The sequence below is a fragment of the Colossoma macropomum genome, unplaced genomic scaffold (assembly GCF_904425465.1).
Source record: "Colossoma macropomum unplaced genomic scaffold, Colossoma_macropomum, whole genome shotgun sequence".
In the NCBI taxonomy this organism is placed as follows: domain Eukaryota; kingdom Metazoa; phylum Chordata; class Actinopteri; order Characiformes; family Serrasalmidae; genus Colossoma; species Colossoma macropomum.
The window spans coordinates 6,558,997-6,630,774 of NW_023494808.1; the positions used below are offsets into that span (position 1 = coordinate 6,558,997).

The 71,778-nt window shown below is 39.5% G+C and overlaps 5 protein-coding genes across 5 annotated transcripts in view; 1 reads left to right on the forward strand and 4 right to left on the reverse strand.

The window, feature by feature from the left end:
- The window catches only part of LOC118797921 (zinc finger protein 271-like), a 15,772-nt gene extending 12,616 nt beyond the window's left edge, over positions 1–3,156 (forward strand). Inside the window, exons 4-5 of the mRNA XM_036557222.1 lie at positions 1,740–1,959; positions 2,474–3,156. Of these exons, the coding sequence (XP_036413115.1) occupies positions 1,740–1,959; positions 2,474–3,156 (903 nt within the window). The remainder of the gene's footprint in view (positions 1–1,739; positions 1,960–2,473) is intronic.
- Positions 3,157–7,859: 4,703 nt separating this feature from the next.
- LOC118797922 (NLR family CARD domain-containing protein 3-like) lies at positions 7,860–15,095 on the reverse strand. The gene is made up of 8 exons (XM_036557223.1): positions 14,952–15,095; positions 14,501–14,635; positions 13,981–14,007; positions 11,936–13,739; positions 11,683–11,856; positions 10,470–10,643; positions 10,283–10,329; positions 7,860–8,853 (listed from the first exon to the last, which is right to left on the reverse strand). Exons 1-8 carry the CDS (start codon positions 14,995–14,997, stop codon positions 8,312–8,314), a joined length of 2,949 nt encoding a protein of 982 aa, XP_036413116.1. The 5' UTR covers positions 14,998–15,095; the 3' UTR covers positions 7,860–8,311.
- A 6,063-nt stretch (positions 15,096–21,158) lies between these two features.
- LOC118797923 (CMRF35-like molecule 8) lies at positions 21,159–27,875 on the reverse strand. The gene is made up of 7 exons (XM_036557224.1): positions 27,724–27,875; positions 26,428–26,748; positions 25,918–26,253; positions 24,959–24,973; positions 24,755–24,865; positions 22,124–22,173; positions 21,159–21,397 (listed from the first exon to the last, which is right to left on the reverse strand). Exons 1-7 carry the CDS (start codon positions 27,764–27,766, stop codon positions 21,182–21,184), a joined length of 1,092 nt encoding a protein of 363 aa, XP_036413117.1. The 5' UTR covers positions 27,767–27,875; the 3' UTR covers positions 21,159–21,181.
- A 5,731-nt stretch (positions 27,876–33,606) lies between these two features.
- On the reverse strand, positions 33,607–54,955 carry LOC118797925 (polymeric immunoglobulin receptor-like). The gene is made up of 10 exons (XM_036557225.1): positions 54,859–54,955; positions 54,449–54,745; positions 54,030–54,362; positions 53,229–53,540; positions 39,673–39,984; positions 39,272–39,589; positions 38,881–39,189; positions 35,599–35,703; positions 34,390–34,527; positions 33,607–33,659 (listed from the first exon to the last, which is right to left on the reverse strand). Exons 1-10 carry the CDS (start codon positions 54,890–54,892, stop codon positions 33,607–33,609), a joined length of 2,211 nt encoding a protein of 736 aa, XP_036413118.1. The 5' UTR covers positions 54,893–54,955.
- Positions 54,956–69,669: 14,714 nt separating this feature from the next.
- The window catches only part of LOC118797926 (polymeric immunoglobulin receptor-like), a 4,903-nt gene continuing 2,794 nt past the window's right edge, over positions 69,670–71,778 (reverse strand). Inside the window, exons 2-4 of the mRNA XM_036557226.1 lie at positions 70,953–71,285; positions 70,087–70,398; positions 69,670–70,007 (exon numbers count right to left, since the gene is read on the reverse strand). Coding sequence (XP_036413119.1) covers positions 69,670–70,007; positions 70,087–70,398; positions 70,953–71,285 — 983 coding nt within the window. The remainder of the gene's footprint in view (positions 70,008–70,086; positions 70,399–70,952; positions 71,286–71,778) is intronic.

Genomic DNA, 71,778 nt, shown 5'->3' on the forward strand with positions numbered 1-71,778 from the left:
GCATTCAAAATGTTTCTCCACGTTCCTTCCTCACAGATTCCTCCCATCTATTATACTACCAAAGCAAGCACCGTTCTCTGCTCTTTGGAATCCTTTGGGAGGCATTTAAAAATATATTTTTATTTGAATGCATTTCACTCAAATAAATACATTTAAATATAATAAAAATATCTGAAAACTTGGAAAAATAATTTTCTGAGTACTTACTGCAGATGTAACAGGCAGAACCGTTGTATTCAGAGGGATGATGATTTTATTACATAACCATGGAGAAACATATGTTGTTTGAATTTAAGTTTAATTGCTTTAAGAATGATTAAACTGAGCAAGGGCTGAAAGATCGTTTTTGATATTGTAATCAATCTTAATCATTAATCATGTTAAAGCTGAAGTCAGCTTCTTGTTTGAATTGTCTCGTTCCACCTTAAATGCTACAACAGTTACATTCGGGCGCCATTTAAGGTAGAACAGGAAAATTTGAACAAGACGCTGGAGAATGAGAAGCGACTTCAGCCTCGTAAAAAGTCGATCGTTAAGAGACAAGAAACTGTTCTACCTTTGAGGAAAGATTTCCTGCCAGAGATGTGAGAAAAGTGGCTACAGCTGAGCTAAAGCTTAAAGCAGAGCAAAGTGAGTCTGTGTTTTTGTTTGTATTATTTTTTTATCCTATATTAGTACATCAGCACATACTGAGACATATTTACAGCGAAGACAGTAAAATGGACATAAAATGTTGCTCCCAAAGTGGTTTGATTTTTATTAAAAGGGCAAAATGGCTCTTCTTGACATTTGGATTGCCAACCCCTGGCTTAGACCAATCAGAAGCAATTGCTGTATATGTGCCATCACAACTAACTGGTAGTCTTTTGAACTCAGCATTGAAGCTTCATGCCAGAAAAAGCAGATATTCTGGTCTTCTTGGGCAAAAAACAGGCCTGTTAATTAATTTATAGAAAATAATTGCATTTAAATCGCAATCACAATATTGGTGAGAAAAATCACAGCAAATTATTCTCCCCAAATCGTTCAGCCCTGAACTGAGCTGAATATTGACTACATTGTCACTACAGGAAAGACCTTGAGTTTGAGCTATGAGTATCAGAAGACAAGACTTGAGAACTCTGACATAAAAACGGTACATTCTTTAATAAGTGAACTTGCTGTGGGAATGTATTACCAAGTGTATTTATGTTCAAGTACTAATCCAGTTCAGTGATTCTTTAAGGTGTTAAATTCGATATTTAAGACAGAATTAAGAAGAAAGATTCTTCACAAATCTTTCAAAATTCATAACAGAGCACAAATTTTACATTTTACAAATTAGACATAAATTTATCTTGATTTACATTTTTTGGGATCCCTTGGTATTATCTGTCAGGCTCTAGGAAAGTTGGCACAGACTGACCCATGAATCTTGCTCAAGAAAAGACACAAATTTGGTTTGTTAGTAGACCTGTTCATGAATTTATGGCAGTTTTTTATATTTAGATGCAGTTTAGCTATAAATGACTTTACACATGTTTCTTTGACTTTTACAGCTTTTACATGAGGATTTAGGCCTGAAGCATGAAGACAGTGATATAGAGCTACAAATACTAGATGCAGTCAGCTTGCTAGCTGTTTTTAAAAACGAACCAAATTCAGAACAAAGAATTTCTACTGGGCAGAATGGTAGAGAGCAGTCCTTGATGGGGGGTTTGGAGGATGGACTCAGTTTGACTGTTCATGTTAATGGACAGACCACCACAGAGATCCAGGAAGCTGTTTGTGAAAATGAAAAGCAGCTAACGCTACAGGAGCTGGAGGAAGGATCTCTACAGTGTGAGCATGAAGCAAACCCCGTGCAGATGTCCAACACTGTGTTCAGCGGTGGAGACCAGCAGACACAGTTAAAGATGTGTTCAGTGAAGCTGGTGGACTGCAGGAAAATGATTAACCCTGACAACCATGTCCATACTAGTAAGTGCAAACTACTGCCAAACATGCTTAATGCTGATTTTGGACTATTTATTGTAATTTTGGGCAGTCCAAAAAAAGTAGGGGCAGTGCAGTGACTGGCTTAACATATGTAATAAGGAGAGAAAAACGGTCAAAATCTGGAGAAAAAGCTTTTTATGTTGCTTCTATTGATTACATTTTATCTGTAGTTTCATCAATTATATAAAAAGCATTCCGGAATCCTGCCAAAATAATAAAGTCAAACTAATTTGGGTAAATGCATGCCTGATTAAGCCCTTGATTTAATGAACAACACTTTTAAAAAACCTACTTGTCTTATTTTCTTTACAGGTGAGCCAAGCCAGTTGTTGCCCAGCAATGAGGACAGATGTATAAGTGGAGAACTGATTCAAAAGAAAGAGATGAGCCAAAGAGCAAAGCCTCAGAAATCTTCCTCATCTTCACAACACTTAAACAAACATGATTAACACAACAGACAGAGGGCAGACCTTAAAGCCCATCAAGTGACACATAGAAAAGGCTCACAAGTGCTCTCAGTGTACTAAGTCCTTCGGGATTGCAACAAGACTTAGAAAGCATCAGAGAATTCACATGAGAAAAAATCCTCACCAGTGCACCACTTGCGGGAATAAGTTTTTATGTGCTTTGGTGCTTAGGAACCATCAAAGCGTCCATACCAAAGAAAAGCCTTACCATTGCTCCATGTGTGATAAGACCTTTGCTTGGTCAGATGGTCTAAGAGCCCATCAGACATTATACACAGGAGTAAAGCCTTACAGGTGTTCTCAGTGTGGGAAAACCTTCTCTCAGTCTTGTAACCTTAAAATGCATCAGCGAGTACATACTGGAGAAAAGCCTTACTGGTGTTCTCAGTGTGGGAAAACCTTCTCTCAGTTGTCCCACCTTAAAACGCATCAGCGAACACATACAGGAGTAAAGCCTTACTCGTGTCCTCAGTGTGGGACAACCTTCTCTCAGTTGTTTAGCCTTAAAAGGCATCAGCAAACTCATACAGAAGTAAAGCCTTACTGGTGTTCTCAGTGTGGGAAAACCTTCTCTCAGTTGTCTAGCCTTAAAACGCATCAACGAGTACATACTGGAGAAAAGCCTTACCAGTGTTCTCATTGTGGAAAGACTTTCTCTCAGTTACCACACCCTAAATACCATCAGAAAATACGTGCTGCACAGAAGACTTAACATCATCTGTGGTCCAAAGACATTGTGGAGACGACAGTCAGGTTGGACGGATAGGAACTCTGGATAACACAAGGATAACTTTCTGTCCTCCACTGTTGTAGAAGTGTATTAGTGATCTACAGCAACTCAAGGTTCAGAAACAGCACTCTTCATTTTAAGCATCACTTTTCTCGCTTCTAAATTTGGTCAAGGGGACAAAGTTAATATTTGTGAATGGTAGACAAAGTTTACGTGTTCATTGTTTGTTGTTCATTGTTTCAGTTTGCAACCATGTAGCTTCTTGTTTCTACTCTCACTGTCCACTTGATCAGCTCCACTGACCATATAGGACCATATACCATATTCTACAGTTACAGACTGTAGTCCATTTTGTTTCTCCGCATACTTTGTTACCCTGTTCTCCAATGGTCAAGACCCCCACAGAGCAGGTACTATTTGGGTGGTGGATCATTCTCAGCACTGCAGTGACACTGACGTGGTGGTAGTGTGTTGGTGTGTGTTTTGCTGGTCTGAGTGGATCAGACACAGTAGTGCTGCTGGAGTTTGTAAACACTGTGTCCACTCACTGTCCACTCTATTAGACACTCCTACCTTGTCAGTCCACCTTGTAGATGTAAAGTCAGAGACGATAGCTCATCTGCTGCTGCACAGTTTGTGTTGGTGATCCTCTAGTCCTTCAGCAGTGGTCACTGGATGCTGCCCACAGGACGCTGTTGGCTGGATGGTTTTGGTTCTCAGTCCAGCAGTGACACTGAAGTGTTTAAAACTCCAGCAGCGTCTGATCCACTCGTACCAGCATAACACACACTAACACACCAAGACCATGTCAGTGTCACTGCAGTGCTGAGAACGTGTCCTGTGGGGGTCCTGACCATTGAAGAATAGGGTAACAAAGTATGCAGAGAAACTGATGGACTACATTCTGTAACTGTAGAACTATAAAGTGAAACTATATGGTCAGTGGAGCTGATAAAATGGACAATGAGTATAGAAACAAGGAGGTGTATATATGTATGTATCATTATACACTTTCACATTGAGATAAGAAGCATGAAAAAATAAGGATTATTTTTGTTTTATTTAACACTGTTTCTATCACGAAAGACTGAATAAGTGTTGGACTTGAAACCAAAGGAGAAGAAGCAGAGACATTTGCTCATACGTTGTGCTGATTCTGGTTTTCACTGCCCTGCAGCTTGATAATCATTTGAAGAGCAGAATTGTGGCATTGTTTGCACCTTTGAAGAACTCTTTTTGTTTTCTTAATCAAACACATCTGTACCTGACCAGTATTAGTAAATTATCCAGCTCTTCCTGATGTGTGTAGTGTGGAGAAAACCAGAACATAAAACAGTGCACTAATGCAGAAAATTTTATTTTGCACTGAAATCTGTATTGATAGTTTTGAAACCTGAATGTCTCAGTTTCATTTATGTAGAATACTATAAAGTTTACAGTTCAGTAATTAAAATGAAAATCATTATGTTGTGAATTGGTATATTATTCTCATATCTGATCTCCAGTAGGTGGCAGTCTTTATCTAAGATTTGTTTGGTCTTGAGGAGGAGGCTGTTGAACATCACTGATTCATACCGGAGAAGCTGAAACACTAAGTAGAGGAACAGTGTTGAGCATAAGAAGGAAGACTATTCATTCTACTTTTGCCTGTTGTCTAATCTGAGTTCAGACACTAATAAAATATGTGAGGTTGTTAATGTGATCATTTAATTAGTGAGGGAACTTGTTCAAAAATGTATTTTTATTTCCAGTGAATTTAAAATTTTAGTGTGTCTGCCATAAATATAAAGTGCATAATAATACATTATGTTTTCTCAGTCATTTTGAAATTATCATTATGTACACCTCTAACATTTTTCAGTTTTATTTACAATTTCCTAGTGTCATTTTAATTATTTTGAAACGTGACTTTGTTGGTGAGGAGCCTATTAAAATAGTTTTATTGATTTGTCTTTAATCTCTCGTTTTATATTGTTAAAATTAGTGATTCAATCTTTTAAAAAGCTAACGTATCTACTCATGCTTCAGTGAACAGCTTCCCAAACCTGATGCCCAAGGACAGATTACTGACCGGGACAGTGGGGCCAGTGCCCTGGAGTCTCTGACTGCCAGGGCCTTCTGACTGCCAGCAGACTCTGATTGCCAGGGATCTCTGAATGCTGGGGCCCTTCGACTGCTGGGGGCCCTCTGACTGCCAGGGCCCTCTGACTGCTAGGAGTCTCTGACTGCCAGGGCCCTCTGATTGCCAGGAGTCTCTGATAACCAGGGGTCTCTGACTGCTGGGGCCCTTTGACTGCTGGGGGCCCTCTGACTGCCAGGAGTCTCTGACTGCCAGGGGTTTCTGACTGCCAGAGGCCTCTGACTTCCAGGGGCTCTGACTGTCAGGAGTCTGACTGCCTGGGGTCTCTGACTGCCAAGAGTCTCTGCTTGCCAGGGGTCTCTGACTGCCAGGGGTCTCTGAATGCCAAGGGTCTCTGCTTGCCAGGGGTCTCTGACTGCTGGGGTCTCTTACTGCCAAGAGTCTCTGCTTGCCAGGGGCCTCTGACTGCCAAGAGTCTGATTGCCAGGGGTCTCTGATTGCCAGGGGTCTCTGACTGCCTAGGGTCTCTGCTTGCCTGGGGTCTCTGACTGCCAGGGGCTCTGACTGCCAGGGGACTGGGTCTGGGTCCCAAATATTTGGGACTGACCACTACAACAGTAAACACAAGATGAACAAATGGCCCTTGTACAAACAACTAAAGTTTAATTAAAAAAAAGTAATTTGTTGTCAGGCTCCTTGAGTTTTATGTTTTATTATCAACTGGCACCTTTTTGCTGCCATAAAAGTGGGACGTTAGATGGTGTATGATAGTGGTGACAAGGTTTAACTTGAAAGAAAAAGAGAAGTGGGCAGTGCAGTGGGTTTCCAGGACCAGGGTTGCAAAACATCTAATAAACTATCAACTCAGTACACATAACCAGACCATAGTTTCCTAGTGACAGTCCTAGAGTAGTGCCTTCGCCATGCTGACTTCTGTGTTTTTCCCACTCTGACACACCTTTTACAGCATTAGTTAATTATTAAGCCCTCTTGAGCTGAAACAGGCGTTTAAAAACAGGGAAAACTTGAAAACAGTTCAGGATGGACCTCCAGGAATGGAGCTGGGAAACACCAGGTGAGACCCATCAGTGAAGTTTCAAACTGAAGGAGAAAGATCTGTAAAATTTAACACTAGAGAAAACAATATTGAAAGCTTACTGTCTCTGTCTCATTTACAATACCTTTATCTTGTTTACTTGAAGGTTTCTCATGAGAATCATTTAAATACAATGCATTTGTGAGCTGGAGTGTAGCTCCAATCTGTGATGTCCAGTAGATCGTTATCCACAATAAATTTGGTCAGTAATGTATAATGAAATTAACATGTGGTATTAAACATAAGTGAGTGCATTTACATGCACTTAATAATCCGATAACTGCAGAAAATCAGACTTTTTTCAGTAATCCGATCAGTGTGTTTACAAGTTCTTGGGTAATCAGATAATGAGAAAACTCCGGGTTGACATGAGTCAGGCAGTAATCGGATATCCGCTTTGCAACCAGCCAATAAACTCACAGAAGAAGACGTGACGTAAACTGAATGTTAAGTTTAAACTTCATGCTGCAGCTTTTTTTTTAAACATTGCACCACTTTACCTGTAAATATGAAAATACATCGTCTAGAAGATGAAGAATATTTAAATCCTTAATTTCGTCAAAAATGTTGTTGGTTTCTCTAAAAGTGTTTTGCTGCGTCTTGTGACGACGGTGTTTGTTTATATCCGGTACCGCAGTCTGTTTTCTCACATACGCAGACTGAGAACTCCGAAAGAAATCAGAGTAAGAGTAAATCAGAGTTCACATGCACTGAGAAATCTGATTACTGAGCTAAATCCAGCCTCTTTATCAGATTTCTTAATCAGATTTCCAGATTTTACTCTGATCTAAGAAGTCAGTGTGCTCTTTACATGACCATTTGAATAGTCAGATAACTGCAGAAATCTGATTATGATGGGATTATTGAGTGCATGTAAACACACTCAGTGATTCACACTCGAGAAGCTGAAACAGCTAAAGCAGCGCTGCAGACAGACACAGCCAGAGAACATTAAGCAGAAAGAGGAAGAGCTTCACTTCGCTATGACTCACTTCAGCCTATTATACAAAGTGAGGATGAATGTTTTTGGATATTCTTCATCAGCTATACAAGCAAAATGCTACATTTACGTTTCAAGCTGTTTAAAACTTCAGAGTCTCACTTCCAAGAAGCTGCAAAGGTCTGAGGAATTTAGATGGCATTGTAGAGAAGTGACCAAAATATCAGTGACATACTTGTTAGAAGATACTATGTAGAATTACTTAACATTACAGAAATACCGAGCTTTTCGATATTTCGAGACCAACCAGTCAGTAACCAATGGCAATTTAGTACTGGTTCTAGATACACATCCCTAAGAGATACCGACCAAAGAAGGAAAAATAAATTGTCCCATAGGAAAAACCTTTGAACTAATAAACCACTGTGTTATTTGTAGCACATGCTCAAACAATTGATGCTCAGAGTATATACCTGATGCTCATGTATATACCTCAGTACATCTCAATGAGATCAAAATTCTTGTCCAAAACCAAAATTCTGGACAAAAACCAGAACCCAAATAAGAAGTTGATTTTTTTAAATTGCATTTTTATTTATTCTTCTGAATTAAAAGAGTAAATATGAGCTATTGAAGAAATAACACTTTTTGTTGACCCCTTTCAACAGGACATAACAGAAAATAAATAGAAAACAGTTAACATGACATTTATGTTAAAATTATTTGTACAGTATTAGATTTTGACACTGTCGTAGGCTTATTTCATCTTTGTTTTTTTTTGTTTTTTTCAGGTAAAAAATTCAACCTTCTTTCTGTTTTGGCCCAAAATTTTCAGCTGCCGAATATTAGATGCATCCCTAAACTCAATGGCTCCAATGCATATTGTTCCCACTTTCTTGTATTATACTGTCTTATTAGTTTGGACATTTTCAAAGGTTGAGAATGAGACTTAAGGATTTGGACTTTTCAGGCTAGAAGATGGACAGAAAATTGTCTACTCACAAAAACAGTCTGTGCTCAGCTATAGGGACACCACAGCATAGTGATGGATCAGTCTGAACACAGTGTAGACAGGCTCAGTGAACTTTGTATGGAATGTGTATATGTGGCTCAGAGTATCAGTGCTGACTCTGTAGAAGGACAGAGTGCCAGCCGGCCAGTCCAGATACACCGCTATCGTCTCAGAAATGAAGTTGTCGTCTGGTGTTTTTCTGAGGTCGATTTTCTTGCCATCGTGCAACGCAGTATAGCTGTAATTGGAGCAATGTAGACTCCAGGATTTGTCATTGTGACCTGCCAAGGAGACATTCGCCTCTCCAGTCCTGCTGATTCCTCTGTATGTGACCCCTATATTTACCCCAAACACGCTCCCACTCCACTCGGCCTCCCAGTAATGCTGCCCAGATAGCGCCTCTCGACACATCACTTGCTTCCACGTTTGGAATCGGTCTGGATGGTCATTGTAGGGGATCTCCTTCATGCTCCACGACACCGTCCTGTCCTCATCCGTCAGACAGAGAGATCGATGAGCAGTGTTGGGGTCCAGAGTGAGCCGACACATATCTGCAGAAAAATTAGTCAGGAGCAACGTAATATACCTTATCAATGGATTCCCTGAAGTTGGAAGGAGCACAAAATTTGTTTTGTTTTTTTTAAATTGTTCTTTGACTGAAAGACAAAACCTTTCAAGAAAATATTTCCAGTACATAAAGAGGAGTTTTGCTGATTTTTCAATTAAATCTTAGATGTAAACATCCAAGTCATTCAGAGTGGTTTGGTGTGAAACGCTCCATTCTAGAGAATCTTACCAAGTCAGAATTGTTCACAGTGGTGGTGATAGGAACCAGATGTCCACCTCTAAAAGCTCCCTCACAGAAAGTTACTACATGAAATGGTTATGAATTCACTGCCTGATGTCTGAAACACTGTTTTATGATAGTTTTGTGATAAAATTTTGGTCTGAAACGAATTTTTCATAAATTAATTTTAATCCATTCATTGTGAAGGGATACATGCAGAGCACTGCAAGGCAAAATAGTCCCCAGAGAAAACATATTTTTTCAGACCTATTATTTAGTGAATAAAATGTCTATATTTGTGTTGTAGTCATAGTGACCTCTGGTTCCTATCACAACCACTGTAAAGAAATCTGAGCCTGTACATTTCTCTACAATGAACCACTTCACATAAAACACATCCTGAATGTCTTTGTTTGCATCCCAACCACTGAATTATGCTGAAATTCCGAAAAAAAGGTCGAATTCCCCTTTAAAATGTAAACATTCTAAGGCGAAATTGTCCTCAAACATAGCATTTTTTCAGATTCATCACTATTTACCATCAACAACATTACATATGAAAACTCAGAAGACGTGTAGTTTAACTGGTGGTTTTGATAGTAAATATAAAGCATATATTTGTGTTATATATATTATATATATCACGACATCTGGTTCCTGAGTCTGTGAACCATTTCAAAATTAAACTTTAAGTTAAATTAAGATTTGTCATGCTGTTTCTGCAAGGCATCATCTTCGGAATGTGTGGGACTATAAGTGGTTTCTTTAAAGACCTTGACTGAATTATATTCCAGAACCGAAACCTAGACGATGCTAAGGATGGTTTTTGCCCTACAAGAAAGCAAGAACTCCAAGAATGAGATCTACATGAAAAAAAGCTTGTGTGATGATTTGTATAACGCATCACATATTTTGACCGTAATTATAGAGCAATAGTACAACAATGGATACAGAGTCCTGCACAGTGTTGTGCAGCTCCCAAACTGCCCACCAGAGGTCACTCTCCTAAATTCTAAGCGTCACTCTCACAGACCTCTTCGTAATCTCCATTCATCAGCTCCTCTACAAACACTCACACTCTCTTTCCATTCTTTGTGAAGCGCTGTTAGTGTGACTGCAATCCTGAGTCTTTGGCCCTGCAACTTCTGAAATTTCATTTTCGTTCAATTTGCACTACAAAAAGAAATACTCACAACTCAATAAGCTCTTCCTCATTTGCATCTCCCCAAAATGGTCTGCTCTAAGTAGGTGACAAAAACAGTGAAGTGTTAATATTATGAGTTACGAAGTGACTGCAATGTTTCATATTTCAATTAAAAATGCTGGTCATTCTCAATAAGTAAGTGCATAGAGGTCAAGCAGGTTATGTTCTTTACTCACGTAAGTCCTTCCAGTTTGTAGCTTGGGTTTTCTATTATGTCAAAGATCATCTTCACTCCTTTCGCTCCGCTGTGGTTATTACTTACGTCCAGCTTTCTGAGCTGTGAGAGGTTTGAACTCAGAGCAAAAGCCAGAGATGAACACCCCTTTTCTGTTATAAGACACCCACACAGCCTGGTGGAAGGGATGTGTAGGTAAGATTAATGATGTAATGATGACTGCTGTATGTCAGTGGTTCTTAAACATTTCCTTCCATTAGATCATCTGTCTTTGATAGATCTGGATAATTTGATTAAAAATAACCCTGCATTTATATATACACACAGTAAATCACTGCTTTCCAATAAAAAGCTCAATGTTGTTGATTTTTATGTTTCTACATCATTTCAGCTTAGCAGCTGCCATTTACATTGTGTGAATGGACCAACAGAAATGCTCCAAAATTGCTTGGAATAAAATCTCTTTACATTAACTTACATTAAAAGTAAAGAACATTTTGGCTGCCTCCTGTGAAGTTACCATTTTGGAGATACTTGTTTTTCTTTGGACAGTGACAATACATTCCGTAAGTAACATAATTTTTTAGCTTACATATCTTCCAGTGTTACTTTTGCATGTGGTCTGTTTGGGCTGCTTTTACTTGATGTGCAGAAAAAGTAGGACTGTTATTTGTTCTAGTAAAATTGTTACTAGACACTATATTTATGAAGCTCCTCAGAGTAGAATTGCTGATCTTGGATCGATTTCTGCTAGTAAATAAGATTCCTGCATAGTAAATAAGAGAGGAATCTCACTCATCGTACTCTGAAAAGCTTTGTGAATACGGATCCTGATCCTTGCCTTCTTTATTCCCATTAGAACATTAAATCTTTAGGTAAGTAGTAAAATACCGACAGATGGAGAAATATGCTAATTTATGCTAATTTAGCAATGGGCATTTTAGGACTTTTATATAAAATAATGTGGCCTAGGGTTAAAACAAAGTGGTAGTCATTATGATAAGTTTATGAAATCACTAAAACAAAAGGTTATTGTTATGCATTACTTGTACAGATAGAGCTTTGAGTCAATGTCAAAGTCAAGCGCCAAGGATTACATTTAAAATCTCAGAATAGCTAAGAGATTTGATGAGAACATGGGAACAAAGCAAATATGAAGAGTGGAACAATAATGAGTGATTGAGTTTGCCTGAGCAATGCAAAAATGTACTTACTTGAGCAGCTGAAGTTTGCAGAATGGACTCGTAAGCCCCTGAGCTAGCAGCGAAACTCCAGTGTCTTGCAGGTTATTGTTACTCAGGTCTAGTTCTGTTAAGCATGACATTCTGGAGCTGAGGGCACTAGCCAGAATCTCACAGCTGTGTTTGGTCAGATTACAGTCTTTCAGCCTGGTGAGAAAGAAGAATAAACACAATGTACAAATTCAAAAACCCACAACATAAAAAATGTATAGTGCACATAACTTACAAAGCTCTTCTGGATGCAACAACTAGTGGTATTGTTCTCCTCAGACCCTCATCTGACCTGAGATATTTCCTCAAGTCAAATTCCTCTAGGTCATCCGTTGACATCAGGAGTAGATAAACGAGGGCAGTGCATTCCACAGGGGTGAACTGATGATCTGATCTAGATCTAATATAGCTCTTAATCTCCTCCACCAAGGAGTTGTCATTCATCTCGTTCAGGCAGTGGAGAAGATTGATGCTCCTTTCTGGTGAGATCTGCTTTTTGATCTTCTGCTTGATGAACTGAACTGTTTTCTCAACTCCTTCGGTCGACCTCAGCTGTGGGAAGATGTTTACCAGAAGTGTCTGATTGGACTCCAGTGAGATACCGAGGAGGAAACGGAGGAATAGATCCAGGTGTCCGCTCTCACTCTGTAAACTCTTGTTGATGGCAGATTTGTGAAGATCAAAGAGGTTGTTTTTCACTAGCCATTTCAATTTGTCAGCAGTGTTTTCAAGGAGAGGATTTGTCCTTGTCATGCTGTGCGCATAAAAGACATACAAGGCAGCAAGAAACTCCTGAATGCTCAGATGCACAAAGCTATAAGCCCTGGCCCTGAACAAAGTCTTCTCCTTTCTGAAAATCTCAGTAAACATCCCCGAATACACAGAGGCGGCTTGGACGTCGATGCCAGACTCTTGCAGATCTTTTTCGAAGAATATGAATTTTTCTCTCAAGAGGTTCTTGTAAGCAAGCTCTGCTAATTTCAGAATTTCCTCAGAATAATTGGCATATTTCTGTGGCTTGCTCCGATACCTCCCTGGGTACTTCTGAAGTTTCAAGTCAGTCTGGTAAAGCATGAAGTTTGTGTACATCCCTGTCAGAGTTGTGGGCACTTCTTGCCCATCTGCTTCTTCTCCTTCTTGGTCATCGTCTAACATGAGCTGAAGCACGGTTGCAGATACCCAGCAGAAGACTGGGATGTGGCACATGATGTGAAGGCTCTTGAATTTCTTAATGTGGGAAATGATTTTGCTGGCTTGCTCCTGATTGCTGACCCTCTTCCTGAAGTACTTCTCCTTCTGGTCATCACTAAACCCTCGCACTTCCGTCACAAGGTCAAAGTGTTTACTGGGTACTTGATGGGCTGCAGCTGGCCGGGAGGTTATCCAAATGCGAGCAGATGGAAGCATGTTTCCAATGATAAGATTGACAATCAGCAGGTCAACAGACGACATCTCTGTTACATCACATACCATTTTATTGCTTCCAAAGTTCAGTGTGAGATGACTCTCATCCAAACCATCAAAAACGAACATGACATTACAGCCAGCGAGGGCCTCGACATCTTCAGTCCTCAGGTCAAGCTGGTGGTAAAAGTAACACAGTAACTTGTAGAGGCTGTACTGTTCCTCCATGATAGGGTTCAAATCTCTGAATGGTATCAAGAACACAAACTCTATATCCTCATTGGTTTTTCCTTCAGCCCATTCAAGGGCGAACTTCTGCACGGACACCGTCTTTCCTACCCCTGCAATCCCTAGAGTCAGCACCGTTCTCAGGTTTTCTGAGTCTGAAGGCACTTTGAAAATGTCGCTGAACTCAATTGAAGTGCCCACAGCAATTGCCCTTGACATTGCTTCAATCTGCCACACCTCATGCTGATGACTGACTCCCCCAGTATGACCTTCCACAATATAGAGCTCTGTGTAGATGTCGGTCAAAGCTATGCTGCTTCCTCCATCAGATGTCCCTTCGTAGATCATTGAGCATCGCTGTCTTGTGCACGACTTCAGTTTATCACAAACTGCCTGCTTTCTTGTCTCTGGAAAACAGCATGGCACATTACTATCATGGGCATTAAACAGGGTCTGCAATACTAGTGCTACATATTATATATATATATATATATATATATATATATATGTGTGTGTCTGTGTATATATATATATATATATATATATATATATATATATATATATATATATATGATAGATAGATAGATAGATAGCGCTAGTATTGCATACATGTGTAAAAAGATAAAAGATTTAAAAAAAATAGCTTACCATCACATACCCTTGAATTTTCTTTTCCTAAGTTAAATAATAAAAAAAAAAGGTATAGACAGTTGTATGGTTCTGAGTCAAGGAAAAAAAAATAGCAATGTAGTATTTGAAACTATTACCAGCCATTATTGTTATTTGTTTTGTTTATTTTGTCCTGATGGTAAAGTGAAACAGGATGTAGCCTTATAAGGATTTTAGAAATGTTTCTGAAATATCTTGTTGCTGGTTTCCCATTTAAGAATTATAAAGAAAAAATGTGCACAAGGTTATTTACTTATACATTCACATATGTAGCAGCTCAAAATGCTTTACAATTAAGTGATAATAATAATAATAATAATAATAATAATAATAATAAAAGTAATGCAGTTTAAGAAATTTGATTAAAAAAAAAGACAATAATATAAAAAAAGAAGGTGAACCAAGCTTAACTAACTAGTAAACATACTTTATTTGTTAAAATATAAAATCACTCCCAACCCTTACTTCAAAATTTTAACATAAATTAAAGTTAGTATACCACGGCCTGCATCACTCGTGTTGAAGTTAAAGATGACTGGAGCTGAGAAGTGGCTGTTGCTCAGTGAGGGAGCGTTCACAGTCCCCCTGGACTCAGCCCTGATCGAGCTCTGAACACAGACAGCCTGAGTGGAATCTGCATTTAAATAGAGATAACAGAAAAACAGATGCACTGTACCAGAGCGGCAGAAAATATGCATAATTGATCTGTGCTCAGATACCTCATATACCCTTAGTATAACCAGTATAACCAAATTTTACATTACGTAGCATGATTTAACACTTAAATCACTCAAAGTTATTAACAGACTAACAGTATTACAACAAACCAATGGCTATGATTGTTTCTAGTAACATATAATTGTAAAGAAATGCTGAACGTTCCCCAAACATTAAAATTTTAACGGTAGTTAGGAATGATTCTTATTTTTAAAGATTTCTTGGCAGCCTACCTCTTTCAGCACCATGCTCAGTTTCCTGCAGTATTTCCTTCTCCATTGGAAATAATCCTCGTTTATGTTCTTATTATGTTGATAGTAAAATTAACATCTGCCTTCCTGCCTTCCACTTCATCTTGCTTAAACACTCTACTCGAAATTTCTTGAGCCGGAAGTTCAGGCTGTTAGTCACTGTGCAAAGTTTACCTTTGGGTTGGGTCTGTTTGTAATGTCTTCAAACAGGTGCTAGTACAAAGTCTTGTCAAGGGGGCTCGTAGAAAATGAAGGAAATACTGGAAAGACATCTGTGAAAAAAGGAGCTGTTGAGCAAGACTCCATGTTGCAATGCACAGAAACCACAAGAAGTGTTGAAGTTCCAAAGTTACGCCGCTTGACATGGTGATCAGGAACCACATTTCAAAAGAGCACCCATATATAACTGTCCAAAAAGTCTTGTGCATAGTGATCTTACGCTTGTGTGCAGCTGCTCGACCATGGAAACCCATTTCATGAAGCTCTCAAAGCCCAGTTCTTGTGCAGATGTTGCTTCCATAGGCAGTTTGGAACTCTATAGTAAGTGATGCAACAGAGGATAGATGATTTACATGAGATGTGCTCTTCAGCACTCGGCAGCCCCACTCTGTGAGTTTGCATGGTCTACAGCTTCGTGGCTGAGCTGTTTTTGATACTAGCACATCCATTTCACAAAAACAACACTTACAGTTGGCTGGAGCAGATTCAGCAGGACAGAAATTTCACAAACTGACTACTAGCAGTGGTAGATCACCAGGACCAGGACTGGGACCACTGGGCTACAGCATGTCAGTACATGTGAGGACTTGGCACATACATTCCAAATGTAGAAAATATTTGTATATGTATTTCCTCATATTCAAAACATATGTGCCGCATTGTGCGTGCTGAGGTGTATTTAAATATAAATGAAATGGTCATTTATGTTATCAGAGACATCAAAGTAGTTTTTGTTTGTTATTTATTTATTTGGTAATTGATATCCAAACCTTTTCTACCAAGATTAGAAAAAAAACGCACTTAATAATCTTATTCATAGTATTCTTATTGTTAATGACTTTATTGGTAAGTACTCCATTTTAAATAAATGCAGTTTTGTGTACATGTGTCAATAAATAATACAACTGTTTCACACAGAAATATGAATTGTAGCTATATATGTCAGAATATTAAAATATAGAAATATAGGACAGTATATGAATTCTAAGCACATTCATGAAGATTAAATATATATAATGATATCAATTGATATATATTTCTTTTGTCAGAAACAAATGTAAACATATTTTCTTTGCCTATGGGACATAGTACCATAGTACTTTGTACACAATCAGTGCTTTGTACACAATTAGTACTTAGTGCACGATTAGTACTTTGTACACAATCAGTGCTTTGTAAACACAGTCTGCTTTGTACACACAATTAGAGCTTTGTATAAGCAATCAGTGCTTTGTAAACACAGTCTGCTTTGTACACACAATTTGTGCTTTGTACACATAATTAGTGCTTTGTATGCAACTAGTTCTTTGTACATGTAATTACTGCTTTGTACACAATTAGTGTTTTGTACACACAATCAGTGCTTTGTACATGTAATTAGTGCTTTGCACACAATTAGTGGTTTGTACACAATTAGTGCTTTGAACATGTAATTAGTGATTTGTACATAATCAGTGCTTTGTACATGTAATTAGTGCTTTGTACACAATTAGTGCTTTGTACATGTAATTAGTGGTTTGCACACAATTAGTGCTTTGAACATGTAATTAGTGATTTGTACATAATCAGTGCTTTGTACATGTAATTAGTGCTTTGTACACAATTAGTGCTTTGTACATGTAATTAGTGGTTTGCACACAATTAGTGCTTTGTACATAATTAGTGCTTTGTACATGTAACTAGTGCTTTGTGCACACAATTAGTACTTTGTACATGTAATTAGTACTTTGTACACAATTAGTGCTTTATACACACAATCAGTGCTTTGTACACAATCAGTGCTTTATACACACAATCAGTGCTTTGTACGCAATTAGTGCTTTTGACACAATTAGTGCTTTGTACACAATTAGTGCTTTGGACACACAATCAGTGCTTTATACACAGTTAGTGCTTTGGACACAGTTATGCTTTGGACACAATCAGTGCTTTGTGCACAATCAGTGCTTTGTACACAATTAGTGCTTTGTACACAATTAGTGCTTTTGACACAATTAGTGCTTTGTGCACAATCAGTGCTTTGTACACAATTAGTGCTTTGTACACAATTAGTGCTTTGTACACAATTAGTGCTTTTGACACAATTAGTGCTTTGTGTACAGTTAGTGCTTTGTACAGGCAGAAACAGCTGGCATGAGAGCTGTGTTGTTGCAATGGTATTGAAGTTGTTAAAAATGTGTCAAATAGAATTAAACAGAATTAAAAAATGTAAATCCGAAAAGTATCTCAAAGAAACAGTTATTTCTGTAACAAAATTAGTTAACAAACAAAAAAGCTGCAGAGACCAGACCTGAGTAAACATCAGTCAGTTTACCCACCTCTCTGTCTGTGGAAACAGAACTGCACTCAGTCCCGTAGGGGGCAGTATAAACCCTTCAGTCACATAGTCACACCACAAAAGGGATGTGGCATCATTAGCTGTAGTAAGTCTATGTGGGTGTGCATGACTGTGCATATAAGTGTCCATGCATGAGGGCATGCGTGTATGGAAGTAAAGAGTGTGAGGTCACCATGTTTGTGTTGCTTCCTTACGAGAAACATGTAGAAAAACAGTAGTAGGGCCACAGACGGGGGAGGGAGAGACAAACACAGCGGTTACTGACGATACAAACGGAGCTGATTACAAACCCACTGTATCGATGGAAGACAGAAAACTGTCACTTTGGGAAATCTGCACTGTCAAAACAACAAACAAGCAATATTGGTGACCCCTCATGTTAAACCCTTTACATTATTTAGAGTTTCATTAAATTTTAAAGTCAAAGTCAAAGTGAACTTTATTGTCTTTCATTCTCACCACAGACTAGTGCAGAGTGAGGAACCAAGCATAGTTCCTCCAGAACACAGTGCTGAATTTAACATGAAACAGCAGCAAACAAGCAGGAAGTAAATACAGGCAATATACTGAACACAACACTAAAGTTCATGCGCTTTCGTGTTTCTCATTGATGAAAAATGCTTACATCAAATCCCTTAACCCTTGTGTGATGGTGTGGTCTCTGGGACCTGTTTTCAATGTTCACCAAAAAAAAAAATTGCTGTGATTTAGTTTTATTTCAACCTCAGATTCCTTGGCTTTTGCTTATTTTCTGTGAAGAACATATAAAATAACCCATTTTCAGTGTCTTCACTCTGTTCACCCCCACACACTTATATTACACATATGATGTTGGGCTGAACCCACGGGGAGTAAAAGTGTGGAGGTGCTGTGTCCTTCACTCTGTTCTCCTCCTACATGGCCTGCTGTTAGTGAGTGTGTGTCTGTGTGTGTATGTGTTTGTATATGTGTGTATGGGTGTGTGTGAGGGTGGACAACATGGACAGGCTGCTGACTGGCTACAGCTGCTAAAGGAGAACCCTGCGCTGGACTTTTGTGATATTTTAAACATCTGGTATTTTTACATAATATGTTATGAATGATTTAAAACAATAATGTGGTGGGTCAACCAGACCACTGAGTAACAAACACATCAACAACACACACAGGGTTAGTTACAAAGTTATTTAGGGATTCAGAAGCGGTTGCTTTCAGTAGCCCTGTTATGAGCACCTGTATATTTACGAGTAGACATGAGTGTGCTGTGTGCAGCTACATCAGCCAAGTGACCTCAACTTTTAAAACAAAGAGAAATGTTCAGTAAGCAAACCCTATTTAAGTGTTGCGTCTTGAGTGGTTCTTGACAGCAAGTTTAAAAAAGCTTCTTCACACCTCAGAATTATCTTTGCTGCATCTCGCTGCTTGCATTTTCCTTCCTATTTATATACGATGGGGGAAGGGCACACACTGGCCTGACAAGAACACAAGCTCCGACTCTGCTGATCCTCACTCCAGTGCGTACATGAATCATCTTCTGCTAGCTTAGCAGTGGTCTCACTGAAGCATCCAGCAGATACAGCATCACTTAGACAATTGTCCATGTGAGTCAGGGGTGTCAAGCTCAACCACTATATCTCTGGGCCAGAGAACACATATGTTTTATTTTTATTTTCAATAACATTCTACTGTAAACCGTACTGACCACTGTTTATTCATAATATGCAAGAACAAAAGTAAAATATAGACATTTGTATAGACAGCTATTGTGTTGTGATATTACTGGCGTGGAACTGTGTAGAACTCTGTAGACCTGAGGTGTAACTGCTGTCCCATTGACAGTTGTTGGGGTAGTAGAGTCAGTGCACATTACGTGGCAGTGCATGCTGGAGACTGTAGTGCAGTGCATTGTGTAAGCCGCTAATATTAATAGAACTAATATTAAAATACTTTTGCAGGCCGGAAAGGATTGCATCATGGGCCTAATCTGGCCTCGTGTTTGACACATGGGGTGTAAGTGGTCCTTCTAATGCAACTCTAACTATTTTCTGTGCATAATCTGAACTAATCTGTGGCTTGCAGAAGAACTTTACTGCTGGTTGTACCGGCAAAGAATGGATGTTTCTTCACCTAGATGACCAAAGGAATGGATGAGATTAACCCCTTAAAATCCCAGGCTTATTACATGCTAAGGCCTATTATTGAGTAACTACAGGGACTTTAATACAAAATGGCTGAGCTATTCTTAGGTTATGGAAGAGTGTATTAAAACTTTGAGCCCACCAATGGTCCCTGGACATTTAAGAGTTAAAGAATGACTATACTTAAAAATAAAGGTGGCAAAAGGTGTCACAGAAGAAACACTTCAGGTTCTCACCCCATCCCTTTCGCCGCTCGTTGCTCACTAGCAGCTTAACACAACATTTCACACACAGGGAGGAAAAGTCCTAGTTAATTTGAAACAGAGTTTCAGGAAAATATTTTATTTGATTATACTGAGTAAAAATACAATACGGGAATAATATAAGTTGATTTCCATTCAGGTAATGGAATCACCACTAGGGGGCGTGCAGAAAGAAGCTACATGCCATAAAGTTGATTTCAGCTCCTGGTGACCATATAAATAATATTTCTCTAGAATATCCAGTCAAAATGTTTGTTTTGGACAGTAACGCAGACCAATGAAAATTGTTGTTACAATAAGCGACTGATGTGATAAACCTTCTGCTTTGAAATCATGCATTTTACATCAGAGCTGATCTATTATAGGTAAATTAATAGTCATAGATGTCAAGGTATTTTTTCTGAAATTTAATTTAAAGGGCCTATAAGTCGAAAAACCTAAATTTTTTAAAAGAAAAAGTTTGCTGTAATATGAAAACATTGTTTAAGTTTTAACACAATGATATGGAGACTAATCTGCCTAAAAGCTCATCCAAAATTCTTTGTTTTTGTGATGTCATTAAAAAAGGATTTATTTATACCAGCTGATTTAGCCTACAGCAGTTTAGCCACGCCCACTCACATTGAACTGGTTCAACCCAGTCTGCTTCCTGAATGAAGCACAATACAGGGCAGCCAATCAGAACAGAGGTCATTTACATATAACAGTCCTAAAGGCACAGTGACTAAAACAGCCTGTTAAATTATGAAAGGATAGGGATAATGAAAGGTTAGAAAGTGGTTGTGTAAAAACAGATGACTGTCTGTGTTACAGATGTCAAAAGTGGACCTGGTTTATGGGGAAAACATAATAGTGATGTTACTCAGCAGGTGGGTTTAGGGAAATAAAACTGCTAAAGAGAAGCATAACATAAGGGAGGTTTCAGAATTAGGCAAATAATTTACTTTATTCAGTAAACTTACAGAGGTGAGTGGTTCTCCTGCACGTTTTGACCCCTCTATAACAGATTTGGCCGTCACAAAACAAAATGTGACATTCTAACAGGAAACTCAATGCATGTGGGACAGCATTACTCTAACTGTGTGTTCAGACACACTCTGGTCTCGTGGTCAAACCGAAACTATAAGTACTACGAAAATAAAACTTGTCAACAAACAGAACATGAGAAGTGAGACAGAGCACAGTGTTAAATAATATGGCTACATACACATGAATGCTGATGCAATAAAGCCAAAAGCTTGCAAAGGCCCAGATACCATCATGTAGTTTGTCTCCTTATGCACAGAGGTCCACAGTGGCATACTCTGCAGAAGATTCGGCTGCAGGGTGGGACAGTTGTGCCATGGAGTATGTATCCTTGACTGGGGTGGCTGTGGGTGGGTGTGCACTTTGGTTAGCAGCAGTGTGAGGATCTGGATCCTGAGTGGTGGCATAAACTGTACTGGAGGCCCGAGTGTCTGGAATCTCCTCATAATAGGGAGTGTGATGAACCTTAGAAGAGGGAGAAAAAGAGAGTTTGCCTTGAAAGGCTCTTCACTGAATACACTTAAAATGATGGTTCTTCAAGGGTTCTTTAATAAAGAAAAAGGTTCTGTATAGAACCATGAGCACTCTAAGAACTTTTTGCATGATTAAAGGGTTTTTTGCATCGTGAAATAGTTACTTCAGATTGTTGGATGGTTCTATATAGAACTTTTTCACACCCAAAAGGGTTCTTCTATTGTTATGGTGTCAAGCTTGTAACAATAGAAGAACCCTTTTGGGTGCTATATAGAACCATTTTCAAAAAGGTTCTACATAGAACCATCTATAGCACATTCAGGCACATTTTCCATCAATCTGAAGAACCTTTGAAAAACCATCTTTTTTAAGAGTGTACAAGCTTGCATTGTAACAATAGCAGGGCCCTTTTTGGTGTGCTGTAGATGGTTCTCTATAGAACCTTTTTGAAGATGGTACTATATAGAAACTTTTAGAAAAATGTTCTATATAGAACCATTTACAGCACAATCTACATCAATCTGAAGAACGTGTCACGATGCAAAGAGTCATTCAAGCATGAAAAGGGTTCTTTGAGTGTTCATGGTCCTGTATAGAACCGTTTTCTTTACTGAAGAACACTTGAAGAACCATCTTTTTTAAGTGTGTAGCATCACCTGGCTAAAAATAGCTCAGAATTGTTCTCTCTCTCTCACTCACACGCACACACTCACTCACCTCATCACTATTTACTGTGTTTCTTCTGTTTGATGAAGAGGGCGCCGAATCTGTGGGACACAATAAGACACAAATGTCATGTGATCTGTCAAGGGGTAGATAAGAATCAGTATTATTTTTACCAACAATTCTCGAATTTTAACTAGAATTGTGTAGAATCGTTGTGCAGCTTAAATAGTTCCCACTTCCTGCTAGGTTGTTGCTAGGCAGTTACTATGGTATCCCATGTGGATGCTAAATTGCTGCTAGGCAGTTGCCATGGTGTATGGGGTGTTTGTTTAGTTATTCATAAGGAGTTGCTAGGTGTTAGCTATGTGTTGTTGAAAACGAATGGGACTCTATGGGAGGAACCAGGGATGGAAAAACTACACATAGAGCAGTGCGAGTCAGTATGGCTGTGGATTAGAGCTTGAGGACCTGCCCTGAGTGAGATCGTGTAGTTTGGTGGCTGTTGGGCAAAGAAGTAATAAAGTTTGTGTGATGGGGAAAATGACTGGGAGTCTATGGGAGAAACAAGGGCTGAAAAAAAGACAAACGGATGAGTGCGGGTCAGAGGAACATTGAATTCATGCTTAGGGCCTTGCCCTGAGATAATATATGCGAAACAGTGTTGTCCACTAAAGCAGAAGTACAGCAGATTGTCATGCAATTTTTCACTCTATTCATTCCTCTATTCCAAAAAAATCTGCAAAATTTCATTACACAGAATCTGTGCATCCAATCAAAAAGCTGTATACAAGCCTGAAACACAATCAAACTGGACAATCTGGAGTTGGAACGGTGTTGATATCTCAAAAACTGAGGGAAAAAGTGCCACTGTAGGATTCTCAGAGTTATATTAGCGGCAACCTAATGGAGATGTCCACTTTCCCACACTCATGCTCACTAGGTTGTCTGCTGTGAGAAGGACAAGTAAAATCAGCATAGACAAGTTTTTTCCAGGATTATAACCATGCAGTTTATATTGGAGCTTTTTTTTAAATAATAAAAAATAATTTACAAATCATTCATAATTGGCAGAGACATATTTTGTGCAGAAATAACCAATATTTAACAGCTGACCATTTGCAAAATTCTGACAAGTCCTGCCTTCCTTAGTTATTGTTGTCTTCAGCTGGGCTACCTGGTAGCATCTATTGGACAACTCTCAATTTTATTGTAGTAGCAGAAAAAATAACGTGTCAAAATCTGCTAGTGCCGCTATGGGATTCTCTATGCAAAAGTATTGAGAAGTTCAGAAGCACCAAGGAAAATCTGTAAGTGCACTGAGGAGTACATTCAAAAAATAAAGTGGTTTAACAAGATGTTCAGTGCAGATATGCATGTTTGAGAAATGATAAATTGTGAATGTTGGCCTTTTAATAGAAAAAAGGATTCTGGAAACCATGTTTACATTAACCTAACCAGGAAAATTTTTTAGCCACAGGATCATAAAGAAGCAGGTCCTCATGTCTACTAAGTTAAAGGTTTTAGAGACATAAGATACCCTGTCAGATTAGCCAATGCTAAATCTAACACTAAAACTAACACTGGAGCTAAGTGTTGCAACAGAGTGTTCTTTTAGCACACATTAGTGAAATAATACAAATGATTACACTGACATTTATTGTGGTTTACTTGCAAATACAAGCACTGTATTGTAAACTGTAATGTAAACAGCTAAGCTAAGAAAAGTTAGCTTCTTTATGGCGGTAAATGGTCACTGAACATAGGTGAATCCTGGTGTGTAAACAAAACGCAAATTTTGCACAGTTTGATGTACTGAGAAACATTTGCACAGGTTCAAAACACAGTTTAAAGATTGTATGTTCTCAAATCAGCTTCCAGCACCCCTCAGACAGTCCACAACTTAGGCGGTTTCCACTGCATGGTACCAGTTCGACTTGACTCAACTCAACTCTACTTGCCTTTGGTTTTTCATTTGGCAAAAATTAGTACCTGGTACTCTGGATACTCTGGTATCATCTCTGTGGAAGTTTCCAAGCAAGCTCAGCTGATACCAAAAGGTTATGTAAAATTGCTGTAGATTACTGATTGATCGAGAGAATTGCTAAAGACATATGCTAACATTAGCTACCAGATTAGTGCAGCCTCTTGCGTTGCCTTTTTTGAGCAACCAGAATCGTCTCATCATCTGAACTCTGATGTAGTTTTCCCCAAACTCTCCTTTTTTAGTCTGCAGTCTTGTCTTGCTGCTGTCAGGCTCTTCTGAATAGCAGTTTCGTGATTGGGGTACTATAACTGCAGTGGAAAACGAAGTAGCTGGTTCCAAAAGCAAGTCGACTTGAGCTGAGCTGCTACCAAGCAGTGGAAAAGCAGCTTTTGTTCTATTCCTATATATCGAGCTGGGATTGAGAAATAAGTGGACTGTCTGGAGAGCCCTGAGAACCAGTTTGAGAACCACTGGCATGGTACATAAGACCAAATGCCACTGCTACACCAGTAATGCTAACACTATAGCAGCGTTTACATGACTGCATCCTGCCATCGGTCACACACTGATGCTGTTTATGTAAATTATGCTATGAGGGTTGGAAAGACTTTTTTTTTGCAGTGCCATCATGTAATGGCAACATTGGAATTAGTTTCTCTGAAAGGCCTGAAAAACAGGGGTGTGCATGTGAACAGCACCTTGTATCTTTTTATGTCTCAGTTTGTAGACGATCAGTGCTGATCCTCCAATTAGCAGTAGAGCCACACAGACACCCGCAATGATGATGATGATGATGTTGATGGAGGAAGCTGGAGATACAGAGACAAACACAGTTGGAGAGACTCTGACGAAACAATACATGGAAGATAGTGCAGGTATGTATGTATAAATTGAGTTCTTACCATGTGCTCTAGATGCTAATTGATGGCAGTGTCAGTGGAGGTGACATGAAATAAAAACACATGGATTAATGTTAAAAAACTAATTCAGAAACCAATATGGTGCAACAAACACATCCTTGCACAGTTGTATGCAAAATGTGGGAAACCGGGACAAATTACATATTTTGTTTGTTTTTAAAGTGAAACAAAGAAAACACAACCTCTGCTAATAGTAAACTAATTTTAGAATATTACAGTTACTTAATATTAACTTAAAATACAGAAACAAAATAATAATAAAAAAAAACAATAGTAACTTTGTTATGTGTAAACATTTGGACACCCTAAAGTCAGTACTTAGAAACACTCCCTTTGGCAGATACCACAGATTGCAAACACATTTTGTAGCCAGCTGGGAGTCTTTTTATTCTTATTTTATGAATTTTTACCCACTCTTCCTTGCAGAACGGGTCTAGTTCTGCTCTTTTGCTGTCTTGCATGCACAGCATGTTTAAGATCTACCCACAGATTTTCAGTGATGTTCAAGTCAGGGAACTGTGGATTTTAAGGTGTGTTTTGTATCTTTATCCTGTTGTAGAAGCCAGCCTCTTTTCAGTTTTAGTTTCTACACTGTGTCGTATTTGCTTCCAGAACAATTCTACAGTCTGCCACACAATCTCAAAGCTAGAGAATGTATTTACTTGGATTAGTCATCAGCTAAAGTACTAATGTTCTAATGAGGACCAGTCCTAATGAGGTCTAAAGTTGTGAGACAACTTGAAGGATGTCCAAACTTTTCCACTACAATTACTATATTATTTTTTCTATTTTGAAAGTTCATCATATGTAAAGTAACCATGCATTAACATTTTAAAAATGATTTGATGGAGCCCGTGGAGCCCAAACTTTTGCATACAAATGTGTATGTTATATGAAATTTACATAGAACTGCACTGCAATTAAAATGAATAGGTTCTCACGAGTAACATGAAGCTGTATTTCATTGAAGAGGGAGTAGTAAGGTTTCAGATCTCCATCCTTTTGTCCCTGAACTCCACACAGGTAAACTCCTCCATCCTCTTCAGTCACGTTACTGATGCTCACGTTGAAGAGGTTTTCTTGTGGATGGTCAAAAAGAGAAAACGTCCCATTTTGTACCAATAGTCCAAGAGCAAATATGACCACATGATAGCTGTGATCTGTCACTTTGTACAAGTACTTGTAGAGATATTTAGACTCCTGTGGATATTTACAGGTAAAGCTAACAGTCTCTCCTGGATGAGTTTCCTGTGTGAGTGTCTTTCCACAACAAGGATCTGCCAATAAAACCAAATTATCCAGTTAGTGTTTTGCAGTGAAAAGATACAGTCCATTCTTCATGACCCAGAGACCTTGACCATCTCACAGTGTTCTTTATGCTACGCAGCTTTTGCTAAATAATTTCCGGGCCATCACTGAATGTCACTAAAATGCAAATTGGAATCTCTTACCTTCTTTCACTTGCAGTGTTACGTCTGTAGGCTTTGCTGTTTTGTCTTCCACTCCACACCTGTAGGTCCCACCATCCTGCTGACTTACGTTTTTAATGAGCACACTAAACATTCCAGGCTGAGTTTCATCCATTAAGAAGAATCTTCCATCATGAGCTCCTATGTTCTGTGTCTTTAAAAGAATCTGGTCAGTGCATTCTTTTTTTTGGTTTAACTTGCAGAAATACTTTGTGTGATTCTTGTATTTCATGTAATCATATATGCAGTTGATGAGGACACTTCCTCCTGTGTACCCAGTCACTTCAACACAGCCCACTGGACCTGTCAATCATAAAGGAGTTCCTCTTTTAGTCTTGTGACCTACAGCATGGGCATCATGTCATTCATTAAACATTCAAACTATCTTAAGTCCTTGATCTAGCTTTATTATCCAGTTATTAATCCTAAGACTTGTTATTACTATGTTACTGCTGCACTACCATACTACACTTTAAAATATGGTTCTTTTTGGTACTTTAGACAAGAAAATGGTTCTATATAGAACCATGAACACTCAAAGAACCCATTGCATGACTGAAGGGTTTTTCACATGGTGTAATGGTTCTTCAGATTAATGGAGAATATGCTGTACATGATTCTATATGGAACCTTTTTGAGTATGGTTCTATATAGCATCCAAAAGTGTTCTTTAGATGGATGGAGAATGTGCTGTAGATAGTTCTATAGAGAACCTTTTTGAAAATGGTTCAATATAGCACCAAAAAGGGGCTCTTCTATTGTTACAGGCTTCACATCATGACAATAGCAGAGCCCTTTTTGGTGCTATATAGAACCCTTTTCAAAAAGGTTCTCTATAGAACCATCTACAGCACATTCCCCATCAATCTGAAGAACGATTTCACCATGCAAAGAACCATTTAATCATGCAGTGGGTTCTTTAAGTGTTCATATATGGAACCCTTTTCTTTACTAAAGAACCCTTGAAGAACCATCTTTTTTAAGAGTGTACTATAACTACTATGAATAAATCAGCAACTACTACTAGCTAATCTGTTATGAAAGCACTTATAAGAAGAGCTGAAGGTTGGGCTCATGTACAGGCCCTCAGGGCTTAAAGGCCTTAACATCTCTAGGCTCATTATTATCATTATCATTTTTAACTTTAAGGCTTATTATCTAGTACATTGTTCAGTTACTGCTATGACTACGACTAGACCTTTAAATCTAAAGGACCAAATGAAGCGATGTCATACTTATAATAAAGAAAGAATGTAGTAGATCAGTAGAGTATCTGACCTGAGACGAGGTAGAGAGTGAGGATGAGGAGCAGGACCTTCATTACCGAGTCACTGTGTTTATCTGATCCTGTCCGTTTGCTCTCTGCACTCGCTGATGATGCCGTTCAGTGGTTCTAAGAGCGCGAAACTTAGTCTGTTGTCTCTCTAACTGTTGCTAAATGGCAGCACCACCTCCTTCCTCTTGCCTTTCCGTTATGCTTAACACCCCCCACCCCCCACCCGCATGACTTTATGAATCACAGAAGTTGAGTTATCATTTGGGAAGCCTTGTTTTGACCACATTTTCCTGTTGCGTTAGTGACCTGTCTTCTTTTTTCGGGCTATGAACTCGTACAGGACATTTTGCACCTTCCACTGCAAATGGTGTGAACAACATTATAAACAAAACTATTCTCACGACATGTTGATGCTGTTTACACTCTCACATGATCTCTTTTGGAGAAAATATACAACTACAATCGTGTGTGTGTGTTTTTGTGTATGTGTGTGTGTGTGTGTGTGTGTTTGTGTGTGTGTCTGTGTGTGTATGTGTGTTGAAAGCACCTTGTATTGATTTGCACAATGCAGTGCTAATCCTGCAACCTGTGATGATAATAATACATGATTGAAGTTTAAGAAAAGTGACCAGTAATGATTCAGGTTTACAAACTGATCTCTGAGATAAACAGCTCCCCCTGCTGTGATAAAGATGTCAGTACATTCTGAACCACAGAAATTGCCTTTCAGTGAAACTAAGCTCATCTGTTAGGTGGCTCCAAGGCTCACCAGACTGGGTCCAGCACATTTTTTAGATGCAATGTACGTAAATTAATGTATATTTTATTCCAAGTGATTGTGGAGTATTTCTATAAATCAATTCACCATAAAAGAAAGGCAGCTGTGCTCAAATGATGCAGAAAAAGTAAAAATTGAAAATAATGAAAATACATGTTTTTGTGTTTTAGGATAGTGAAGATATATTACAAAAAATGTGCAAATCTTCACTAAAAAGTAGAATGCTTTGTCTCCTTTTGCCATCACATGCTTCATGTTCACTCTCGTTTAGGCGTACGATGACAGAAGACCAACAGCAATGCTTTTTCCTTTGCCTTGAAGAAATTCTAAATTTTTTGCTGAAGTACCCCTTAAAAATGTTCAGCACTCCTACTTGCACTTAAAGTCATTTAAAGTTGCATGGCTTTCTTATTCCTTTCTCAAGACAATGACAATGAAAAGTTTGGAACAGCAATGGTAAAGAGAGTGATACCAGCTGTACTGATATCCAAAAGTACTGGTTCACCCTCCACACGTGTGTTAATAGACACCTACAATGACCACTGCACCGCGACCCTAGCTGGACTAAGCGGTTAACGACGATGATGATTATGATGATGACCACTGCAACACTGTGAGGACAGAATAACGACAGTGCTGCTGTCAGCATGATCTCCAGACTTGCATTTTTCTCTTTTTGGAAAAATATATCATGCAAACTAAAAAGGCTATGTAAATGTATCATCACACAAGGCAAACTCCATCACACTGTTGAAAAACTGCGAAAAACCGTAGCCGTTTAAAGAGTGGGTCAATGTTTCATTTCGACCAAATCACTTCACAAAGTTTGTCCATTTAATAGGCATGTGCAGCTTGTTAGCTTTCCACTAAAAGTTTGCAGTCTAGTTCTAACACTCAGTGGAACAGGTGTCGGCAATATATATACCACCTTTCAGCATTTGATTTAAGGCCAAATTCAGTTTGATTAAGTTCAAATTTACCACCACAACAGCCACAGCACCCCCTACAGATGTTTCGGCACCCCTATAGCACCCTGTAAAAGAAATTCTGCCATCGTGTCTGACAGAAAAAATGAGCCTTAGAACACTAGGCCAAGGCTACACCAAGCAAATATGTTTTAGTATGGATGTAGTGAACTTGCGCTTGTAATGTTCTCTGGAATTACAGAGTTTAGGAGCTATTTAATAAAATGATGTTCCACCAACTGAGCTGTAAGTGATCCTCAGTTTGTGCTGTAAACCTGCCTCAGCTGAGTGAAGTGGTCTAGGTGAGCTATAATGCTCCAGAAGCTCAGTAAGAAGTGCCAGAGCTAGGCCATTAAGAGCTTTAAACGTCATACCCAAGACGTTGTAGTTGATGAGAAAGTTAACTGTCTGAGAGACTAAGTGTCTTTTTTAATCTGCATTTTATTGATCTTATTCACCAATCAAATCCAGGCTGAACTAGCAGACTGTCTCCAGCTGTACACGTGTGGTTTGCAAAGAATGCATTCAGCCATTGAAGAAACACCTACATAAAGAGTCCCGCTAGTCCTGCTAGAATGATAATGCAGGTATTATTCTAATATAGGTGGAATAATAATGCAACACGTCTTTGGGTTGTATCATATTGTAGTGTTCTGCTACTGGATGGCACTGGTGCCTAAGATTCTGGAGGTGTGGCTAGGCAGATGGCCACAAGCAAAGGCTCATGGTAGCATGCACCCTCCAACGAAGGGACTTGTGTTGTTTTTTTGCTGTTGTCTGTTGTTTGTAGGCCCTATGACTGCCAGCATGTCCGGGATGTTTCCTGCCTTCCACCCAATGACCGCTGAGATAGGCTTCTGCAACCCAGGAGGATAAGTATAGTATCAGTTGTGAGTTAATGTAATTTTGCAGTTGTTATAAATGATGGTAATCAAGGATGCATTACCCACTCAGACTACTGGTCATTTGTCCTGGGCTCCTATCCATGTAGAGATATTTTAGACGGTTCAGTACAGTATATTACAGTAAAGTCTCTCAAAACACCCAGACAACTAATCAACATCAGCTGGTTGATGTTACAAGATCCAATGAATGTGCAGTTATAAAACGTCTATATAATATTCTATACCAACTACTAAAGCATTCCTTTATATCCTAACTATCTTTGAGGGGAGCTGAGTTTGACTGAATTTGGCAGGTATAACCATGTTTATACCAAACAGGAAATGAAAAAAGCAACGACAAGCATTGTAATTACAAAAAAATTCATTGTCTTTATTTTTTTCTGTAAGCTAGAGGTAAATAATAAGTAGATTTAGTGCAATAAAAGGTAGCTTTAGCAGTATAATGCATATATCCACTTCAAATCTACACACAATGTGTACAGGCCCGTGTACAGGTGCATATACTAATTTATTAATGCATCACTGGTAGTAATTTACTACTCTTTTATAACAGTGTATGTTTGCATTGAAAAACATGGCTGTTTAGCAAGCCCTGCAATCCAGCTGACCATTTAAAATGTATAAAAGCCAGGCTAGCATAGGTAAGAGAGTGTTTCAGTGCATCAGTGGATCCACTTCATTAAGCTCTAGATAGACATAATTCCAAATAAATTCCAATCGTCACATCCTAGGTTGGGGTCCAGTCTCATTCCTCACAAAATCCACCTTCTCTGACCTTGCGCATTGTGTCCCATCCTGAGTCTGCAGATTTGCACTGTACAGTAATGAGTCTAGCAGGAATCAGCAGGTCATTCTGGTCCTGAGAGGTGCTTAACTGTGGCATACTCAGTAGCAGCGTCCTCTTTAATGAAAGTGACTGTGCTATTACTAGGAGAGTCTGGATTCTTCTGGAAGCTCACAGTAGCGTAAGTAGGGCCTTCATCTTTGGGTAGTTGTACTGTAGAATAGATACACACAGCTGCCAAAATAATAGAAGCACAGAAAGGCAAGACATTCATTATTTGCAAGCGAATGCTTCAGTGCTGCCTCTTAGCACTAAACATAAAACAGCTTTTCTACACTGATAAGAGTGGTCTATCTCAAGAAGGCAACATCCCACCTAAAGAGCATTACTGGTCAGTAGGGGTGCGAGAGAAAATCGATTTTTAGATGCATCGCGATGCGAACGTGAACAATTCTGAATCGATTTACAGATCAAAAATCGATTTTCTAAATATTTCATTTATAACATAATGTTGACAGAATGCAAAAGGCAGAACCTGGAAGTGTGGAAGTGCAGCGCCCGGACAGTCTGTGGTGGCACATAACAAAAACACAACCGGATGAGTGAGAAATCCGGCCGGCTCCCTCTGCATTAAAAGCCAGTTCAGGTCAGGAGTCACAAAACAAAAGAAGAGACATTTTGTCCTTTCATCAAAAATCAAACCACTTGGGAGCCACAACATTTAATATCCAGTGTGTCTCAGTATGTGATAATGTCCTAGTATAGACTAAACAATATAAATGAGAGCGCAGATTTACTTTGCTCTGATTTAAGCTTTAAATATAGCCGTTTTCCTACCCTTTCCCTCAGGAAACTTTTCCTCAAAAGTAGAGCAGCTTATTGTAAAATGTCTCTCAATGGTCAACTGTTTTACGAGGCTGAAGTCGCTTCTCATTCGCCAGCTTCTCGTTCAAATTTTCCCGTTCCAGCTTAAATTCTGCCTGAGGTGCAGAATGTAAATGCGACACCATTTAATGGGAAAATTCGAAAGAGAAGCGACTTCATCTTCACAACTTTTTAGTGTTTGACAGTCTCTCATTGCAGATTTAACATACCAGGAAACCAACTGCAGTGATTATAAATGCGAATAACGCATCGTTGCTATGTGACCTGCAGTCTGCACGCCAATTCTCAGTCGTTGCAAAACAGGGCTTTCGCTCTATGTTGCACACGTCCCATCTCGAAGATATTTTACTGACACAGCGACCCCCCCGTCTCTACAACGAGACCAAACCCAAAGTTATAAAGTCAGTAAAAACGCTGCTTGGTCATCCATTGCTACTGGATCTTATTTCACTATAACTGTGCATTTTATCGCAGATGAGTGGCAGCAGCCTCTCATGTGCTCCAAAGCAGAGCACTGAATGAGAGCCTTCTAGTTCACTTGCCACATCACTTCCATTTCATTTATTAATAAAAGATATTGGAAGTAAATTCATTATGGATCATAACAAATACTTTGCTTTAACATTACCAAGTCCTCACACAGTGAGAAAATAGAAATCCTGTATATAAAAAAAAGATGCATCGAGATGCATGGATAATCATTTTATAATCGCATCGCAGCCCTCAGAATCGTAATCGAATCGAATCGTGAGGTGCCTAGAGATTCCCACCCCTACTGGTCAGTAAATGAATTGATGACCATGTAATCAATGTATTCTATTCTCAGGATTTCAATCCAGCTATACGTCAGGATGTTGGTGGGAGAGTGTGGAGCTGGATACTAGTTGCCACACCAATCAACAAAACAGCAAATGATGGAAGGTCTTTGGAAGAGCTAGTTGACATGGCATGATTAACATGGGCCACCTTGACAACAAAGGTCACCAACAAATGGTGGAGTCCAAAATAAGTCCAAGACCATGAATAGTCTTGATCAAGTCAAAAGGGGCTAAGACCAAGTCAAGTCTATAACTACTTCCAGTCTACTGCCATTTCTTGGTCTTTTCAAATTGTTTAAAAGTGAGAATCAGAATTAATGTTTGGAATTGCAGAGTTATTAATTTATTTTCCTGTACTGTTTAAATGAAATTTTATAATTACATAAGTAATTACATAGATTAAGTTACATTAAGCTATATAATGAATTGTCTAAATCAAATCCAAATTGATGCAATGATTTGGTTTTGAGTAGCTTATGTGGTGACAAAAGAAAGTATTTTTAAAAAACAGTAGTTGGTCTCAGTTGAGATAAATTTGGTGAGACAAATGGCTGGGACTGAGAAAGGTTTGAGAAAGTAATAAATACTGCAACAGTATAACAGCACTAGCTTCCAGACCAATGGGCTTGCAAACAGCTTTCCATAGATTTCTACATATGACTAGATTTTTTTGTCCAAGAACCAGTTTCCAAGACCCAGCTTAATCCTAGGTTAGAATTTCCAATGGGTAACCTCTATTGTAGTGACCCACTACTGGCTAGCGTTGGCCTCCAGAAGCTCTTGAGGCTTGGCCATGCTAATGGCTGCACCAGGAGGATCATGGGAGGTGCACACACTCCAGAAAAGGGAATATTTGCGTTGATTATGTTGTTGTTTGTCAGTTAAAGATATGTGGTATGGGGGCTCCTGAGTGGCACAACCGTCTAAGCGTTGGCCCTATCATCAGGAGATCGCGAGTTCAATCCCTGGTGGTGCTACAGCCGTCCGTAGCCGGGAGTCCAAGAGAGCCCAATTGGACTCGCTCTCTCTGGGTGGGTAGGATGGCCCCTCCTTCTCCGCCATCACTCAACGCGACACTAGTCAGCGCAGGTGTCTGTTAGCTGACGTAACAGATCTGGCGGTTGGCGCTTTCCTCTGAATGCGTTCAGCTGTCCAATGACGTTGCGTGAGCGGCAGTTTGAAAAGATGCGGTGGCGGTTCACAGGTCTCAGAGGAAGCTTGTGTTAGCCTTCATCCTCCTAGCGTTGATAGTATCGTGTGATTGGGAGAGTCCTAACTAGCGGGTGGAATTGGTGATGACTAAATTGGGGAAATAATTGGGTTAAAATCCAAAAAAAAAAAAAAAGTTGTATTTGTGTAATACGTTATACTGTTATACTGTTAGTGTGTTCTGTGTTTGGGGGGGGGTGTTCAATGTGAGGGTGATGTGTATGGCTATTGACATTCCAATTTAGTCCAAGACTAGGCTTAATCCATGTCTGGGAAACCAGCTCCAATCTTGCTGTAGATCATTTGCTGTATTTTGGATGTTACCTTTGTTCTTATCAGAGCGGTCAGTGGATGATGAAGTGTTCATATAAACGTTGGTGTCAGGATGCTGTCCGCTGTGATTAATCTCCTCATAGTCACAGGCCGCAGGAGAAACCTGAGAACAAATGAGATTGACAAGATCTGCAAAGCAACACATGTTCACAAAACTGCATACAAAAAGCATGATAAAACATACTCACTCCATCATTGTTTGTTATATCTCTCCTATTTGAAGAGGAGGAGCCTGTGGAACAAGGCAAAAGTCACATGACCAATCACAGTAATATAAATCGGATCATTCTCTGAAATCAATCGGCTTCTTTTCCCTACATGAAAATGTTGAAAATTGTCCTTTTTGATCTTATTAGTTCATGTCTTTGGTCATATTAAGCGCAGTTCTTCCAACAAAATGTGATGACTTTTGCCCGTCTCTAAAATGTCTTCTGATTTTGTATTACGTGACCGTGCATCAGCAGGCAGAGAGAGTAATACTGACCAATAATATCATGTTTCACCTCCCACCAGCCCCCACCTATTATCACTATTGTTATTTGATTGATTAGGACAAAGTCAAAGACTAGTTTTGTTTCTCCAGATAGCAATATCTTCTTAAAGGGGGATACCACTATTCTAAAAAACTTATAGAGGCTTAATGTTTCAGTCCAGAAATCCCAACAGATTTTGGAAAATGCTGTGCACCTCATATAAAAACCTTTTTTTGGAGTTCTAGAAATCAGTTTGAACTCCATACTTTTATTTCTACTCTAAAGTCGACACTTTTAGTTCTAAAGTGGAGGTTTTAAGTTGTGGAATTCAGCTAAAACTCAACAACTTAGTTTTGAAACGCAGAATTGAGTTTTAGATTTAAGTTGTCTCCAAGCCTGTTCAGTACACAGTCATACACTGGAAGGAAACTCTAGGTTTAACCTATGGCACATTTCCTACACCCAGAAAAGCCTAGACTTAATATTTCTAAAAGGACTCAACACTTTTTCATCACTGGCGTAGTTGATTTGTCCAGTACTGGGTTTAATTCATGTTCAAGAGCTCTAGAACACAGATTTGATGCTTTAGATTTCAGCTTATTCTGCATATTCAGAAATGCATATTCAGCTATGGCATTTAATAATAATAGAATAAACATTCTGCTGTGGTACAATATGAAGACCACTTTAAGCATGTGAGTGTATGAATGTATGTGAGAGTCTGAACCTTGTGTTTTTTTGTGTTTCAGTTTGTAGTAGATCAGTGTTGATCCTCCAATCAGCAGTAGAACCACACAGACACACACAGTGATGATCACAGATGGAACAGGACCTGAAAAAACAGACAAGAACAGAAAGACTGGGAATGTTATGCACAGCATAACATTCATCTAAAAATATGCAGGTTCATCAATAACATGCAAGCTGAGACATAAACGTCTGTTCAAAAGTTTGGAATCACTTGCTATAGTAATGCTTTAGGCACCTGAGAAAATTATATTTAAAAAAAAGCATTATTTGAGCGGTAAGCATTTATTTTCATGTGAAAAACACAAATATTAGAATAAATACAAACATGTATACAATATGTAGTAACATTACATATGTCAATGTGTTCGTTTAACCATTCCCAAAGCTCTCCTTATAGTAGCCCAGTATTAGTTGTGGTGATCATTCAATACCTGGTTTGTCTAATCAGTACTCCATGATGTAAAATCAGAAGTGCTGGTGATGGAATTAAACAACATTTCTATAGGATTAAGGTCAGGACTTTGACGTTGCCATTTCAAAACTTTAACTTTATTCTTCTTTATCCACTCTTCGGTACCATAATAGTTCTTTTTGGTTTAAATGAGCATTATATTTGTAGAAAACACTGCATTCCAGCATATAAACTTATCTGTGAAACATGGTGGTGCTAGTATCATGGTTTGGGCCTGTTTTGCTGCATCTGGGCCAGGACAGCTTGCCATAATTGAACTCTGAATTATATCAGCAAATTCTAAATGAAAATGTCAGGACATCTGTCTGTGAGCTGAAACTCAAGAGAATGTGGGTCATGCAGCAAAACAACGACCCTAAGCACACAAGCTGTTCTACCAAAGAACGGTTAAAGAAGTTTATGTTTTGGATTGGCCAAGTCAAAGTCCTGACCTTAATCCTATGGAAATGTTGTGGAAGGACCTGAAGCAGCAGTTTATGGGAGGAAACCCATCAACAGAGCTGTTTTGTATGGAGGGGCTAAAACTCCACCAAGCCGATGTGCAGGACTAATCAACAGTTACCAGAAATGTTTAGTTGCAGTTATTGCTGCACAAGGGGGTCACAGCAGATACTGAAAGCAAAGGTTAACATAGTTTTGCCACTCACAGATCTGTAATATTGGATAATTTTCCTCGATACATAAATGACCATTTGTTTTATTTGGTTCTCTTTATCTACTATTAGGACTTCTGAAAATCTGATGGAGTTTTAGGTCAAATTTATGCAGAAATGTAGAAAATTCTAAAGTGTTCACAAACTTGTGTCTTGGGAATTCCCAAAGTTTTGTCACGGAAATCCTGACAACAGAATGAATCACAAGTTTTGAATATGCAACAGTATTTATTTAGAAAATGAAAGTGATACAGATCAGAGAGTGAAGAGATGAGAGCACGCTCTGAGCCAGTCTCCCTTACATAGGGTTTTTATACTCTAAACTAGGTGTTGGCTGGATACCAAATAAGGGGAGGTTTGACCACTGTTGTTATCAGTCTTCGGCAGATTTCTGTTAATATAGCCATATAAGGTTGTGAGCACATGCAGCATCTTCAGGTCATGCTGTATGTGCATGACCAGAGATGCCCTGCCTAGAATATCTTATGAAAGCAGAAGTATTGGGGGGTGTAGGACAGGTGACTGAGGTCAATCACTGTATGAAGATGCATCCTGTTTTTGTGTCTAGACAGCTAAGCACGTCTATCAGTCAGAGGACAGCGTGTTTTGTCCATGACCTTTTGCCCGTACATAGTCTTACGCTCTGCAAGCAATAAAGCAAATACATTGAATTAATACAATTTCCATAACACTTTCAAGCTCCACTGTATTTACATTATGTATTAGTCCAATGCTAATGTTAGCTAAGCTATAGTTTAAAGCTAGCTATGTTTATCTTTTATGTTATCTGTGCAGGTATATGTTCATAGGCCATCTGCATACTGGAGGAGTGGCTTTGGAAGTAGGGGGTGTGATATTTTCTGTTGGAATTTTTCAAAAACTATCAAGTTTCTGCAAAATCACTCTCAATCATCTTTAACTGCAAGGTTTAGTGGATGTGTTTGAGATTCAGTGACCCTTATTAGACCCACAACGGGGAAATTTCACCTCCACATTTAACCCATCTGTGCAGTGAAACACCACATATACACTAGTGAACACACACACTAGGGGGCAGTGAGCACACTTGCCCGGAGCGGTGGGCAGCCCTATCCACAGCGCCCGGGGAACAGTTGGGGGTTAGGTGTCTTGCTCAAGGGCACTTCAGTCATGTACTGTCGACTCAGGGGATCGAAGTGGCGACATTACGGTCACAAAGCTGGTTCCCTAACCTCCAGCCCACGACTGCCCCAAAGAAGTGTTTGACCCTGATGTGATTAGGAGAACTCCAAAACTGTGCTAGACACCAGCCAGGACAAGAGTTGTGCACCCCTGACATAGAGTATCAAGGTAAAAACAGGTCTATTTTGATTTCAGGATGACTTTAAAGGCCTATTTCTAGTCTGAACAGAGCTCTGTTGTTCTCTTTCTCACTTCTATATTTCTCAAACACAGATAACCACAAACCCCTCTCTGCTAACCTTGGCCCCCTGCTCTGATTTCCTTTGTCATTTTCCATCTGGTTTCATTTTTAATCACTCTCTCTTGCCACTCTTTCAGGTCAAGGACAAATGTTTAAACAGTAGTCTTATTAAAACACTCACTGAGAAACACAGCTGACCTCTTGCTTTAACTTTCTTTGTTTTCTGCAATTTTCATTGGGTATGAAAAGTGTCCTGTTGTATAAACCCCATGAGTCATTGATAGTGACAGAGTAACTGTATAAACAAGATGCGTTTTGTAAGTAATGAAATAGTAAAAACAACATGCAGGATTCTTTAAAAACAAAACAAAATAAAACAACAACAAAATAAATAAATAAAAGGGTATGCACAAATGTTTTAACTGAACAAAAAATTGAAAAAAAATGCTGATGATTAATTTTCCTTAAGGCTAAGCACACATAAAACTCGTAGAAAAACATAAATGCCCCAATTTTTTAAATATAATTCATTTTTTGGCTCATTTTCATTTCTCAGCAAAAATCATCAGAATCATTTAATCATTTTAAAAAAATGTTCAAAATCTTTCAGGAGTCAGACTCTGAGTCAGACTCACATTTGCTGACCTAACTGAGAGTTGGAAGAACTTTTAACTAGACAATTTTAAGACAACTCCAAAAGTTGTCTGCAAATTGTACCTTTTTACAGTTTACCTTTGGAAACATGCAGATGCACTTCGGTGTAGATGGTGGATCCAAAGCTTTCCTCCCCACACCAGTACGTCCCAGAATCCTCCTCTCTCAGATCTGTGATGGTCACAGTGAAGACTCCAGCAGGGGCATCATCACTCAGAGAGAATCTGCCAGTTCTGTTTTTCTCTGATGAAACTTTGACTCCACCTTTCTCACAGCTGGACAGCTGCTGCCCCATGCAGAGGAATTTCCCATCACTCTCTGTAGACTCTCCTCTGTAGCTGCACTTGATGGAGACACTGAGTGTTTCTTGTCCAAAGACCTGAAGCACTAAAAACAAATGAAACAATATATAACCTTCCATACATTTCATATTAAGACTTGACCACACAAAAGCAAGACCCCCATGTACCACTTTCTTTCCTGACGACCTGCAGTTCAGTGGAGAGATAATTCATCAAGACGTCTCCTGTTTCCACTCCACACCAGTATCTCCCAGCATCCTCTGCTGTCACTCTGCTGATATTCACACTAAAGACTCCAGCCGTGATGTCATCATGTACAGAGAATCTCTCTGTCTTGTTTTGAGTCGACTGTTGAGCAGTTAGAGAATCACTGTGTTCAGTAAAACACTCGTCTTTACAGACATGCTTTGAATTCTGCTTATACTTTGAGTCATAAGGACATCTGATCTCAACAGCATCTCCTTCACTTCCGATCACTTTGCTGGCTGAAATCAGGAAAATAAAAGAGATCATATTTGTTTGCTATATCAATTAAAATGTATTAGATCAAAAAGGCTTATTAACTTACAGATAATACTGATTTGCACTTTTGTGGTCAGGGAAGTGTGACTAATATTCCATTCTCTGGTCTCTACTCCACACCAGTACACTCCAGCATCACTGAGGGTCAGATTGCTGATGGTCACTGTGAAGAGTCCTGGTTGGCTGTGGTCAGATAACGAATATTTCCCTGCAGCTCTGATGTCTTGGCAGATGAGCTTCTCGTCCTCTTTGCAGAAGTGCTTTAGATTGGCTCTGAGTATCGGTGGGTGTTCACAGCTGATTGTGAGAGTTTCATCAATATAACCAGCCTGCGAGATGATCTTCACACAACAAGGATCTGAAGATTATCAATATAAATATGACATGAACAAAGATTTTCACAAATTTTGCATGTGTACACAATCATAAGAGATAATTTCTAACCTTTATTTTTTTTTACCATTTCTTACCTTCCTTCACCTCCACTTTCACTTCCATGTACTCCTCAGTAAACTCTGATATGTCCACTCCACACCTGTAGGTCCCTTCTGACAGATTTCTGAAGAACACCATTAAGGACTCTCCACTGGTGTCGTCATACAGAGAAAATCCTCCATTCTGCTGCCATTCATTCTGGACATTGGTGTATGTCTTCTCTGGACATTCCTCTTGTGTTTCCTTACAGAGGAATCTGGCTCTAGGGTTTTCCAGAGGGTGTCGACACTTCATCATGATGCGTCCTCCTAAGAAGCCAGTCACTCTAACTGAACTTGGAACTTTATCTGTAACATCAAACACAAATCATATACATATATGTAGCCATTAGAAGAACATTTTAGGCCTTCAGAATTTGAAAAAAAAAAAGTAAAACTAATCATGTTGTAATTTATAATTTCATGAACAAAATTAGCTCTAGATCTTCTGGAAGTTCTTGTTATGCCTGAGAATACAAGTCATAGTCTAGCCACGTTTCAGTCAGTTATTAAGAATGTAAAACTGTGGTATTATGGCTAATACAGAAGATTGTCTGTTACATGCTTCGGAGAAACCTTTTACAAGCTTCAAAAGTCTATATTTAATCTACAACAGCCAAAAAATGTTCATGTGCATGACTGTTAGCTTAGCCCTAACAAAATATTTGAAATCCCATAGAAAGTCTTGCAGAAATTAACAATGTCATATAGATTTGACATTTATGGCCCAAACTGAAGGCCTAGCTCTAATAGTCATGGTATAAGCTTCTCACCAGCAACACGTAAATGTACAGTTTTGATTGTAGAGCTGATGTTGATTAGGCGTCCACTAGTCTGTACACCACAGAAATAAACCCCACCATCCTCTTTTTTCAAATGATGGATGTTCACAGTGAAAAGGTTTGAATGTTGATCATCAAAGATGTAAAAATTGTTTTTCTCGTAGTTTCTACCAGGAAAAGTATAAATCACCATATCAGCTGAGTGACTTTTCAGTTTGTACAAATACTTCCTTTTTAGCTTATGCTCCTCTGCATAGTCACAACTGATGCTGATGTCCTTGTTCAGATGTCCAGTCATTGTCACTGACTTCACACAACAAGCATCTGTCAAACATAAAAATAGGTCATTATATACATGTATAAAATGGAATTAAAAATGAATTTCTCTGTGCTTTATTTGTGTTTTCTTACCTTTCTTCATGTTCAAGTTAATTTCCTGACGCCAGTGATTCTCCAAAACAAACTTGTATATTCCAGCATCCTGTGGGTTCAGCTCTCTGACTAACACTGTGAACAATCCTTGTGTATTTTTATACAGTGAGAACCTTCCTTCATTAACAGGGACTTTTTGGGTATTAAAATTAAATTTATTTTTGCAGACATTTTCTGCCAACTTGCAAATATACTTTGGATTGTCCTGCCATTCTCTAATGACCATAATGACACTACCCCCAGAGTAGCCAGTCACATCAATGCTGCTCACTAGACCTATGAGCAAAAACAAATTCTTGGTAATTTCAATAAGCTTAGAAAACGAGTGTGAAGGCAACTTTAAACTTCAGTTACTTTAAAAGTATCAAACTGGACTAATTGGCTCAATAAAGAGTATTAGGTTAAAATAGATGACTCACCTGTGATCAGGCAAAAGGTGATGATGATTTTCATTCTGAACTAAGCTTCAGCTGGTGCAGGTCAAGTTGCTGTTGTTTGTCTAGAAAGAAAATAATGTACTTCCTTCTTCATATCTGTCTCTCTCTCTCTGTGGCTTGTTCCTCTTTCTCTTCTTTGTCAGTCTTGAACAGATGTGCATCCTTAAGTGACACGTCTGCGCTCAATCCACACCCACACTTATAAATAAACACCATCTTCTGTTAGCTAAAACCAATGAAAATGACACTATATATACAGTATATACACACCGATCAGGCATAAAATTATAACCATCTCCTTGTTTCTACGCTCATTGTCCATTTTAGCAGCTCCACTTACTATAGAGGTGCACTTTGTAGTTCTACAGTTACAGACTGTAGTCCATCTGTTTCTCTGATACTTTATTAGCCCCCTTTTACCCTGTTCTTCAGTGGCTAGGACCCCCATGGGCCCTCATAGTGCGGGTACTATTTGGGTGGTGGATCTTTCTCAGCACTGCAGTAACACTGACATGGTGGTGGTGTGTTGGTGTGTTGGTGTGTGTTGCACTGGTATGACTGGATCAGACACAGCAGTGCTGCTGGAGTTTTTAAACACTGTTTTTAAACACTTGTTCTATAGCATGGCAGCAAACACTTCTGTGAAGGTCTATTAGAATTCTAAAGGCATAGATGGCAACTGTAGGTAGCTGGACCATATAGTAAAGTGGAGCAGCTCTGGTGTCACTAATCTCCTCATAGCCATTGGCAGAGTGATAAATCTGAGAAGAGACAGAAACAGTGATAAGAAAACACAAAAGTTCAGTGCAAAATCTGCCTTGTTGTGACCACAATGTTTGCCTATTAGACATCTGAAATGAACATTTGATTTACTATACAGCACTGGTAAAGGCCCACATGACTGGCTGTAACTGGTGTCCTCACAGCAGTGCTGCTGGAGTTTTTAAACACTAAACACACAATGTCCACTCACTGTCCACTCTATTAGACACTCCTACCTTGTCAGTCCCACCTTGTAGATGTAAAGTCAGAGACGATAGCTCATCTGCTGCTGCACAGTTTGTGTTGGTCATCCTTTAGTCCTTCATCAGTGGTCACAGGACGCTGCCCCACAGGACGCTGTTGGCTGGACATTTTTTGGTTGGTGGACTATTCTCAGTCCAGCAGAGACACTGAGGTGTTTAAAAACTCCAGCAGCACTGCTGTGTCTGATCCACTCAGACCAGCACAACATACACTAACACACCACCACCACGTCAGTGTGACTGCAGTGCTGAGAATATATAGAATCATCTACAGCACATTATGCAAAGGGTTCTTTCAGTGTTTATGGCTATATACCATTTTCTTTACTAAAGAACTTTTTCAAGAACCATCTTTTTTAAGAGTGAATGCTTAGTAAATGCTTCAGTCTTGGTTTTTAGTTTTCAGTTGGGGAAAACATTACAGACAAGCTGCAGTTTTGCAAGATGCTTTTGTTTTGCTCTATCAGTTATCATAAGCTAAATGTCTCCCAGTGGAGTGGGAGGAAGTGTAATCAGACAGTTATGTGAAAAAAGTTATGGCACTCAAGGTGGCCAATCCGATTTCAGAGGAAGCCAGAGCCACACAGGACACCTCTCTGACTACACCCCCGACATTGTGGATTGACATGAGGAAAAGACAATACACCCTCACTCTGTTCTATGTTACTATTTTGTATGGCCTAAATAATAATTGTGTAGTTCTCACTGACTTCTATAAGCAAACAAATAACCTTAGGTGACAACAACAATAAAACATTTTGAAATCTGTTGTATTTTTTTTCATAAAGAAGGTGGAAAAAATAAGTACAACCTATAATTCAGTAACATGTAGAACCACCTTCAGCAACAAGACCTTAAAATAAACGTTTTCTGTAAACGTTTTCCGTAGGAGTGGCCCACTCTTCTTTACAACATTGCTTTAGTTTACATTTACATTTACTTAAAGTTATTGTTGCTAAAGATGGTTCTACATGTTACTGAATTATAGGGCATACTTATTTTTTCTGAGGTTTCTGGATGTTGGTTTTCTTTTTGGAACAAAATGACTATATATTGAAATCTGTTATGCTTTTCTGTTGTCACCTGAGGTTATTTGTTTTTTATAGAGGTTGGATGGAACTACACAATTGTCCTTTAGGCCCTTACAACATAGAATTAAAGCAGGTACACCCAGGTACATACTTTTCCTTATTCCTGTATATGCACTGAAAGTGTATTAAATCACAAAAACAAAATGTTGAATACTTGTTTCCTTTTACTGTATGGATTGTATTCTTGTATGCTTAAGTTGGGATTGGGAGAGGTCCATGTCCAGGGACCCAAGATTAACTAATCCATTGCTGGTAGTCATTTATTACTCTTCTATAACAGTGCATGTTTACATTGACAAGAAGATGCCTGTCACACAAGCTCTAGTAATATATACTTCATAGGAGCCAGTCCAGCTTACTTGGGATGGTTTTATCTGTGGCATCAGTGGTTCCACTTTATGAACATGGCCTTTAGGAGCTTTATAATGAGAATATTCAAAATCCCAAATAAATTCCAAACATCACATCCTAGGTTGGGGTCCAGACTCACTCCTCACAAAATCCACCTTCTCTAATCTTGTGCACTGTGCCACAACCTTGGTCTGCAGCTTTGCAATGTAGAGTGATAAGTCCAACAGGAATCAGCAGGTCATTCTAGTCTTGGGCTGTGCTTAACTGTGGCATACTCAGTAGCAGATTCCTCCTTAATGTAAGTGACTGTGCTATTGCTACAAGAATCTGGATTCTTCTGGAAGCTCACAGTAGCGTAAGTAGGGCCTTCGTCTTTGGGTAGTTGCACTGTATAATAGATACATGTAGCTGCCAAAAACAGAAGAAGAGATTCATTATTTGAATTGACCAAATCAAACACAAACAGATTCAATAGTTAGGTTTGGAGTATGAGTCAGTAAGTGTTGGTGACAGTTAAGAGAAAGAAAATAGAAGTACATATAAGTATTTCAAAAAAGTTGTTGATCTTAGTTGAGACCGGAGACAAAATTTAATGGGATGAATGACAAAATAAGTCCAAGACAAGAGGAATACTAAAACAATACTATAGCACTTGATTTCAGGCCAACAAGCTTGAAATCATATGCAAACTGCTTTCAGTATATTTTTTACAAAGTACTGGACTTTTTCACCAAGGACTAGTTTCCGAGACCCAGCTTTAGCCTAGATTAGAATTTCCACTGGGGAATCTCTACTGTGGCGACCCACTACTAGCTGTCATTGACCTCTAGAAGCTCTTGAGGAGTGGCCATACGGATGGCTGTGCCAGGAGGATCATGGGAGGCATGCACCCTCCATAAAAATGGTAACATTTGTGTTGTTTATGTTGTTGTTCATTTGTACTGTTCATGTTGTTGAAAAGGTATGAGGTATGTGTCTATTATGTTATTCTGTGTTGGGGGATGTGGGTTGTTAATGTGTTCTGTGTGTGTGGGGTGGCACTGTGAGGGTGTATGGCAATTGATGTTCCTATTTAGTCCAAGACTAGGCTTAATCCATGTCTTGGAAACCAGCTCCAATCTTGCTCTAGATCATTTGCTGTATTTTGGTGTTACCTGTGTTATCAGAGCTGTTGGGTGATGAAGTGTTCATATAAACATTGGTGTCCGAGTCAAGATGCTGTCTGCTGTCATTAACCTCCTCATAGTCACAGTCTGCAGGAGAAACCTGAGAATGATTGAGATTGATAAGATCTGCAAAGCAAAAGCTTGTTTACAAAACTGCACACAAAAAGCATGAACAGACATACTCACTCCGTCATTGTTTGTTATATCTGTCCTATTTGAAGAGGAGGAGCCTGTGGAACAAAGACAAAAGTCACATGACCGATCAAAGTGATATAAATCAGATTGTCCTCTGATATCAGTCCATCAGCTGTGTTGACCTACATGACAAGCGTTACAGTTACAGTAAAGCAGTCATTAATTATTAATATATATCTAAGTCTGTTAATTAATACCATGACTTAATATATTAATTAGGACCCTTTCTATAAAGCATAATGTCTGTGGAAATGATGTACGTTAACCACATTATAGGCTAATAACCAATACACTAACCTGCAGGAAACTCAATGGCATCACTGTGTGAACATTTTATAATTAATGAATTATCAGAAATTTCATTACAATTACATGACAAGGGCTGGACTCAGTTTCATGCCCTCGCAATATAAAGCTGTTTTACTTAATCAGCAATACTGTGCCAGGAAAAAAGACAGTATGTGATGATATATTTGATAATGATATATGATACAATTCATTGCTTAACATGTCTATACATCATTAGTCATTACATTTATATATCATGTGATTTGGCTAAATTAATCATTAATTAATTATGATGTGCCCCGCCAAGTAAAGTCATGATGTAAATATGTATTTACAAATCATTAGTTAATACATCCATATATCATTAATTTACAGCGGATAAGAAATTACTGATCAGTGAAATGACTGAAGAGCACTACACAGAATTATCAGTGAAGACCATTTATTACAACACACAGTTTTAGATGTCTTGCAGCAAAACTGAGCGTCATATGAGAAAAAAATGATATAGGTTAACTAAGATTATACATTTCATGTCAAATCAGCGCTGCTGAAAATCCGAAACAGAAGTTTGAAGAAGTCTGAAAAACTAAACCGGCTCTGGTTTCTACGGAGCCCCGGAGGGGACGGAGGTAAAAAAAAATAATAATTCGAGCGAACATTCTGTAGTTCGTACGCACGTTTTCTCTTATTCGTGGTCACGATTTCTTAAATCGTTCCCTTGTTTTCTTTTAATCGTGCGCATGTTTTCTTTACTTCGTGGGTTCGTTTTTTTTTATTTGTGATCACGATTTTCTCGTTTTCTTTTAACCATGGTCATGTCTTATTTTTAACTGAATGCAGGTTGTTTGTGTTTTGATAACAGCTCCCTGAGACTGTCTGACGGGTTTTGATGAGTTAGATTGATGAGATTATGATCAGAGATGCTCATCAGGTCTGATTTGGGGCGTTATGAGGAAACTGCAGCTCCTCTTCACAGCAAACGGCCCACGGTGTTTCTGCTCCCGGTCAAGCTGCAGTGTTAGAGATCATCACACAATTACAGGATGAAATGATCAGCGTTTCAACATCCTCACATTAATATATCAACATCTAATCCATAGATCTATTAAACTCTTTTGCCATTTGACCTCATCCCACATACACACGTTTCTGTGTGTGTTTAATTTGAGTTTGTTGAAAAGTTGACGCTGATCATTTCTTCCTGTAATTGTGTGATGATCTCTAACACCGCAGCTTGTCGCGGGAGCAGAAACAGCGCTAAGCGTCTCTATATCTGTTAAATATGATCATTAAAAAGCGCTGTTTAGTGAAGATTGTGGTTGTAGTTTGTTGTCTTCCTTCATTTCTCCACCAAACTGCAGCTGCACTGATGAATCTGAGGGCCGTTTTCTGTGAAGAGGAGCTGCAGTTTCCTCATAACCCCCCAAATCAAAATCAGACCTGATGAGCATCTCTGTTCATTATCTCATCAATCTAACTCATCAAAACCCGTCAGACCGTCTCAGGGAGTGTTTTTTTTACTTCTGCACCAGACAAAAAACATGACCTGTATCTATCACGAATAAAAAAAAATAAACAAAGTGCGTTCAGTTAAAAATAAAGCATGACAACGATTAAAAGAAAATGAGAGAACGAATTAGAAAATCGCGATCACCAAATAAACAAAAACGTACCCACAAAGTGAAGAAAACGTGCGCACGTTTAAAAGAAAACGAGAGAACGATTTTAAAAATCGTAACCAAGAATAGAGGAAAATATGCGTACGAACTGCAAAACGTTTGCTCGAATTAATTTTTTTTTTTTTACCTCCGTCCCCTCCGGGGCTCCGTAGGTTTCTCCACCCTTTCTGTCACACTCGGGCGCGCGCGAGACAGGAGGATCCACAATCGTGTCGGACAAACACAGACAAAAATTAGTCCGAATTTTCGAGATGAAGCAGCTGTACAGAGTGTTTTAATACTGTCTATCCTTCAGTATTAATCTGATTTTCCCAGCGCGGTTCACATCGCTGAGGCTACACAGCCCACAGGGTATTTATGTTCAGGCATAATTTCAGTCGCACACAGAGGGGCTCTCACTCGACACGTGCTCTGCAGCACCGCGTTTCTGCTGGATATGAGTAGCATCTGTGCTTATTAGTAAAGCTTTCCAACCTTATTTACCGTCGATTAATGAGATTTTAGCCTTTGGGAAAATTTTAGTTGAATATTAGAAACAATAACTGAAACAGGCAACAGAAGAATGACAGTAAATAAGGTTGGATAGTATTGAATTAGCACAGACGCTAGTCTTTCTGGCTGCATCCTGTCCACATTTAATTAATGATATATTAATGTATTTCCCACAACATGTTAACATATATTTACACCATGACTTTACTTGGTGGGGCACATTATCATTACTTAATGCTGAACGTAGAATAAATAGACTATATATTAATATGTTAACTAATGATATTAACTAATAGAATGTAATTAAGTATGACACAACACATACAAAATTATACATTCTTTAATATTCTGAGCATGTTTAGTACCTTTTTTTGATATTGGTTATGTGCCTATAATGTGGATAATGTATAAATATGTTAAGCCATAAATATGCTAATTTATCATTACATACCCACTTTTTTCCTGTCGCATCATTATTGATTAAATAAATAAACAAGAATACACATTGTGCAATTTTTCAATCTGAGCTCAGCCCCAAAACAATTTTAAAAATCTGTAATATTGCATTTTGGTACAGATGTTTAACCTGCTGGATGCAACTGATTTTCCTGTGGATGAGTTATTGGCCTATCGTGTTATTATAATTGGTGTTAACCTACATCATCTCCAAACAAACATTATGCATTATAGAAAGGGTTTTAAATAATATATCAAGCCATGGTATTAATTAATAGAAGGAGTTAGAAATATGTTAATACTTAATAATTACCTTTATTAATGACTATTTATATCTGACACACTTCTTTATTAATGTATACACTTCATTATATCCTGATGTTTTAAGTATTAGTCCATGCATCAATTCACTGTGATGAAAGCATTAGTTAAGTATTAATACATGCTTATTTGTGGACCAGTATTGTAAAGTGTTACCGCAGTAATATTGTAATGACCTGCTACTGACAGGCGCTGGCCTCTACACACTTGTGAGAATCATGGGAGGTGTGCGCTCTGCAGAAGAGCGATTATTTGTATGGTTTATGTTGTTGTTCATTAGTTAAACAAATGTGTATGTGTTTGTGCTGTTCTGTATCAGGAAGGCCCAAAGATGGTGTTGGCGGGGGAAGTCTTAAGGTCGGAGGCAGCATAGCACGCCAGCAAGGGGGAGGCTGCCAAAAGTAAAACATCGAAAGCTTCAGTGTGGGAGCACCGCACCGTGCAGCAGAGCGGTTGGGGAGTCGCCATTGTATAGATAGAGGACACTGTGCTGGGCAGTGGCATAAGGCTGGCTCAGCGGATAGGCTGATGCGGGCTAGGAGGTTCAGCAGCAGCCATGGGCTGTGGGTCATGTGCAGCATGGACGACAGATGGCTGATCACACTAGCCATCACAGGCTCATCAATATCCCCACTATGACCAGTCATGCTCACGCACACTGAGATAGGCACATCAAGCAGCCTGAAGGTGACCATTGTCCAGCTTAGCTCAGTCACCAACAGTGAAAGTGGGGCTCCAGCATGTACGAGTGCCATTCATACCAGTGTTAATGGTATGCTGGGCAGCAGAGATAGTAAATGGTTGCTGGGTGGGGCGCTGTTGTTGCTGCTGTTGCCCCAGCTGAGTGGGACTTGATGAAGAGCGAGTGCCCTGCAGTGTTTGTGCTGGTCGGGACTGTGTGCACCCAGGCTCACGCTGGTAAGTCGCCTTGGACGGTTGACCTTTGAAGGGGGGGCTATGTAGCAACCAGCTTCTGAATGATGCTGGCCTCTAGGCCTCAGTTAAAAGGATATGGTATGTATTTATTGTGTTGTTCAGTGTCAGGGAGTAGGTTTAGTTAGTGTAGGTTGGTACTCAATGTGTGGGTGAAGTGTATAGTTAGTGGTGACCTACCCTGCAGGTTCGTGTTTCTGCCCTGGTCTTTAATAATGCTCACTTCTTATGGTGTCAACATGCTCTCCCCCATGTCTTACTCTACATCGATGCAATAATATTGTGTTTGCCCTCGACCTCCCACCACCCCGCTTATCATCGTCATTGTTATTTGACTCACTAGGATAAAGTCAAAGGCTAGTTCTGTTTTTCCAGGCAGCAATATCACCTTAAAATTTAGCGTACAACCAGGCTAAAAGACCCTCCACAAGAAGCTATTTCAAATAGAAGCCTATTGTTTCACTCCAGAAAATCCTAACAGATGTGTTTTGGAATACGTTGTGAAACTCCCTATTAAACCTGCACACCACCTAATTATAAAAGAACTAAATATCTTTTTGCTGTAGTGTAATATCAAGACCACATAAAGCATATGTGTGAATGTGTGTGAGAGTTTGAACCTTGTGGTTTCAGTCTGTAGAAGATCAGTGCTGATGCTCCAATCAGCAGCAGAGTCACACAGACACACACAGTGATGATGACAGAGGAACCTGGACCTGGAAACACACAGAGACAGGAACAGAAAGAGGGTGAAAGGCACAGCATAACATTCTTAACATTCATGTTTATACATATACAATGGTTTAAAAGTGTGTTGCCATATTTATATATTTGTTTGTTTTATGTAGTACTGTGCAAATGGTTTAGGCACCTGAGAAAGGTATATTTAAAAAGCTATTTATCTGGGCACAGCGCATAGGGCTGTCACCTCACAGCACAAAGGGCCTCGGTTCGATTCCCCGGCCGGGCGACCGGGTCCTTTCTGTGTGGATTTGCATGTTCTCCTCATGTCTGCTTGGGTTTCCTCCCACAGTCCAAAGACATGCGGTCAGGCCAATTGTTGATACTAAATTGCCCCTAGGTGTGTGTGACTGTGTTTCTGCCTTGTGATGGGCTGGTGACCTCTCCAGGGTGTTACCTGTTTCCTGCTTTCCGCTGAGTGAGCAATGGGATAGGCTCCAGCTCCCCCCACAACCCAGGAGGATAAGTGGCTTAGATGATGTGAGAGTGAAATTGCATAGGACTTACAAGTTAGGATCAAGGTTTTGATCAGTAAACCTTTAAATGGTAATGTGTCATCTTCAGTGATAAGTGCTAATATGAGTCCATCCATTTATATAATAGTGGAATAACCATAACCATACTGAATACAGTCGTGCATTTCCTGAAGAAAATGCAGAGTAATCGTGAAGCTTAAGCAGTTCACAGGCAGTTGCTAGGTTGTTGCTGGATAGTTAGCAGTTGCTAACGTGTTGCCAAAAGGTTACAATGGTACTTTAGGTGAAGTGTTGATAAGTGGTTGCTATGGTATCCTAGGTGGTTGCTAGGGTACTGCTAGGTGGTTGCCATGGTACCCAGGTGATTGCTAGGGTGCTGCTATGCGGTTGCTATGGTTCCACCAGAGCAATAAATTATGGAACATATAAAACCACCTGTATGTGCCTATGTCTGAACAGAGCTCTGTCCTTCTCTTTCTCACTTCTATCTTGCTCAAACACAGACAACCACAAACCCTCCACTGTTAATTTTGCCCCCCTGCTCCAATTTCCTTTGTCATTTTGCATCTGGTGGTTTCATTTTTAATCACTCTGTCACTCTGTTAAGTCAAAGACAAAAGTTTGAACACGAATCTTATGAAATGCTCACATCAGACCTGTTCTCCTAATTTTCAAATTTCATTAAATTCTTAAATTTTATATCACTTTAAATTTTGTATCATTTTTTAAGACACTTTCTAAAACTACTTTTTTTCCTTTTTTTTACAGTCTATTAAACACAGTATTTTCAAGGCTTCCCAGGTGACATAACTATGCAAACATCTGCTCAGTCATCAGTGGCGCTTATAGGACTCAAACTCTACTAATGTACAGGAAGTTAGATATTTGCACCTCTCTGGACCCACAAAAGAAAATTATGAGTGAAATATTTTCATGCTTTCCATGGTTGGAAGTCAAAGAGAATTTGTTGACCTAACTTGGATGCAGTACTGAGTTAGAAGACCTTTCAAATAAACTAAATTCATATAACTTTAAACAGTTTTGTGGCTGGTTGCAAAGTTTTTTACCTTTTTACTGTTTACCTTTTGAAACATGCAGACGCACTTCAGTGTAGAGGGAATACCCACAGCTTTCCTCCCCACACCAGTACGTCCCAGAATCCTCCTCTCTCAGATCTGTGATGGTCACAGTGAAGACTCCAGCAGGGGCATCATCACTCAGAGAGAATCTGCCAGTTCTGTTTTTCTCTGATGAAACTTTGACTCCACCTTTCTCACAGCTGGACAGCTGCTGCCCCATGCAGAGGAATTTCCCATCACTCTCTGTAGACTCTCCTCTGTAGCTGCACTTGATGGAGACATTGAGTGTTTCTCGTTCAAAGACCTGAAGCACTAAAAACAAATGAAACAATATATAACCTTCCATACATTTCATATTAAGACTTGACCACACAAAATCAAGACCCCCATGTACCACCTTCTTTCCTGACGACCTGCAGTTTAGTGGAGAGATAATTCATCAAGATGTCTCCTGTTTCCACTCCACACCAGTATCTCCCAGCATCTTCTGCTGTCACTGTGCTGATATTCGCACTAAAGACCCCAGCCGTGATGTCATCATGTACAGAGAATCTCTCTGTCTTGTTTTGAGTCGACCGTTGAGCAATTAGAGAATCACTGTGTTCAGTAAAACACTCGTCTTTACAAACATGCTTTGAATTTTGCTTATACTTTGAGTCATAAGGACATCTGATCTCAACAGCATCTCCTTCATGTCCGATCACATTGCTGGCTGAAATCAGGGAGATGAAAGAGATCATATTTGTTTGCTATATCAATTAAAATGTATTAGATCAAAAAGGCTTATTAACTTACAGATAATACTGATTTGCACTTTTGTGGTCAGGGAAGTGTGACTAATATTCCATTCTCTGTTCTCTACTCCACACCAGTACACTCCAGCATCACTGAGGGTCAGATTGCTGATGGTCACTGTGAAGAGTCCTGGTTGGCTGTGGTCAGATAACGAATATTTCCCTGCAGCTCTGATGTCTTGGCAGATGAGATTCTCATCCTCTTTGCAGAAGTGCTTTAGATTGGCTCTGAGTATCGGTGGGTGTTCACAGCTGATTGTGAGAGTTTCATCAATATAACCAGCCTGCGAGATAATCTTCACACAACAAGGATCTGAAGAAATATTAGTTCAAATATCACATCACAAAGATTTTCATGTGGACACAGTTGTAAGAGACAATTTCTTACCTTCCTTCACTTCCACTTTCACTTCTGTGTACTGCTCAGTAAACTCTGATACGTCCACTCCACACCTGTAGGTCCCTTCTGACAGATTTCTGAAGAACACCATTAAGGACTCTCCACTGGTGTCGTCATACAGAGAAAATCCTCCATTCTGCTGCCATTCATTCTGGACATTGGTGTATGTCTTCTCTGTACATTCCCCTTCCATTTCCCTACAGAGGAATCTGGCTTTAGGCTTTTCCAGAGGGTGTCGACACTTCATCATGACGCGTCCTCCTAAGAAGCCAGTCACTCTAACTGAACTCGGAAATTTATCTGTCAAGTTAAACGCAAGTTAGATATTCACACTTAATGGCACTTAGAATCTCATCAGTCAGTAGGAAGTGTGTAATTTTAAGTTCATGATGTTTGGTATATTTGAAGTCTGTATGTAATACAGTAATACTCTTTTTTCGTTTTAAGGTTGTGGTTGGAAAAAGAATGGTTAAAATCTTGACACGCCCAGGGGAAAATTGTTCAGTCAGTATTTCCACTTGGTATCTAGTTAGATACAGCTAAGCTAGCCCTTTCACTGGTTTGCACTTCAGGAGAAGGACTGAAGGCCTTGCAGTTTAGATTAACTACAAACATAATTAAGAAGAGATAGAGGGATCGACCAATAAAAAAGTATGAGAACTTCTAGAAGTTCTAGATTTATCTTATCTACTGTCATAGTCTGTTACCGCAAGTTTTGACTTTGAACTGAAGGCCCAGCACGGATAGTCAAAGTTCTCCACTGCTAATAGATGAGTTTATGTTTCTCACCAGTAACTTGTAGATGTACAGTTTTGATTGTAGAGATGAGTACAGTTGGATAAGCCCAGGTCTGTGTGCCACAGAAATAAACCCCACCATCCTCTTCTTTCAAATCACGGATGTTCACAGTGATAAGGTTTAAATGTTGATCATCAGTGATGTAAAAATAATTTTTCTTGTAGTTTCCACCAGGAGAAGTATAAATCACCACATCAAGTGAGTGACCTTTCAGTTTGTACAAATACTTCCTTTTTCCCTTATGCTCCTTTGTATAGTCACAGCTGATGCTGATCTCCTTGTTCAGATGTCCAGTCATTGTCACTGACTTCACACAACAATCATCTGTCATTCATAAAAATAGAAAAATGGGACAATTAGCAAAATATTGAAGTATATGGTTACTCTTTGATTTGAGTCATTTTTTTCACCTTCATGGACTTGCAGTTTGATTTCCTGAGGCCACCAATTCTCCCATGCAAATCTGTATATTCCAGCATCTCGTGGGTTCAGCTTTCTAAGTAACATTGTGAAATATTCTTGAGTATTTTCATACAGTGAAAAACTTCCTTCATTAACAGTGTCTGCTTGAGCACTAAAATACATTTCCTTTTTGCATCCATCTTCTGCCAACTTGCAAAAATACTTCAGTTGGTTCAGGCTTTGGAAGCTGACCATGATGAGACTACCCCCAGAGTAGCCAATCACATCAGTGCTGCTCACTAGCCCTGCCAGTAAAAACAAATTCTCGGTAAATTCAATAAGCTTAGAAAACGAGGACTAATTGAAAACTGGACTAATTGGTTCAATAAAGAATATTCAGTTAAAATAGATGACTGACCTGTGATCAGATAGAAGGTGATGATGATCTTCATTCTGAACTGCACTTCAGCTTAACTGATGCTGTTCGAGTTGTCGTTGTTTAACTAAAATGAAAATAATGTACTTCCTTCTCTCTCTCTCTCTCTCTCTCTCTCTCTCTCTCTCTCTCTCTCTCTCTCTCTGTGGCTTGTTCCTCTTTCTCTTTGTCAGCCTTTAACAGATGTTCATCCTTATGCGACACCCCTGCCGTCAATCAGTGTTTCAATCAAGTTTCCAATGTTCGAGTGAACATCTGAGGCTTGCTGTCACCTGCGTTTTATGGACTAGGCTTCAACTCTGCATGTACTTTTGCTCTTCAAAACTAAACATGCTGCATTTTAGCGACACATAAAGTGGTCACACCAGAGACGTGGGCAGAAATACAGTTTTGGGCAGGCCAGTAAAAAAGTGGGTAGACCCAACTTCCAAATGTGCTACATCCTGCTATGTCATAACATCAGGCTGGTGATTATTGCTAACAGCAGTGAAGTCATTACCCTACCTCTCCCAATGCTTCCACCCTATGGTGATGCAAACCAAACAGAATACGGGCTTCACACAAGCACAGCCAACACTTCATTAAGCAACAGCAGCCTCCACTGTAAAGCATTCATCCATTTACCTCTGGTACAATTTAAGTCTAGTGAAGTTTACATGATTGCACTGAAATCAGTCAGACAGCTGAGACGGACAAAGACGAGGAAAAACAACATGGGAAACTTAAAAAAACCTAAACATAGCCATCCTTGGTAAAGTATACTGACATTGCGGGTATCAAAATTATGTATATCTTACCTTTGATGACTTGATGCGTTTAAGTAAACATTTGCTTTGATATAATGACACAGTGCAAATTAGCTATTGTAGCTTAGCTAGAACATTGAGAGTACCATATTTACAGAGCACTGATGGGAATGACATTATGAAAATTTGGGCTTTGGATGGGCAGAAAATGACATCTACTTTATCAGGGACAGGATCTATCCTTTTATTGCAGCTGGTGCTTGAAATTCAAACACTAGCACACTAATAACAAACTGATGCCATGTCTGAAATGGTTCCCTAATTGCTATAACCTACAGTCAAAAGTCTGAAGACCAGGGGTGTCCAGCTGTGATCCTGGAGGATCACTGTTTAGCACCTTTGGATGATTTCCCTCTTCAACCAGTCCTGTTTCATCTCTCCAGCTATATAGCAGATTTGGTAGGTGTGTATGAGCAGGGAAATCTCAAACTGTGTTGGACTGGAGTTAGTTTAGACTGATGCTTGATGAAGGGAGGGTAATCAAACTTTTGATTAACACCATTTGTTTATCTTCAGAACAAATGCTAAAACTGACATTAGCATATCTATCTTAACCATACATAGTTGTGTTACATCAAGCAAGGACCTTTTTCAGCACCTTTTTAAATTAGTAGAGACTCTGGGCTCTCAAGAGGCGCAAACGTCTACACTGCACAAAATAATATCTTGGTAAGTGAACTAATCTTAAATCTACTCAATGTATGTAACATCATTCATTCTGAGATTGTTGTAAGAATATTATGAAAAATATTCTTGCGATGAGCAAAATTATCTGCCAGTATAGTGAGGTAATTTGGTACAGAGTAGTGTTGAAGTAATGAGATTACTTTTTACCGGAAGTAATAAGTAATGTAATTCCATTTGAGTAATTACTAACTTGAACTGATCACTTTTTTGAGTAATAACACTGGAGCTACACTATATTGCCAAAAGTATTCAGTCACCCATCCAAATCATTGAATTCAGGTGTTCCAGTCACGTGATTGGGAACAACAGCAGCTCAGCCACGAAGTGGTAGGCCACTTAACATGACATAGGTCGCCAACTTTCTGAAGAGTCAATCACTATAGACCTTCAAACTTCATGTGGCCTTCAGATTAGCTCAAGAATAGCATAGAGAGCTTCATGGAATGGGTTTCCATGGCTAAGCAGCAGCATCCAAGCCTTACATCACCAAGTGCAATGCAAAGCGTCGAATGCAGTGGTGTAAAGCGCCACCACTGGATTCTAGAGCAGTGGAGACATGTTCTCTGGAGTGACCAATCACGCTTCTCTGTCTGGCAATCCGAGGGACGAGTCTGGGTTTGGCGGTTGCCCGGAGAACGGTACTTGTCTGATTGTTTGATTGTGCCAAGTGTGAAGTTTAGTGGAGGGGGGATTATGGTGTGGGGTTGTTTTTCAGGAGTTGGGCTCGGCCCCTTAGTTCCAGTGAAAGGAACTCTTAATGCTTCAGCAGACAAAGAGATTTCGGACAATTTCATGCTCCCAACTTTGTGGGAACAGTTTGGGGACGGCCCCATCCTGTTCCAACATGACTGCACACCACTGCACAAAGCAAGGTCGATAAAGACATGGATGAGCGGGTTTGGTGTAGAACTTGACTAGCCTGCACAGAGTCCTGACCTCAACCCTTTGGGATGAATTAGAGTGAAGACTGCAAGCCAGGCTAACAGCACAGACACAAAACAGTATAAGTGGATACAGTTTAACACTACTGTGCAGTGCGCCGGCCGCATCAGTCACGTCAGACCCTCTTAGGACAGGCAGCTGCTCAGCTCAGGGAAAGAGAGGGGGAGGGGGAAAGAGGGGGGGATAGGAGGGAGGGGGGGATAAGAGGGACATAGTTAGGAAAACAAATTAACCAAAGGCTCGACTAAACAGGTAAGTTTTTAGCCTAGACTTAAAGATGGAGGCTGCGTCTGAGTCCCGAACACAGACTGGTAGGCTATTCCAAAGCTGGGGGGCTTGGTATGAAAAGGCTCCTCCCCCTGACGTAACTTTATTAATTCTAGGTACTAATAATGAACAGCACCTTGTGATCTAAGTGGGCGTGTCGGTTGATAATAGGAAATAAGGTCACTGAGGTACTGAGAAGCAAGGCCATTCAAAGCTTTATACGTCAGTAGAAGAATTTTGTACTCAATGCGGAATTTAACTGGCAACCAATGTAAGGTACACATAATTGGGCTAATGTGATCAAATGTCCTGGTTTTGCTGAGAACTCTGGCTGCAGCGTTCTGGACTAACTGAAGCTTGTTAAGGTTTTGACTGGAGCAACCAGAAAGCAGAGCGTTACAGTAATCTAACCTGGATGTGATAAAGGCGTGAACTAACATTTCTGCATCCTGTAGTGACAGTGCATTTCTTAATTAAGCGATGTTACGATGGTGGAGGAAAGCTATTCTGGTAATATTGGTAATATGCTCATCAAAGGCCAGACTGGGATCAATCGTGACACCAAAGCTTTTTACAGATGTGCCTGGTGCAATTGAGAAATTATCAAGATTAAGAGTAAACGTAGGCAGATTATCCCTAGCAGCTTTTGGACCAAGAAGAAGAACTTCTGTTTTGTCCTCACAAATGCGCTTCTGGAAGAATGGTCAAAAATTCCCATAAACACACTCATAAACTTTGTGGAAAGCCTTCCCAGAGGAGATGAAGCTGTTAGATAGCTGCAAAGGGTGGGCCGACATCATATTAAACCCTATGGATTAAGAATGGAATGTCACTCAAGTTCATATGCGTGTGATGGCAGACGAACGAGTACTTTTGGAAATATAGTGTATGTACACTGTAAAAAGTGTTTCATAGTTCAATCTAAAAAATATTACTTCATGTGGTAACACTGAAGTAACTCGTTTTATTCAATCTAAATAAATACTTTGAATAAATTATTCTTTTAATCAGAGTAATTTGTTGAGTTTAGTAAAACTATTTCAGTTGCTTGCTACCGCATGACTTTTTTTTTTAGGTCCGTAACTTCAAAACACTTTTTACAGTGTATACCAACATTAATATTACGTATGGTCTGCTGCGTCTGTGCAGAGTTCTGTTTTGACTGAAAAAACAAAGGGATCATTCCATTTATTGTAGATAAAGATATATTCAAAACCTGTATAATCCATATGAAAAAATAATTGCCCGCTAAACCTAATACCTGGTTGTGCCACCCTTGGCAGTAACAACTGCAATCAAACATTTTCAGTAGTTTACAATGAGTCATTTACATCACTGTGGAGGAATGTTGGTCCACTCTTCTTTGTAGAATTGTTATAATCTGGCTACATTGGAGGGTTTTCATGCATGAACTGCCTGTTTAAGGTTTTGCTAAAGCATCTCAATGGGATTCAAGTCAGGACTTTGAATCAGCCACTCCAAAACCTTAATTGTGTTTCTTTTGAGCCATTCAGAGGTGGACTTGCTTGTGTGCTTCGGATCACTGTCTTGCTATAAGACCCAACTGCACTTGAGGTTTAGGTCACAAACTAATGGGCGGATTTTCTGACAGAGAACAGAATTCATGGATCCATTAATTATCATCCAGTTCCTGCAGAAGCAAAGCAGACCCAAACCACCACACTACCACCACCATGTTTGACTGTTGGAATGATGTTCTTATAGTGGAATGTGGTGTTATCTTTACGCCAGATGTTAGGGGACCCATGCCTTCCAAAAAAATCCACCATTGACTCATCAGTCCACAGATTATTGTCCCAAAAGTTTTGGGTCATCTCGATGTTTTTCAGCAAATGTGAGACAAGACTTTGTGTTCTTTTTGGTCAGCAGTGGTTTGTGCCTTGCGACTCTCCCACATATGCCATTTTTGCCCATTATCTTTCTTATGGTAGAATCGTGTGCATTGACCTAAACTGAGGCAAGTGAGGCCTGCAGTTCATTAACTGCTTGTCTGGGTTCATCTGTGCCCTCATGAAAGAGTTGTCAATGCACTCTTTTTGAAATTTTGATAGGCTGGCCACTCCTGGGAAGGTTCACCACTGTTCCTAGTTTTTTCCATTTGTGGTTAATGACTCTCACTGTGGTTCACTGGAGTCCCAGATCCTTAGCAATGGCTTTGTAACCCTTTCCAGACCGTTAGATTTCAGTAACTTTGTTTTGCATCTGTGTTTGAATTTCTTTAAAATGTGGCATCATGTGCTGCTTTTTGAGACCTTGTCTTTGAGACCTGTTTGTGTGACAGCAATAAAAAGAATGTTAAAGTTTCCGTATTTGTAGAATAACTGATCTGAGATTAAGAATATGGTGAAGATGAGGAGGATCTATAATCTGAGATTCATTGATGATAATAAAACCTCTCTTTAGTTGTTCACTGATCAGAGTTTTGCTGCTCTTGGTAACGTGCTGTGTCTGTTTCTAGATTGCATCACTTCATTTCCTCTTCCTCTGTAAGGTTTGAGAGTTGCTCAACATCACAGCCCACCAGCATCACTGACCACATACTAAACTAAACTCAGAGTAAAAACCTTTGACAGGATGTTTGAATGCCCACAGTATTCCAAATAAAGTTCTTAGTCTACGAAACTAGATATAAAGCACAACCTTTGGATGGATTAGATGCACTCACTGGCTGCTTTATTAGGTACACCTAACTTGTATCTACACTCCTTGTCCATCTTATCAGGTGCCATAATGCCGCAAAATTACAGACTGTAGTTCATCTATTTCTCTGCATAATGTCATAGCCTCCTTTGACCGAGGATCCCACAGGAGTACCACAGAGCAAGTATTTTACTGCACTAAATTAGTGCACTCATTATTATCGTTATTAATCTTAAGGCTTATTATCTAGTACATTATGCAATAGCTAATACAACACGACTATGCAAGCTATGAAGGACCAAATGAAGCGCGTCTCACACTTTTAATAAAGAAAGAATGTAATAGATCAGTAGAGTATCTGACCTGAGACGAGGTAGAGGGTGAGGATGAAGAACAGGACCTTCATCACTGAATCACTGTGTTTATCTGATCCTGTCCATTTGCTCTCTGCACTCATTGCACAGTTCTAAGAGGGTTAAATGTCGTCTGTTGCTAAATGGCAGCAACACGTTCCTCTTGCCTTCCTCTATGCTTAACACCTCTCATCCCCCCACCCGCATGACTGTGTGATTCACAGAAGCTGAACGCACAACATGCTGAATGCACAAGTTCATATGCACATGGTGTGAACGTTGGTCAAAAGGCATGAAGTTACAATCAGAAATGGGTTTGTATGACGTATACATTCACATTCACACCTATGGGCAATTTAGCATTTCCAATCGGCCTGACTACATGTCTTTGGACTGCGGGAGGAAACCTATGTGACGCCGCTACCCTGAACAAATATATTTTGATATGGACCTAAAAAAACAAACTTATTCAACTTGCATTCATGAAATTCTCTGGAAGACTATTGCAGAGTTTAGGAGCTATATAAGAAAATTATGTTCTATCAACTGAGGTGTAAGTCAGGGGTGTCCAAAGTCTGGCCCCAGGGCCAAACACAGCCCATGGACAGATTTTCATTGGCCCATGTAAGCTAAAGGTAAATAATGGGTAGCTTTAATATCATAAAATGTAGCTTTAGCAGCTAATAATGGAATACAGCAAAATAAATTATTATTAAGTATAGAGACACTCTTGTTTTTATTTAATATATATTTGCTGTGCATATATCCACTTCAAATTTACATGCATAACGACTTTTGGCTTCATATTCATAAATATGAAAAAAAGTAAGTAAGAATATTAAGTAAGTATAAGCAATATATTTAAAAATGAAATGACTGGCAAAAAAGTATTCAGACATCACAAATTAATAACATTAGTACTTTGATATTAGCCATAACACTTCCTAGTAATCCTGTATTCATAAGGCTTTATAAATGCATTTTTAAGGCATTATATTCCATACATAATACTTTATGATACCTAGCAAAAGCTTGTAAATAGGTATCATTACATGAATAACACTTTATAAGGCAGGAGTATATGAAAGTCATGTTCCATAATGCACTGAAATAACAAATAAATTACTCTGTTAAATTCATACTACATATGAAATCTATGTTTTTTATGTTAGTATTTTTATAAAGGCTTAATTGTGTATCACAGGGAGTTGCTTCATTTTAGCTAAGCTGATAATCAGAACTTGTTGTAGTGCATTATAACATTCATGTTTACAGTGGTCTTATGAGCGGATATTATAATTGTAAGGGTTCAGCCGGCCCCGCCTGCCGGCAGAGGGCAACGGCGGCAGGGTGTCCAGCCTGCGCCGCCAGCTGCCAGCAGAGGGCGACGGCGGCACAGGGCCATAACTTCAGGGAACTCCAATTCCCAGAGGTCCGCGGGCTGATTGGGCCCAACGCGACACTCCTGCGGACTCCTCTACTTAAGGTCAAGGCAAACAGTGGTGTTTGTCACACCTTTGTAGAGGGGTGACCGGTACAGTACTTAGTGTCAGAAAAGAAAACAAAAGAAAAGAAACTGCCCCAAAACTAAAAAAGAAAAAGAAAAAGAAAAGAGGGCTGAGAGAAGAAACTGCCCCAAAACTAAAAAAGAAAAAGAAAAGAGGGCTGAGAAAAGAAATTGCCCCAAAACTAAAAAAAGAAAAGAAAAGAGGGCTGAGAAAAGAAACGGTCCTAAAGCTACTTAAAGGGAAAAAAGTCTGCCTTCCCTTCGTTCTTGGAGTGGAAATGTTTTTTGTTTTCCTGTTATCTGTCCTTTCGCCTTCCTAGTTCAGCCTTTGTTTGAGCACGCTGCTCTCAGCGTCTCTTTTGTCTGCCGTTCGTCGTTTTCCCGCCTTTTCTTTTCCCCCTTCCTTGAGGTGTTTTTGCCGGTGGTCGCGTGTGCTCCTCAGTGGCGCAGTGGTAACGCCATGAAGTGCCGATCAGTATATCGCCGGTTCGAACCTGGCTTTGGGTCACCTCATATGCATGTTTCAGACTCACAACCCAGTGTCACAAACTCATTTTTCCATTTTTTTCTGTTTCCATTTCTGCACTTGGGTCCGCCTCCCCGCTGTCCCGTAACAATAATGTGTTATGAAACCTGACATTATAAAGTTATATAGTCTTGTTTTAGTGTAATTATAACTAATTGTAAGCAATTATACAGACTTATGCCAGGCATTATAAGGTATTATGTATTCCCTATATAATGCATTTATAAAGCATTACAAATGCAGGATTCATAGTAAGTGTTACTCCCACCTCCATACTTCACTGTGGGTATGATGTTCTTGGGATTACAATCCAATACATATAATTATCCAACTCAGAATTCAGTACAATAACCATCCATATTATTAAAGACTAAAGACATAAGTGCTTTAAATGGGTAATAAATTAGTTATGTTGGTACATATTTTCACTTAGAAAATCAAAAAAGATCCATTTTCTTTACTAAAGAACTCTTGAAAATGACCTTTTTAAAGAGTAAATGCTTAGTAAATGCTTCAGTCTTGTTATTTACCCTTTATTTCACATCCACAGGGATTATAGGTTTGGCTCACCTGTGTATTTGTTGAATCTTTTCGGAAGCAACAGTCTTGGAGATGCAGCATTTAGAGAAAACATTACAGCCAAGCTGCAGTTTTGCAAGATGCTTTTGCTTTGCTCTATCACTTGTCATAAGCTAAACGTCTCCTAGTTGAGTGGGAGGAAGTGTAATCAGACAGTTATGTGAAAAAAATGTTATGGGATGGCACCCAAGGTGGTCAAACCAATCACAGAGGTAGCCAGAGCCACACAGGACACTCCGCTGACTGCACGCCTGACATTATGTGGATTAAGACGATACAGACATCGGAAAAAGAAAGTACAGCCTGCTTCAGTTCTATGTTTCTGTTCATTATGGCCTAAATAATAACTGTGTAGTCCTCACTGACTTCTATAAACAAACAAATAACCTCAGGTGACAACAAAAAAAAAACACAACAGATTTCAAAAGGTTATAATTTTTTAGTCAAGTAAACCAGCATTCATAAAGCAGGTGGGAAAAATAAGTACAACCTATAATTCAGTAACATGTAGAACCACCTTCAGCAACGATAACTTGAAGTAAATGTTTTCGGTAGGAGTGGCCCACTCTTCTTTACAACATTGCTTTAGTTCAACATTTACTTAAAGTTATTGTTGCTAAAGATGGTTCTACATGTTACTGAATTATAGGGCATACTTATTTTTTCTGAGGTTTCTGAATGTTGGTTTTCTTTTTGGAACAAAATGACTACATATTGAAATCTGTTACATTTTCTGTAGTCACCTGAGGTTATTTGTTTCTTTATAGAGGTTGGATGGAATTACACAATTGTCCTTTAGGCCCTTACAACATAGAATTAAAGCAGGTACACCCAGGTACATACTTTTCCCCATGCCTGTATATGCACTGAAAGTGTATTAAATCACAAAAACAAAATGTCTGAATACTTGCTTCCTTTTACTGTATGGATTGTATTCTTGTATGCTTGAAGTTGGGATTGGGAGAGGTCCATGTCCAGGGACCCAAGATTAACTAATCCATTGCTGGTAGTCATTTATTACTCTTCTATAACAGTGCATGTTTACATTGACAAGAAGATGCCTGTCACACAAGCTCTAGTATTATATACTTCATAGGAGCCAGTCCAGCTTATTTGGGATGGTTTTATCTGTGGCATCAGTGATTCCACTTTATGAACATGGCCTTTTTGAGCTTTATAATGAGTATATTCAAAATCCCAAATAAATTCCAAACATCACATCCTAGGTTGGGGTCCAGTCTCAGTCTTCACAAAATCCACCTTCTCTAATCTTGTGCACTGTGTCACAACCTGGGTCTGCAGATTTGCACTGTAGAGTAATAAGTCCAGCAGGAATCACCAGGTCATTCTAGTCTTGGGCGGTGCTTAACTGCGGCATATTCAGTAGTAGATTCCTCTTTAATGTAAGTGACTGTGCTGTTACTACAAGAATCTGGATTCTTCTGGAAGCTCACAGTAGCGTAAGTAGGGCCTTCGTCTTTGGGTAGTTGCACTGTGTAATAGATACATGTAGCTGCCAAAAACAGAAGAAGAGATTCATTATTTGAATTGGCTAAATCAAACACAAACAGATTCAATAGTTTTCTTTTGATTATGAATTAGTGAGCATAGGTGATAGTTAAGAAAAGAAAATAAAAATAAATATGTGTATTTTTAAAGAAAAGGTTGGTGGTCTTATTTGAGACCAGAGACAAAATTTGGCGAGATGAATAACCACGGCCAAGGCAAGAGAAATAAATACTAAAATAATATAGCACTAGCCTCCAGGCCAACAAGCCTGTAAACACATGCAAACGGCTTTCAATATGTTTCTAAAAAGTAATATTTTTTCACAAAGGACCAGTTTCCAAGACCCAGCTTAAGCCTAGATTAGAATTTCCAATAGTGAACCACTATTATAGCGACCAACTACTGGCTGACATTGGCCTCTAGAAGCTCTTGAGACTTGGCCATTCTCATGGCTGTGCGAGAAGGATCATGGGAGGCACACGCCCTCCATGACAATGGTAATATCTGTGTTGTTTATGTTGTTGTTTGTCAGTTAAAGGTATGTGGTATGTGTGTATTATGTTATTCTGTGTTGGGGGATGTGGGCTGTTAGTGTGTTCTGTAAGTGTGGGGGGTGTCACTGTGAGGGTGATGTGTATGGCTATTGACATTCCAATTTAGTCCAAGACTAGGCTTAATCCATGTCTGGGAAACCTGCTCCAATCTTGCTGTAGATCATTTGCTGTATTTTGGATGTTACCTGTGTTCTTACCAGAGCTGTTGGTGGGTGATGAAGTGTTCATATAAATGCTGGTGTCTGAGTCAGGATGCTGTCTGCTGTGACTAATCTCCTCATAGTCACAGGCCGCAGGAGAAACCTGAGAATGAATGAGATTGACAAGATCTGCAAAGCAAAAGCTTGTTCCCAAAACTGCATACAAAAAACACAAACAGACATACTCACTCCATCATTGTTTGTTATATCTGTCCTATTTGAAGAGGAGGAGCCTGTGGAATACAGACAAAAGTCACATGACCAATCACGATAATATAAATCATTGTCCTCTGATATCAGTCCATCAGCTGCGTTGACCTACAGGACCAGCGTTAAAATTAACTTGAAAATTGACCTTTTTAACCTTGTTAGTTCATATCTTTTGCCGTTCTTAAGCACCATTTGCTATATCATGTCATTTTTTTAATCTTCTGTCAAAGTTTGATGAGTTTTGCATGCCTCTAAAATGTCTTCTGATTTTGGATTAAGTCACCGTCCACCAAGGCAGAGAATATAATAATGCAGTAATATTGTAACGACCTGCTACTGGCAGGCACTGGCCTCTAGACACTTGTGAGCAGTGGCGATCCTACACTAGGAGGCTGTAGCCACACTAGGAGAATCATGGGAGGCGTGTGCCCTCCAGAAAAGCGACTATTTGTATGGTTTATGTTATTCATGAGTTAAACAAATGTGTATGTGCTTGTGTTATTCTGTATCAGGAAGGCCCAATGATGGTGTTGGCGGGGGAAGTCCTAAGGTCGGAGGCAGCACAGCACGCCAGCAAGGGGGAGGCTGCCAAAAGTAAAACCATTGAAAGCTTCAGTGTGGGAGCACCGCACCGTGCAGTGGAGCGGTTGGGGAGTTGCCGTTGTATAGATAGAGGACACTGTGCTGGGCAGTGGCGCAAGCCTGGCTCAGCGGATAGACCGATGCGGGCTAGGAGGTTCAGCGGCAGCCATGGGCTGTGGGTCATGTGCAGCGTGGACGACAGAAGGCTGATCACACTAGCCATCACAGGCTCATCAATATCCCCAATACAACCACTCATGCTCACGCACACTGAGATAGGCACATCAAGTGGCTGGAAGGTGACCATTGTCCAGCTTAGCTCAGTCACAAACAGTGAAGGTGGGGCTCCAGCGCGTACGAGTGGCATTCATACTAGTGTTAATGGTATGGTGGGCAGCAGAGAGAGTGAATGGTTGCTGGGTGGGGCGCTGTTGTTGCTGCTGTTGCCCCAGCTGAGTGGGACTTGATGAAGAGCGAGTGCCCCGCAGTATTCGTGCTGGTTGGTACTGCGTGCGCCCAGGCTCAAGCTGGTAAGTCGCCTTGGATGGTTGACCTTTGAAGGGGGGGCTATGTAGCAACCAGCTTCTGAATGATGCTGGCCTCTAGGCCTCAGTTAAAGGGATATGGTATGTGTTTATTGTGTTGTTCAGTGTCAGGGAGTAAGTTTAGTTAGTGTAGGTTGGTACTCAACGTGTGGGTGAAGTGTATAGTTAGTGGTGACCTTGCCTGCGGCTTCATGTTTCTGTACATTCCTTTCTGTGCTGGTGTTTCATGAAGCTCACTTTATGTGATAGGAACATGATCTCTTCTGTGTTTTACTCTATTCCAACGCTATTATATCATGTTTCATCCCGACATCCCACCAGCCACGATTATCATCACTGTCGTTATTTGGTTCACTGACTCCCTATTAAATATGCACAACCCTTAATGATAAAATAATTAAATATTTTCCTGCTGCAGAACAATATCAAAACCACATAAAGCATACATGTGAATGAATGTGTGTGAGAGTCTGAACCTTGTGGTTTTTTGTGTTTCAGTCTGTAGAAGATCAGTGCTGATCCAGTCAGCAGCAAAGCTACACAGATACACACAGTGATGATCACAGAAGAACCTGGACCTGGAAACACACAGAGACAGGAACAAAAAGAGTCAAAGGCTCAGCATAACAGTCTTAACATACACAACTGTTTAAAAGTTTGGAATCACTTGCCATAATTCTATATTTTTTTATGTTATGCAGTACTGTGTAAATGTTTCAGGCACCTGATAAAGTTATATTTAAAAAGCTATTTATCTGGGCACAGCGCATAGGGCTGTCACCTCACAGCAAGAAGGGCCTGGGTTTGATTCCCCGGACAGGCGACCAGGGTCCTTTCTGTGTGGATTTGCATGTTCCCCCCGTGTCTGCTTCCACAGTCCTAAGACATGCAGTCAGGAGATGCTAAATTGCCCCTCGGTGTGAGCATGAATCTGTATGTCTGTGTCTCTGCCCTGTGATGGACTGGCAGCCTGTCCAGGTTGTTTTCTGCCTACCGCCCAGTGTGGGTGAAGTGCACTGGGGTAGGCCCAGGAGGATAAGCGGCTTAGATGATGAGTGAGAGTGAAATTGCGCATTATTTACAAATTAGATCAGTAAACCTTTAAATGGTAATCTGTCATCTTCAGTGATGAGTGTTAACATCAGTACAGAATCCATTTATATAATATTTGCATTCCAGTACTCCAGAAGTAAAATGGTGCATTTCCTGAAGAAAATGCAGAGTGATTACGCAGCTTAAGCAGTTCACAGGTGGTTGCTAGGGTGTTGCTGAATGGTTACTATGGCATTTCAGTTAAAGTGTTGATAAGTGGTTGCTATGGTATCCCAGATGGTTGCTTGGGTACTGCTAGGTGGTTGCCATGGTATCCCAGGTGATTGCTAGGGTGCTGCTATGTGGTCGCTTTGGTTCCACCATAGCAATAACTTACGGAACATATAAAACCAGCTGTATGTGTCTATGTCTGAACAGAGCTCTGTCATTCTCTTTCTCACTTCTGTCTTGCTCAAACACAGACAACCACAAACCCTCCTCTGTTAGTTTTGCCCCCCTGCTCCAATTTCCTTTGTCATTTTGCATCTGGTGGTTTCATTTTTAATCACTCTTTAAGGTCAAAGACAAATGTTTGAACATAAATCTTATGTAATGCTCACTAAAAATGCTGCTGGCCTGTTCTCCTGACTTTCAAATTCATTAAATTCTAAAATTTTATATCACTTTTTAGGTAGAAGCAAAATTTTTGCCTTTTTTACAGTCTATTAAACACAGTATTTTCAAGGCTTCCCAGGTGACATAACTATGCACACATTTGCTCAGTCATCAGTGGTGCTTCCAGGACTCAAACTCAACTGATGCATTTAGAGGAAGTTAGACAGTTACACCTCTTTGGAGCCACAAAAGAAAATTATATGTGAAATTTATTCGCTTTCCATGTTTGGGAGTCAAAGAGAAAAAGTCAGAGTCTGTCAGTGGATCTCTAATAAAATAAAAAAAAACCCCGCAATGTTTACCTAACTTAGATGCCGTACTGAGTTAGAGAAACTTTTAAACAAACTAATTTGATATATCTTTGAACAGTTTTGTGGCTGGTTGCCTACAAAGTGCAGCTTTTTACTGTTTACCTTTTGAAACATTCAGATGCACTTGAGTGTAGATGGTGGATCCAAAGCTCTCCTCTCCACACCAGTACGTCCCAGAATCCTCCTCTCTCAGATCTGTGATGGTCACAGTGAAGACTCCAGCAGGTCCATCATCATTCAGAGAGAATCTGCCAGTTCTGTTTTTCTCTGATGAAACTTTGACTCCACCTTTGTCACAGCTGGACAGCTGCTGCCCCATGCAGAGGAATTTCCCCTCATTCCCTGTAGACTCTCCTCTGTAGCTGCACTTGATGGAGACACTGAGTGTTTCTCGTTCAGTGATCTGAAGCACTGGAAAGAAAATAAAACCTTATATAACCACCATGAAGATTTCAGACTTAGAATTGAACCCACCAAAGCAAGACAACCATGTACCACCTTGTTTCATGACGACCTGCAATTCAGTGGAGAGATAATTCATCAAGACGTCTCCTGTTTCCACTCCACACCAGTATCTCCCAGCATCCTCACACTAAAGACCCCAGCCGTGATGTCATCATGTACAGAGAATCTCTCTGTCTTGTTTTGAGTCGACCGTTGAGCAGTTAGAGAATCACTGTGTTCAGTAAAACACTCGTCTTTACAAACATGCTTTGAATTCTGCTTATACTTTGAATCATAAGGACATCTGATCTCAGCAGCATCTCCTTCATGTCCGATCACTTTGCTGACTGAAATCAGGGAGATGAAAGAAACCATTAAGTGTTGCTACATTAATTCAAACATATTAGATGAAAAGGTCTGTGTACTTACAGATAATACTGATTTGCACTTTTGTGGTCAGGGAAGTGTAAGTAATGTCTCTTTCACTGGTGTCTACTCCACACCAGTACACTCCAGCATCACTGAGGGTCAGATTGCTGATGGTCACTGTGAAGAGTCCTGGTTGGCTGTGGTCAGATAAAGAATATTTCCCTACAGCTCTGATGTCTTGGCAGATGAGATTCTCGTCCTCTTTACAGAAGTGCTTTAGATTGGCTCTGAGTGTTGGTGGGTGCTCACAGGTGATTGTGAGAGTGTCACCGATATTACAAGCCTGTGAGATGATCTTTACACAACAAGGATCTGAAGAAATATTAATTCAAATATCACATCACAAAGATTTTTGCTGATGCGGACACAGTCATAAGAGATTATTTCTTACCTTCCTTCACCTCCACTTTCACTTCCATGTACTCCTCAGTAAACTCTGATACGTCCACTCCACACCTGTAGGTCCCTTCTGACAGATTTCTGAAGAACACCATTAAGGACTCTCCACTGGTGTCGTCATACAGAGAAAGTCCTCCATTCTGCTGCCATTCATTCTGGACATTGGTGTATGTCTTCTCTGGACATTCCCCTTGTGATTCCCTACAGAGGAATCTGGCTCTAGGGTTTTCCAGAGGGTGTCGACACTTCATCATGATGCGTCCTCCTAAGAATCCAGTCACTCTAACTGAACTCAGAACTTTATCTGTCAAGTTAAACACACATCATATACATATATGTAGCACATAGAATCTCATCAGTCAGTAGGAACATTATAAAGTACATATTAGCAGGGAAACTTATATGCCTTCAGAGGTTGGAAACAAAATGGTTAATATCTTGACATGCCCAACAGAAGATTGCTCAGATACAGCCACACTAGCTCTCCTATTGGTCAGGACTTCAGGAGCTCGGCTGAAGGCTTTGCACAATAGATTAACCCCTTAAATGACCAAGCCATAGTCTAGCCACGTTTCAGTCAGTTATGTTAGAATGTAAAACTGTAGTATTATGGATAATACAGGAAATTGTCTGTTACATGCTTCAGAGAAAAAACATGATGTTTTTTACAAGCTTCAAGTCTATATTTAATCTACAACAGCCAAAAAAATGTTCATGTGCATGACTGTTAGCTTAGCGCTAACATAATTTCTGAAATCCCATAGAGACTCTTGCAGAAATTAACATTATCATATAGATTTGACATTTATGGCCCAAACTGAAGGCCTAGCTCTAATAGTCATGGTACAAGATTCTTACCAGCAACACGTAAATGTACAGTTTTGATTGTAGAGCTGATGTTGATTAGGCGTCCACTAGTCTGTACACCACAGAAATAAACCCCACCATCCTCTTTTTTCAAATGATGGATGTTCACAGTGAAAAGGTTTGAATGTTGATCATCAAAGATGTAAAAATTGTTTTTCTCGTAGTTTCTACCAGGAGAAGTATAAATCACCACATCAGCTGAGTGACTTTTCAGTTTGTACAAATACTTCCATTTTTCCTTATGCTCCTCTGTATAGTCACAGCTGATGCTGATCTCCTTGTTCAGATGTCCAGTCATTGTCACTGACTTCACACAACAAGCATCTGTCAATCATAAAAATAGGTCATTATATACATGTATAAAATGGAATTAAAAACTTCTCTGTGCTTTATTTGTGTTTTCTTACCTTTCTTCACTTTCAAGTTAATTTCCTGATGCCAGTGAGGCTCCCAAACAAACCTGTATATTCCAGCATCCTGTGGGTTCAGCTCTCTGATTAACACTGTGAACAATCCTTGTGTATTTTTATACAGTGAAAACCTTCCTTCATAAACAGTGTCTTTTTGGGTATTAAAGTACATTTCGTTTTTGCAGACATCGTCTTCCAACTTGCAAATATACTTTGGATTGCCCAACCATTGTCTAATGACCATAACGACATTACTCCCAGAGTAGCCAATCATATCAATGCTGCTCACTAGACCTGCCAGCAAAAACAAATTCTCAGTAAATTAAATAAGCTTAGACAACGAATGTGAAGGCAACTTTAAACTTCAGTTACTTTGGGAGGGTCAAACTGGACTAATTGGTTCAATA

Excerpts from the sequence above, each read along its gene's own strand:
- LOC118797922 (XM_036557223.1), bottom strand. The coding sequence starts at position 14,997 with ATGGAGAAGGAAATACTGCAGGAAACTGAGCATGGTGCTGAAAGAG. Across the intron at positions 14,008-14,500 it reads CACGAGTGATGCAGGCCGTG|GAAAAGAAAATTCAAGGGTA; the intron begins GTATACTAACTT and ends TATTTAACTTAG. Across the intron at positions 8,854-10,282 it reads GAGGAAGAGCTTATTGAGTT|ATATGTGTCGGCTCACTCTG; the intron begins GTGAGTATTTCT and ends ATTTTTCTGCAG.
- LOC118797923 (XM_036557224.1), bottom strand. The coding sequence starts at position 27,766 with ATGAAGGTCCTGCTCCTCATCCTCACTCTCTACCTCGTCTCAG. Across the intron at positions 22,174-24,754 it reads GAGACATAAAAAGATACAAG|ATTCGGCGCCCTCTTCATCA; the intron begins GTGCTGTTCACA and ends TGTGTCCCACAG. Across the intron at positions 21,398-22,123 it reads ACACAGTAAATAGTGATGAG|GTTCATCACACTCCCTATTA; the intron begins GTGAGTGAGTGT and ends CCCTCTTCTAAG.
- LOC118797925 (XM_036557225.1), bottom strand. The coding sequence starts at position 54,892 with ATGAAGATCATCATCACCTTCTATCTGATCACAG. Across the intron at positions 35,704-38,880 it reads GCATCTGCATGTTTCCAAAG|GTCCTGTTCCATCTGTGATC; the intron begins GTAAACTGTAAA and ends CTGTTTTTTCAG. Across the intron at positions 33,660-34,389 it reads CCGCTCTGATAAGAACAAAG|CCATTAGCATGGCCAAGCCT; the intron begins GTAACATCCAAA and ends CTCCTGGTGCAG.